We start from the raw sequence: 72,089 nt of genomic DNA, 5'->3' as shown, positions 1-72,089 counted from the left end.
GTGTGGAAAAGCTCTCACTGGGCAGGCCTGCTCCAAGGAGCTGGCTATAGATCGCTCCTGCCGCTGAAGGGAGCCAGGCTGCTTGGGGAAGACTCTCTCTGCCCTGCCCTGATCCGAGAAGCTGCCCCCTGTCCGGGCCTTCCGCCCTGGGGCCGAGCTTCACCTGGTGTGAGAGACTCACCCCTCTGAGTCTCTCTGAGTCTCTCAATACCTCCCCTTCTTGAATCCTGAGTTCTGGAGCGACGAGAGATGCAGTCACCCTCTAGTCCACCATCTTGGATCTGTGGAGTTTTCTTTATAAATACAGGAATATTCAAGTTATTCAGTTTCTTGAGTATACTTTGGTGATATATGTCTGTCAAGAAATTGATTGATTTTTTCTGTTTCATGGTATTTTGTAATACTACTTTATTATCGTTTTTAAATTTAAGTGGGATTTATGATGATATCTTCTCTTTCATGCGTATTACCAATAATCAATATCTTCTGCTTTTTATTTTCTTTGCTTGCTTTGAGTTTAATTTGTTCTTTTTCTAATTTTTTGAAGTGATAGTTGAGATTCCCAACTCAAAATATTTCTAATATAAACATGAGTGCAATAAATTTCTGAGCACTGTTTATACCTTAGTATCTTATAATTTTATTTTCATTGAGTTAAAAATGTTTTCTAGTTTCTCTATTGACTTCCTCTTTAATGCATGGGTTATGTAGGTTTTCTTTGGGTTAATTTACATATCCTTGGAGATTTTCCCATTATTTCTGTTGTCAGTTTCTAGTTTAACTCCACTTTTGTTGGAGAATATACTTTGTAAAATTTCACTTCTATTATTTAACTAAGGTATAAGGCCCAGAAAAGGATCTTTGTCCAAGTTTCATGTGTACTTGAAAAAAAATGTGTATTATACTGTTGTTTATTGAGTGGGGTATTCTATATTTGTTAGTTGGGTCAAGTAATTTCAAAGATGTTGCTCAGTTTTTTATACCATTGCTGATTTCCCTTCAATTTTTCTATCATAACCGAGAATGGAGTGTTGAAACCTGTAGTTACATTTGTAAGTCTACTGATTTCTCCTTTCAGCTCTATTAACTTTTGTTTCCTGTATTTTGAAGTTCTGTCAATAGGCACACATACATTTAGGATTGTTATTTAAAACTTTTGCTTAATTAACCCCATAATTATTTGTGATCACTTTCATTATCCCTGGTAATATTCCTTGTTCTGAAAATTACTTTGTTCATTTGTTTTGCTTGGTATACTTTTTTACATCCTTTGACCATTAATCTATCTATACTTTTATATTTAAAGTGGGTTTCTTGTAGAAAGTAACAATTGGGTCAATTTTTAAAAATCCAATCTGGAAATTTTCATTTTAACATTGATGCATTTCGGTCACTTATATGTAATACCATATTTTATTATTAGATTTATCATTTTATTATTTGTTTTTTATTTAGCCTTCTTATTTTTATTCTTTTGTTTTTCCTTTCCTCCTTTTACAGTCAATGTAAAATTAGTATTTCACCCCTTTAAGTAAAATGTAGAAGTCTTGTAACCATTTAAGTTCTTGTTCCCACTTTCTTTAACTTTCATAGATATTTCATTCATATATATTTCATCTGTATTCATATTGGAAACCCAACCATGTTAAACCTTTGCTTTCAATAGTTTTATATATATATATATATTTTTTTTTTTTAAGAAATTAAAAGAAAGGAAATAGTTCATTGTGTGTTTACCCAGATATTTACTATTTTCCTTTTTCATTCTTGATTTCCACAATTTACTCTGGCATCACTGCTCTTCAGCACATAGAACTTCTTTTAGCATTTCCTTTAAAAGAGCAGGTTGACTTGTGACAAATTCCCTTAGCTTTTCTTCACCTAAGAATGTCTGTGCTTCATTCCTCAAGGGTATTTCCCTGGATATAGCATTCTGGGTTGTCATTTTCCCCCTCACTGTAAAGATGCTATACCACTGCCTTCTGGTATCCATGATTTTTGATGAAAAATCCATAAACTGAATCATTGCTTTCCTCTGTATGATGTATTATATTTTTCTGGATATTTTCAAGACAATTTTTTTAGCTTTGCTTTTCAGCAGTTGATGATGTGTCTAGTGTCTAGACATGGTTTTCTTTGAATTTATCTGATTGGTGTTTTGCCTTTCATCAGATTGGGGTGTGTTTTGTGTGTGTGTGTATGTGTGTGTGTGTGTGTGTATCATCCCCCACACCCAATTTCATTCTCCTTGCATTTTTCCACTCCAATGATACAAATATTGGACCTTTTATATTGTTGGCTCACAGGTAATTGGGACTCTATTCACTTTTTAAAGTATTTTTCTCTCTGTTCTTAAAAGTAGATCATTTCTTCAAGTTTCTTGGTTCTTTCCTCTGACATCTCCATTTTCCTATTAAACCCATCTAGGGAATTTTTCTATTTTGGACCTTGCTTTTGATAGTTCTGAACAGTTGTGACTGAGACCATATGGCTTGCAAAGCATAACATATTTACTGTGTGCCCCTTCATAGAAAATAAAACCCTCTGCTTCAGGAACTGGAAACTATTGAAACTTTAGAACTATTGCATTGTAATGGAGTAAAGCAAGAATCACTTTGGTTAGTATATTAAGAATAGATTTAAGAAGAGGCAAGAGAGAAACAGTGAAACCAGTTAGGAGGTTATAGAGAGAATGAAAGGGTCTGAACTCAAATAGCAGAAATAGAGAGGAGAAGACATATATTTAATTTTAATTAAATTAATTAATGAAAATATTTATTCATTCATTCATTTGTAGTACTTGGGATTGAATCTAGGGGTGCTATACCACTGAGTTTTTAAATTTTATTTTGAGATAGGGTCTCACCTGTGTTGCCCAGGTTGGCATAGAACTTACAATCTTCCTGCCTCAGCCTCCCAAGTAGCTGGAATTTCAGGCATAAGCCACTGCACCTGGCTCAAGGATACAAGTTTATGGGGTAAAGTCATCATAAAACCATCATTTAATAGCCATGAGGGAGTGAGGAAGAAGACAGACTCAAGGATAATTACCAGCTTTCTGGTTTGGTAATGGGGAATATGGTGGTACCTAAAAGAAGAACAAGTGGTTGTAATGGGTAATTGTATATGTCAACTTGACTGGGCCTTGGTTTGTCCATGTCAAACATTACCCCCAGTACCCAGATCTACATTAGTTTGAGTTCTTCCAGAAACAGAACTGTTAGAAGTTCATTCATTCATTCATTCATTTGATTCTTACAATTACAGAAACTGACCTTCTGAGAGCCAGATGGAGGATCAGGAGAGTTGATGGGATAGCTCTAGTCCAAAGACTGACAGTCTTGAGACCCAGGAAGTGTCAGTACAGTTAGAATCTGAAGGCAGTAAACACTTGTGTCCCAGTTCAGAGACAGGAAGGAGGAAACAGGGCAAAGGCCCATTCTCATGGAATTCACTGGTCTCACCATGTTCCACACCTGAAACAGCTGGTTTGATAGAAGGGTGAAATGACTTTTGAAGAGATTCAATTACAGCACTAGCTAGGGGACTGGGGAAGCTTCTCCAGAAGGCTGTGTAGTCTCTGAATCAGCATCCAGTATGCAGCACTGTTTTTCTTATAGCCAGGTTCACAGACTCAGGAATCAAGAGGTGGAAATGGGACCTTCTAGTGACCTCAACTAGCAAAATGTTTACTTCCTGTTCCTGTGACCTTATGCTCAGGGGGTCTCAACTCCAAAGGAAGGAAAGCTTCCACTAGGAGACACAATAATTCCACTGAACTGCAAGTTAAGACTGTCACCCTACTATGTTGTGCTCCTCATGCCTCTGAGTTAAGAAGGGAATTGTGATTTTGATGTGGTGACCAATCTGGACTACTGAGGGAAGACTGAGTTTCTTCTCCACAGTGGAGGTAAGGAAGGGCACATCTGGAGTGTAGGGTCCACCACAGACCCTGGAGACCAGGAATACTAATTTTTAGCAAGCATCTCAGGTAATCTTTATGTACACCAAATCTGAAAAAGGCTGCAGAGGAAGGAGCCAAACTGTGCAGATAGTAGCTGTCTGATGGGGTGCAGGTGGAACTTGGACCACTAGATGGCGCCACACTCTAATTCTCCAGTTTTGCAGCCTCCTCTGCCATAGTAGGACACAACTTTCTGTCTACCCCTCCTGACAGGGAAGAAAAGACAAAGATAACAGACTGACTAAAATGTAGACACTGACATTATCAATCACCCCAAGAAAAGTCTGCCTAGGAAGAAGTTGAAATTATTAGCAGATAACAGGTGAGAATTCTCTGCTGACCAACTACACATGGATGCAGCTGGCTGTCCTGGAAAGTAACGGTGTGACTCTCACAAGAGTCAGAGGTAGAGCTATGGAGACCCTAGGGCCAGCTCCCTTCATCCCCGCTGAACTAGGCACTCCTGAACATTCCTCCTCAGAAGCAATGCCCCTTCTGCCTTTTCTAGGAGCTCTGACAATGCTACACTCAGCTCCAAGTCAGGGTTCCTCCTCCTTCTGCAACATAAGGGCTCCCTGCATCTCCACCATCTGCACTCTCCCAAACATCTCACAGAACTAAGAGTTCCCCTTCTCTCCACCCCCTAACTTCACCCTCATCCCCATGCCTCAGTCTTGAGCCATTTCCACAGTGTTGACTTGCACCCTGCCCTGATCTCCTTGACCTCCTCACGGACTGCATATCCAGCTGTTACATCTTAAAGCACTATCGTGCAAAAGTCTCACCCATTAGCCTGGCACTAAGAACACATATCTTCTGGCCATGGGGTGTTAAAGAGTTGGAACACCTGAGGTTAGAGAAGCATTGATGAAAGTGGACTGAGAAGTAAGAGGAGGCATGGGAGCCAGTGGGTCCCTGGAGCAAGAAGTCAGGCATCTCACAAGCTGAGGAAAGGGAGAAACTAGGCAATGTATCAAGCAGGAAACGCATGGGGACTCCCACACAGGGTTACTGAGGCAGTTTCGTGGTAGAACAAGGGACAAGGGAATGAACAGGATCAGAGAAAAATAAGAGATAATGATTCACAGTTGTGCAACAACAGGGAAGAGGAGAACTATCATTATCTTCATTAGTCCATTTTCTTTTGCTGTAATAAAATACCTGAGGCTGGCTACTTTGTGTACAAGAAATTTATTTAGTTCACAATTTGGGAGGTCCAAGAGCATGATGCCAGCATCTGCTTGGCTCTGCTGAGGGCCTTCTGGCTGCACCACACTATGGCAGATAGCATCATGGTAAAGGGTATGAGAGGGAGTGATCATATAGTGAGACTGGAAGTTGTTGGAGGGGAGAGAGATGAGGCAGTTGAGCTTGTTCTATAACAACCACTATAATCCACTCCTCAAATCAGCTTTCATCCCTCCCGAGGGTGCTGCCCCCATGAACTAATTACCTCCCACTAGACCCCACCTCCTACAGGTTATGTCACCACACTGGGGACCAGGCTTCCAGCACATGAACCTTTGGGGGTCTCACTCAAACCATATCCACACTGTAGCATCATTCCCAGGATGACGGTCAAGTGTGGAGGGCAGCCGCTGGGATCTGGGAGAGAGCCATAGCTGTAAGAGATGATGGGGCCGGAAGAAGGCCATGGTAGGAGTAAATGCCTCTACTATAACACAGGGTCCTGCAAGCACTAGAGAGGTCTTGTCTCACGCACCCAAAGAATGAAGTACACAGATGACAGAGGCTGAGAATTCGGATTTATTAGAAGCAAGCAAGGAAAGCTCCCATAGCAAGAGAGGGGTCCCAAAGAGGTTACTGTTAGTGGATCTGTCTAAGGGTCTTTATACTGTTTTGATGAGAAACTAACCTTTCATTGGAGAGTCCCTCTTGATCATTTCCTTCTTCTGGCTCAATTGAAAGGGTACAATTGTAATTTCTTATTGCTAAAATGGAATGGTTTAATGTTTGTTAGCCTGAATTTGTCCTGTACTTGTTCCTTAAAACCAAAAAATGGTTGGGGGTTCAAAACAACTCTTTGGGGTTGACTAATGTTAGGGTAGTCAAGGAAGCCTGGGAAACAACAGATTATATGGACATCGGAACATGAGTGGGGCCTTCCAGCTAGGGAGCCCCAAATCACCAACCAGCCCACCAACAGACAAACAAAAAGACCCCCAAACTTTAGCCTACGGTTCTACTTTAGGACGGTGGATCCCATTCTCTGAGGTCTCTATTTCTATCTACCTTAGATAATCCACCTCCTGTCTTGCTACCTCTTTGACACATTGGGAATCTGCTGCAGGTGGGGACTGTCCCACCCCATCCCAGAAGTGTTGATGTGAACCTCACTAGCATGTACAATTAAAACATGTTAATAAAATAAAGCAACATAAAGGGCAAAAAAATTAAAAGTGCTTGGGAAGCAGATCTGGCCTGGCATCTTTCCTCCCTTACTCAGAGTTACCTAATCTTTCTTTGCTCTCAAATTTCCTTATCTATGGAGTGAAACAAACAATATCTAAATTCTAGCATAACTGTTAGGATTCAAGTAGATAATGTCTGTAAAACATTTAGCCCAGTTACTGGCACAAGGTAAAGGACAGTTATTGTATTATTATCCTCTTCCTCCCTCAGGATTCTCCCTGTGTTATATTAGCAAGTTAATAAGCTGGCTGACCTAATTATTCTCCCTCAACACATTTTTAATCCTCAGTGGTTGCATCTACATGCCAAGGCTTTTGACTCTGGAGGCCAGGGCCCTGATTTGTAATCTTTCCCAAGCTGGGTGTGGGTGTTTCTGGGATTCTGAGGCTCTGGGTGCCCCAGGTGACTGCACCCAGGCTAGGAGTTTTTTCCTGGAGAAATCTCTGCAGTGTCCCCTGCGTATTCCATGTGTGTGAGTTTTGGCTGCTAAGGCCGGAGAAGCTAGGCTGGGAGGGCTGGCCCCTCCTGGGTGGACCTCGGCCTCAGCCCTGTGCTGGAGAGGAGCTAGCCCACCCACCTAGAGGAAGAAGAGGGAAGGCTGGGCAGCCCCAGTTCTCTGGCCAGCTTAGAATTTATTTTGTGGGCTTCTAAGAGGTGCTCCCTTGGAGGACAGGGGGAAGGTGGGAGGGGCTGTGAGCTAGACTGCTTCTGCACCAAGTGCCACTTCATCTCAGATACACTGCAACCTCACAGTTGAGAAAGGCCTGGTATACTATTTCTTGAAGTTTCTGCCCCATTTTAATTAAATGGATAATTGTTATAATGCAATCATGAAAGGAGCAATTACAAATTTTCCAGTAGTGCTTTTTACAACAACAACAGCAAAAGTCTCTGGCAGACCCTCTGGATCCATGGCCATAGTGAGAGAAGGAGAAGGAGTGAGACCCTTTGCCAGAGTTCACACATTTCCTCATGGCCAGGAGCAGTGTGTACCAGAGGGGTATTTAGTAAGTCATCATCAAATGGTTGGTGAGCACCTCCTCTGGGCAAAGGCTCCCCTTTGACACTTTGCTTGGACAGCAGAAGTTGCTCCTGGATTGAGGTAGATGTAGAAGGAGACTTCAGACCTCATTGTTCCATTCTTCCCGCCACAACTGGGAAAGAGAAGCCAGCTGCCCACTCAGTACTATGTCATCTCCATCCTACTTATTAAAATAGGGAAGATAGTTCTGACTAGACTCTGCTATCTCCCTGGAGAGGCTGAGGGATGAGACACACCTGCAAGACATGAAGCAGTTGGGCTAGAATACAAGCATGGAGGCCTAGCCTCCTGGCCTCCCAGACTCCCTACAATCATCCAAATTACAAAAACAGGGGAATTGGGAAACAAAAGAAAGGGAGGGTATCTAATGTGAATTGAATGTTTCTTATTGACTATATGAAAATAGTGTCTTTGTAGCTCAAAAACAATCAAACATCAGCAATCTCAACCTAGTATGTGCTGACATACCATCTTTTAGAATTTGTACAAAACAGGGAAGATATGTATTGCTATTCCCATGAAAGATGTATATTGTAGGACTTTACCTGCAGTCCCTATATATTTCAGAAAATCCCTCCCTTCTGAAGATCCCTCTAAGTTGCTAATAACCCTGGTTTTTCAGGAAGTGACCTTTTAAAATTGCCTTTTCAAGAATGGGACTCTGTAAGACAGGATCATATTCCCAATGGGGCATCAGCCCCATAAGTAAAGTCAACCCTTATTCCTTGAGAGTGACTGGCCATACTGAATTCCATGATAGTCATCTTCAAATGTGACACTGTACCCAAGACTCTGGTTGCACAATTCATTTGTCCATTTAAGACCTAGGCAAGTAATTATATTGCCACAGAAAGTAAGGAGACCCAGAATTCAGAATTTCTGATTTGGGGTTCAGTGATAATCAGATATCACCTTTAGATGTTTATTTGAATTTACAAATGTAGAGTTTAAATTTTTTTTGCATTACAGAAATCTTAGAAGCAGAGACAATCTCCTGCTTACGATGGTCCAGCTTAAGATTTTTCTACTTTATGATGGTTTTAAAGCAATAGGCATTCAGTGGAAACCATGTTTGGTGTTTGGAATTTTGATCTTTTTCTGGGTTGGAAGATGTGGTACAGTGTGCTGCTGTGATGCTGGGTGGTGGCAGCTGGCCACAGCACCACATGACCTGAGGGGAAGCAACATATACTGTATAGTGTATTATTTTGTTAAGCTATAATGTGTCATAGGCTAGGTGTATTAAGTGCATTTTCAACTCATAATATTTTCAGCTTACAATGGATTTGTTAGGATATAATCCTATTGAGGAATATCTGTATATTTGTAGGAAAGATAGACCAGTAAAAAAATACTAACACCATCAAAACTAATTACCCTTTAAAACATATCCCTTTGCCAGTTCATTAAGCTTGTTTTGTTTTTGTTTGTTTGTTTGTTTTTGGTACCGGAAATTGAACCCAATGGAGCTCAACCCCTGAGCCACATCCCCAGCTCTTTTTACTTTATATGTTGACACAGGGTCTTGTTAAGTTGTTCAGGGCCTTGCTAAGTTACTGAGGCTGGCCTTGAACTGTCTCAGCCTCCTCAGTTTCTAGGATTATGGCATGCATCACCACAGCCAGACAGAAAGTTCTTGTTCTGCCAGATCTTGGGTAAGAAGTCTGTCTTCATGAAGCTATTTGTTTCAGGACAAAGAATGAGTCCTAGAATTCCTAACCTGGAAATTCAGACCACTAGTGTGGTCTGAATGTTTTCTAAGCAATGTTAGCACAGAAATCCAGGCTGGAAAGCTTACTCTTTGAAGTATCAGTAGGTTTTAGTATCTGATGCTGTCCTTTATCTCAAGCCAGTCACTGTGACTGTCGTTTTGTGAAGATACAAATGCTCATCTGTATTTTACAGCAGAGACTTCAAGCAAGCATCTGAGAGAAACAAAAATTATTGGTAGATAGCAGTGAGTCAGACAGCACCGAGCCTGTACAAATAAAACTGACCAGCCTGACCCCTGCACCTAGCTTGGTGCCATCTCTGGTTGGTCACAGTTGTGGTGAAAACTGGCGGGTGAGCCAGGCCGCCTACATCTCGGAGGTAGGTGGCAGACAGCTAACCTGCCCAGCCAGCAGGCCAAGGACAGATGTCATAACTGAGTGACCCCGCCTGACCCCTGCACCTAGGTCAGTGCCATCACTGGTTGGTTGTAGTCGCAGAGCGAGCTGACGGGCAAGTCAGGCCGCTTGCACAGCGGAGGTAGCAGGTGGGCACCCAACCTGCCTGCCTTGTGGAGGTGGGCGGCGGGTAGCCAACCTGCCCAACCACCAGGCCAAGAGAGACGCCACCACTGAACAACCCCACCCGACCACTACACTGAGGTTTGTTGCCATCACCGAGTTAGCCAGAGGCTTCTTTATAGGCTGGTGCAGGCATTTTGAATTATTCCTGAGGGTGTGGTCATTATCATTGGAAGGCAGCTCCCTTCTTGGGACACCTACAAGAGGCTAGAGGACCTTTGACAAGACCCAGAAGCCAAGAAGAGGAGGTATTGAGAGACTCGGGACCAAATCAGATCCACCAGGGAATATACACCACCTGAAAGCCACCACCACTAGAAGGTCAGCTTCCTAGTGGAGCACCACATTTTAAGTTCCTCCAAGACTTCAGGCTACTGAAGGCTAAGAGGTGAGTTGGTGGAAATCTAAAGAGACAATATTAGTCAATAGGGGAAATCTGCAATATCCCAGAGTTTCACTACTAGAGGGGTACATACTTGAACAATATGAGAAAGCAAGGGAAGAAAATGTACCAAACAAACCTAGATGGTATAGCAATAAAATCCAATGACAGCACAGCAGAAGAAATGTCAGAAAGGGAATTCAGAATGTACATAATCAAAATGATCAGGTAAGCAAACATGGAGATGAAAGAGCAAATGCAGGCATTGAAGAATGTGATAAAAGGGCAAATGCAGGCATTAAATGATCACACCAATCAACAGTTAAAAGAGCAAATACGGGAAGCAAAAGATCATTTCAATAAAGAGTTAGACATATTGAAAGAAAAACCAAACAGAAATCCTTGAAATGAAGGAAACAATAAACCAAATTAAAAACTCCACAGAAAGCATAACCAATACGATAGAACACCTGGAAGACAGAACCTCATATATTGAAGACAAAATATTTAATCTTGAAAACAAAGTTGGCCAAACAGAGAAGATGGGAAGAAATCATGAACAGAATCTACAAGAATTATGGGACATCATAAAAAGGCCAAATTTAAGAATCATCAGGATTGAGGAAGACTTAGAGAAACAAACCAAAGGAATGAACAATCTATTCAATGAAATAATATCAGAAAATTTCCCAAATCTGAAGAATGAAATGGAAAATCAAGTACAAGAGGCTTATAGGACTCCAAATATACAAAATTACAACAGACCCACAGCAAGGCACATTATTATGAAAATACCTAACATACAAAATGAAGACAGAATTTTAAAAGCTGTGAGAGAAAAGAATCAAATTACATTCAGGAGGAAATCAATACGGATATCAGCAGATTTTTCAATCCAGACCCTAAAAGCTAGAAGGGCCTGGAACAACATTTTTCAAGCCCTGAAAGAAAATGGATGCCAACCAAGTATCTAATACCCAGCAAAACTTACCTTCAGATTTGACGATGAAATAAAATCTTTCCATGATAAACAAAAGCTAAAAGAATTTACAAAAAGAAAGCTGGCATTACAGAACATTCTCAGCAAAATATTCCATGAGGAAGAGTTGAAAAACAATGATGTAAATCAGCAAAGGGAGGAACTACCCTAAAGGAACAACCAAATAAAGGAGAAATCAAGTAGTGTCAAAAAAAAATGAGCCAAATGACCAGACTAAAGGTGAAAGGATGGGGAAAAACATACCATGCACAAGGACACAGCAAAAAAGTCGGAGTATCCATCCTCATATCAGATAATGTGGACTTCAAGCCAAAGTTAGAAGGGATAAAGAAGGACATTTCATTCTGCTTAAGGGAAGCATAAATCAGCAAGACATAACAATCATAAATATCTATGCCCCAAACAGTGGCTCATCCATATATGTCAAACAAATCCTTCTCAATGCCAAAAATCTAATAGACCACAACACGATAATATTAGGTAATTTTAACACACCTCTCTCACCACTGGACAGATCCTCCAAACAAAAATTGAACAAAGAGAACATAGATCTCAAAAATACAATCAATAATTTAGACTTAATGGACATTTATAGAATATACCATCCAACAAAGAGTGAATACACTTTCTTCTCAGCAGCACATGGATCCTTCTCTAAAATAGACCATATATTATGCCACAAAGCTACTGTTAGCAAATATAAGAAGACAGAGATAATACCTTGTATTCTATCAGATCATAATGGATTGAAATTAGAAATAAATGACAGAGTGAAAAACAGAAACTACTCCAAAACCTGGAGATTAAATAATACGCTATTGTATGATGAATGATAACAAAATATATCAGGAAGGAAATTTAAAAATTCCTAGAGGTAAATGAGAACAAAGAAACAGCATATCAAAATCTCTGGGATACTATGAAAGCAGTTCTTAGAAGAAAATTTATTTCATGGAGCACATTCAATAAAAGAAGAAAAAATCAACAAATAAACCACCTAACATTGCAGCTCAAAGCCCTAGAAAAAGAAGAACAGAACAACACCAAAAATAGTAGAAGACAGGAAATAGTTAAAATCAGAGCTGAAATCAACGAAATTGAAACAAAAGAAACAATCAAAAAATTGACAAAATAATAGTTTGTTCTTTGAAAAAATATACAAAATTGATAAACCCTTAACCACACAAAGAGAAGAAGAGAGAAAACCCAAATTACAAAAATTCGGAATGAATAAGGAAATATCACAACAGACACGACTGAAATACAAAACATAATTAGAAGCTATTTTGAAAATCTATACTCCAACAAAATAGAAAATCTCAAAGACATCAACAGGTTTCTAGAGACATATGAATTACCTAAACTGAACCAGGAGGACATACACAATTTAAATAGATCAATTTCAAGTAATGAAATAGAGGAAGTCATCAAAAACCTACCAACAAAGAAAAGTCCAGGACCAGATGGGTTCTCAGCTGAGTTCTACAAAACCTTTAAAGAAGAGCTCATTCCAATACTTCTCAAAGTATTCCATGAAATAGAAGAGGAGGGAACCTTCCCAAACTCATTCTATGAAGCCAATATCACCCTGATACCTAAACCAGACAGAGACACATCGAGGAAAGAAAATTTCAGACCAATATCCTTAATGAACATTGATGCAAAAATTCTCAACAAAATTTTAGCATATCACATACAAAAATATATTAAAAAGATAGTGCACCATGATCAAGTGGATTTTATCCCAGGGATGCAAGGTTGGTTCAACATCCAGAAATCAATAAATGTCATTCACCATATCAACAGACTTAAAGTCAAGAATCACATGATTATTGCCATAGATGCAGAAAAAGCATTTGATAAAATACAGCATCCCTTCATGCTCAAAATACTACAAAAAATAGGGATAGTGGGAACATTCCTTAATATTGTAAAGGCCATCTATGCTAAGCCCAAGGCCAATATCATTCTAAATGGTGAAAAACTGAAAGCATTCCCCCTAAAAACTGGAACAAGGCAGGGATGCCCTCTTTCATCACTTCTATTCAACATTGTCCTTGAAACTCTAGCCAGAGCAATTAGACAGACCAAGGAAATTAAAGGGATCCAAATAGGAAAAGAAGAACTCAAACGATCCCTATTTGCTGATGACATGATTATATATTTAGAGGAACCAGAAAATTCCACCAGAAAACTTTCAGAACTCATAAGTGAATTCAGTAAAGTAACAGGTTACAAGATCAATGCTTATAAATCCAATGCATTTTTATACATAAGTGATGATTCTTCAGAAAGAGAAGTTAGGAAAACTACCCATTGATAATAGCCTCGAAAAAAAAATAAAATACTTGGGAATCATTCTAACAAAAGAGGTGAAAGACCTCTACAATGAGAACTACAGAACACTAAAGAAAGAAATTAAAGAAAACCTTAGAAGATGAAAAGATCTCCCATGTTCTTGGATAGGAAGAACTAATATTGTCAAAATGGCCATATTACCAAACGTGCTATACAGATTTAATGCAATTCCAATTAAAATCCCAATGACATACCTTACAGAAATAGAGCAAGCAATCATGAAATTCATCTGGAAGAATAAGAAACCCAGAATAGCTAAAGAAATCCTTAGCAGGAAGAGTGAAGCAGGGGGTATCGCAATACCAGACCTTTGACTATACTCCAAAGCAATTGTAAGAAAAACGGCATGGTATTGGTACGAAAATGGACAGGTAGATCAATGGTACAGAATAGAGGACACGGACACAAACCCAAATAAATACAGTTTTCTCATACTAGACAAAGGTGCTAAAAATATACAATGGAGAAAAGAGCCTCTTCAACAAATGGTGCTGGCAAAACTGGAAATCCATATGCATCAGAATGAAACTAAACCCCTATCTCTCACCCTGCACAAAAATCAACTCACAATGGATCAAGGACCTTGAAATTAGACCAGAGACCCTGCATCTTATAGAAGAAAAAGTAGATCCAAATCTTCACCTTGTAGGCTTAGGATCAGACTTCCTTAACAGGACTATGGGAATAGCTCAAGAAATAAAAGCAAGAATCAATAACTGGGACAGTTCAAACTAAATAGCTTTCTCTCAGCAAAGGAAACTATCAGCAATGTGAAGAGAGAGCCCACAGAGTGGGAGAAAATCGTTGCCAATCATACTTCAGATAGAGCACTAATTTCCAGAATATATAAAGAACTCAAAAAACTCTACACCAAGAATACAAATAACCCAATCAACAAATGGGCTAAGGAAATGAACAGACACTTCACAGAAGATGTACAAGCAATCAACAGATATATGAAAAAATGTTCACCATCTTTAGTAATAAGAGAAATGCAAATCAAAACTACCCTAAGATTCCATCTCACCCCAATTAGAATGGCAATTATCAAGAATACAAGCAAGGATAGGTGTTGGAGAGGATGTGGGGAAAAAGATACACTCATACATTGCTGGTGGGGCTGCAAATTAGTGCAGCCACTCTGGAAAGTAGTGTGGAGATTCCTTAGAAAACTTGGAATGGAACCACCATTTGACCCAGCTCTCCCACTCCTTGGCCTATACCCAAAGGACTTAAAATCAGCATACTACAGAGATACAGCCACATCAATGTTCATAGCTGCTCAATTCACAATAGCCAGATTGTGGAACCAACTTCGATGCCCCTGAATTGATGAATGGATAAAGAAACTGTAGAATATATATACCATGGAATATTACTCAGCCGTAAAGAATAATAATATTATGGCATTTGCAGGCAAATGGATGCAGTTGGAGAATATCATGCTAAGTAAGATGAGCCAAACTTAAAAAACCAAAGGATGAATGATCTATCTGATAAGCACATGATGACACATAATCGGGGGGCGAAGGGGGCAAGAATGGAGGAAGGAGGGACTCCAGAGGGATAAGAGGGGTAGGAGGGGGTAGGGGGAGAAAAAAATAACAGAATGAATCAAAAACTATTACCCTAGGCAAATGTATGATTACACAAATGGTATGCCTCTACTTCATGTACAGAGAAACAAGATGTATCCCATTTGTTTACTATAAAAATGAATTTAAAAAAAAAACTGACCTACACTGCAGCAACTCAGGAAATCAAACTGTAACCCTGATAGCAACTGGTCCCAAAAGGCCAGAACTCCATTAAAGATGGACAACTTCCCTAGTTTGCCCCATTACCACCACCAATTTTAGGACCAACCTGAGAAAGCCAAATGTGGTTCCCTAACCAATCACATAGGATGCCCTGCTTCTAGTTAGGCACATACAGCTTCCCATGGCAATGACCTGCAGAGGCACGGGTGCCGGGACAGGCAGTAGGCAAGTTTTCCTTCACCTCTTCCCATCTGTGTTTTGCCACCAAACCCAAGTGATGAAGTCTGACTCCCGTGCTATAGCAAGCTCAGAATATAAGCCTTCACTTGTTTTCATTTGTCTTCATTTACTTGTGCAACAGAGGCCTAATGGCTGTAGTTATTTTATAACTGCTAATTTTCAAACGTGAAAGGTTTGATGAAGATTCATAAAATGAAAAATATGGCTATGGAGGAAATTGGATTGTTTGAATGGCACACAAAATAAAGATGAGGAAAATCTTGAGTTTAACATTTAGCAATCCTGAGACAGATGGATTTTCTTTCTCCTAAAATACTAAGTAAACAGATTCAGGAAATACAGAGCAATGCCTGAATATTTGTAATTTAATAAAATGCCTTGAATAAGTCTGATGTGCATCCCATTGGCCAAGAAGATCCTTTATGCAAATTAAAGTAAGATATGGCAACTTAAACATTTCAAAAATGCAAAAAATTCTTATTGATAACATGATACTGCTTTGCCTAATATCAAAGTACCTTTAAAACTCTGATAAATAGAGGAAAATGAAGCAGAAGTATTTCATCAGATTTTTTTTCAGTGTTATCCCCTCTAAAAAAAACCCAACATGTTATGGCAGTATGGGCATTGATAAATATTCAGAAACTTGCCAGGAAGCATAAAATTCCCAAAGTGTTTATATTAATAATATTTTTCCTCTGCAAATTTCACCCAGGGCAGGTTGGGTGTCTTTTCTGATTTGACAACTTTCCCCATGTAGCTGTTATAGTAGAAGCACATCAAATAAATTTAGTTAGTTCTAATACTACTCTTTTTATTGCTAAAAGAACAAATAGTTGTGATTTTCCAGGGAACAGGAAAGACAGTTTTTGGTAGAGAGCAACCCTAAAAGCTTTATTTATTTTCTCCATTTTCAAGATCAAATTTTGAGTGAAAAAGAAAAAGTCATAAGAGGAAGCTTATAAGATAGAATCCTGGGTGATTGAGAAACATTTCTTGGTTACTTATTTAATAAAAGTGACAATAAAACATTTAAAAGTAAACATAGTAGTTGACATGGATTGCAAAGAACCTTAGTTCTTTTGTAAATGAAGAAACTTTGTTTTGTTTTCCTTTTTCTTGAACAATAAAGGTTTGATAAGGTCAGTGTACAGTTTGGAGAATTATTCTGCTAAGATTCAGAATTTCTAGTATATAGGTAGATTATAAAAAAAAGGTAAATAATTGTATTTCATATTATAGGGAAATAAATGCATTAAGAGATCAATCAACTTATCAACATTGCTTGAACTTTGCTATAATTTTAATGTATTTTATAACTTTATTTTCAGATGCAGATATGGTAAACAAAAGAAGTTATTTTGCTTTCCAACTTGTGTCCTTCATTTTGCTCTTTCATATTCTGAAGTAAACTGACACTTTACTTAAGGACAGGGATTCTCTAACTGGGACTCCATGAGGTCAAAACTATTTTCATTATAATGCTAAGATATTTATGTTAATATGAAATACATTTATTATTTCTATCTTTAATGAATCAATCAATAAGAATATTAAACATTTCTTAATATAATTTCTAATATATATAATATTGTCAGTTAAAACCCACATACATAAATTGTCCTTGAGGTCTGGGATACACAGCCTTCAAGATGATCAGCAATGATCCTGCCTCCTGTTATTCACAGCTTTGTATAACCTATTCTCTGAAGTGTGGGCTGACCTTACAGTAGACTTTCCCCTACAGAAACAAATATGGCAGAAGTAATGCATATCACTTCAGCTACTTGGTTTTATGACACTAAGTCTTCTTCAGCGCTCCTCTCACTCTCTGGCTCATTCATTCTGAGGGAAGTCAACTGTCATGTTATGAATTACCATAGGAAAGGCCCATGTAACAAGAAACTGAGGAGAATTTGGTCAACAGCTAGTGAGAAACTGAAGACCTCTGCCCACCAGTCCATGATGAACTGAGTCCTTCAGACAACCATGTGAGGGAGTTTGTAAGCAAATTCTTCCCCGCTGAGATTTCATGTGAGACTCCAGCCCTGGCCAGCAATTTGACTACAATGTTATGAGAGACCTTGAGCCTTCCTGTTATGGTTTAGATATATAGTATTCCCCAAAAGCTCATGTATAAGACAAGGCAAGAGCGTTTATAATGAAATGATTGGTTTATGAGAGTTGTAACCTAATCAGTGGACTAATCCACTAGCATGAATTAGCTGGGTTATAACTGAAGGCAGGTTTGGTGTGGCTGGAGGAGACAGGTCACCAGGAGAATGCCTTTGGGGTTTGTATCTTGTCCCTGATGAGCACAGCTGTCTCTCTCTCTCTGCTTCCTGTTGTCAATTCCTAAGCTGCTTTCTTCCACCATGATGTTCTGCCTCACCTGGGCCCAGAGCTATGGAGCTGGCTGACCATAGAGAGAACCTCTGAAACCATAAGCCAAGATAGCTTTTCCTTCTCTGTGTTGTTCTTGTCAGGCTTTTGGTTGCAGTGATAAAAAAGCTTACTAAAGCATTTCCAGAGATAGGAAATAATTTCACACTTACAGTGAGAGATAGCCCTTTCTGAATTAGAGCTAGATTGACACATGGATCCACAGAGAGCTTACAGTTTCAGGTTTACAACTTCAGTCGATCAAGAGGCACTGAAACAAAAAATTCACCATTGCAAACATCAAAGAGCTATTCTTCTAGTTTATACTAAATGCTTAATCTATTTGAGATAAAGGTGGACAGATAAACAAATAAGAGTGGCAAACTGGATTGTCTGTCATCTCTCCCCACAGAGAATAGGTATCTATCATCCATCTAGAGAATCAACCAAATTATAAGGGGATAAACCAATTCTCAATTATTGCTGTCACCAGGGGGGGATAACTCAGCATAAGCAAAACAAAACAAAAGCAAAAACAAAAATTTTACTTGCAGAGGAAAATAAAGAAGACTAGAGAAATGGGGAATTGGCAACACTAAATTTCAATTAATTCCATTTGGAACCCACCTTTCATATTCAAGGAAAGACATACTTGGACTTAAGTTCCCCATGAATTCACGTCCCTGACAGTGCACAATGCAGTTTATTTGGTTCTCTTGGATGAATTCATTGGGTAACTCAGATAACCTCCAAATGATTGAAAAAATACTTTTTAAACTAAAAGTTCAAAAGTGATTCACACAAATGTAAAATAAACACATGGCAAAGATTTTATTTAACTAATTTTAAAGTGAGAATGCAACTGTGTGTGTGTGTGTGAGTGTGTGTGGGGGTGTGTGTATCTCATTAGGATGTCAAAGTACATTTGCTTAATTACATGAAACTAATCAATATCTACATGATGCTAATCAATTGTATCTTTGCCAAACACAATCGGTATTTACACAGATAAGAATTAGATCTACTATATTGATTTCTACAATATACAGATCTGTTAAACAGCTAAAAACAATGGACAGTAGAGGTAAACCAGAAGGAAAAATGTGCCACAGAGGACCCCACCAAATCTTTCTTGCCTCTGTCAAAGTCTTCCACAGTTTCCCTGACAGAGGGCTTTGTGGGCATGTGTAGATAGGCTCCATGTTTGTTCCTTTTCTTGTATCCTGTATATAGCACTCCAGTTACAGTCTTGGTTAGACAATCAATATTTTCAATGATATCCTGGCAAAAAAGAAGGCAGAGTTTTATTGAACCTATGCAAATAACTGTATTGTTCAAGAAAGGTTAAGAAACTCCATAAGAATTTCTGGGTGTAGGCAGGGGAAGAGGAGTATCAGTGAGGTTAGAAACCTTTTGTTTTGGTTCAGGCAAAAAGGCAGAGTCCACTAAACTAGGGGTTAGAGATAACTTAAGGAGAAGGAGAACAGGCTTCCTGATCGTATTTGTTTTTTTAAAAAAAAAAAAAACTATGCATAAAAACAACCTGAATAATATCCAAACATGTTCTATTAAATCTAATGAATCTAATTTATTCAGTCTAATGGAATAATGCAATTAACTCATTTGCTGCTGGGTTTTCCATCAGTAATTTGCCTGCAAGAAGCTGTTGCTTCCGGACTAAAATGGGTCCTGGAAATTCCACTGAGCCCATTGGTGTGGCTGGAAGTTGTCTGAGCAGTGTCAACTTGGAAGCATGTTGAAGGTCCCTTCCCATAAAACTCTTCTAAGCCCCTTGGAGCTTCTGAGAGGTGCTTGAGACATGCATCAGTGTGGTGGGCGGAACCCGGGGCCCAGGGTTACGCCACATGCATCCAAAGATGGCAACTGGCAGAGAGCAAACGGCGTCCTGAATATGCATGGAGAAAGGCAGGACGCATTTACAATTGGCTGTATTATAATCAGTTCAGCTGCCTAGAGAGTGGACAGATATACTTTACATGTATGCTTGAGTGAGTGACTGCTTGACCTTTAACAGGATTGGATGGACATATCTGGTTACAATTGCTTATGCATGAGACTGCTTATATATTGGGGGTGTTACTGGAATAAAGGGGAAGCTGCTTGATGAACCTTTGAAGTACGTGTCTTCTATCCCACTGGTCGGGCCGTAAGCACGAGAAGCGGCGGTTTTAGGTAAACGAAAAGACAAAGAAGCCATGGTTTCCCGTAAGAGAAGCTGCTTGTGGAGCCGCTTGAAGCAGCCCTGTCAGCAAGCAGCCATGGATCTCCACAAGTGGTGGCCCAACCGGGGAAGAAGCCGCGACGTTCTGTAAGTGGTGGCCCAGACCGCAATCAAATGAGGATTGGACTGGGAATTGGTGAGCGCTCAGGTATATAAAAGACAGTTTCGCTAGCATAATTAACGAGAAGGTTTCCCTATTTGAGGAAACGGTGGCTTTAAGGTTTTAACGGAAGGGTCCCCTAGAGAGGGAGTGTAATGGAAGATTCTCCTAGAGAGAGAATATATTGAAAGGCTGTCCCAAGAGACAGCAAAGGACATCCCATAACAAATATGTGTAAGTTGCTATTTGTGTTACCTTTCCTTGTTTGGTTTCTGTTTGTTGTTGTTGTAGCGATGTGTACATTAGTTCGTTTCTGTCTGACTTCCAAAAAACCAAAATCTCAAAAACAGTTAAGAGAAGGGGAAAAGATATTAGAAACTATAGAAAAAGAACAATCAAGTCAAGCTTCTGAAAGAGAAAGTAGATGTTCAGACCTCTGTGCCTCCGCCAGAGCAGTATTAACTCCAGAGATGGGAGTACAGCCAATACCAACTTCGGTTGTCGGCCCATTACATAAAGGAACATTGGGACTAGTTCTGGGGAGGAGTTCTTCTGCTTTAAAAGGATTAAATATTGTCCCTGGAGTCATAGACCCTGATTTTACAGGAGAAATAAAAATCCTTGCTTCTCACCAAGAGGTATAGCTATAATAGCTCAGGGTGATCGCATAGCACAATTGTTGGTCTTACCCAGTTGCTATGATCAATATCCATCAAAAAATATTATTAGGGGAAATAAAGGGTTAGGTTCCACTGGCCAAAATATGGTCATGTTAACATGGGGTTTAAAAGATAGGCCTATGACAAAGTTAGTGATAGAAGGCAAAAGTTTTGAGTGCTTATTAGATACTGGGGCTGACAAAAGTATTATCAAAATTACAGAATGGCCAAAAGCTTGGCCACTTCAACAGGCAGAACAGACTTTAAGGGGATTGGGTATGGCTTCCAATCCTAACAAAAGCGCAGCCATATTAAAATGGGAGGTGGCTAACTAGGAGTTATGTTCTGATACTGCCCGATGTAATGCAGTTGCGGGCAATCTTCAATGGAATCTAAACATGCTGACAGGCCAAGGACCGTATGAAGGGCAAGGTAATCAGATTAATTTCCACCCTGGTGTGTATCAACAAATTAACCCTCAACTTTTAATCTATCCTTATATGGATGATATTTTGCTAGCTCATAAGGGAAAACCTGTCTTAGAGCAATGTTATAATTCCTTACTAAAGTCACTTGAAAGACGGGGCTTACATATTGCCATTAATAAAGTATAAATGACAGACACCAAAAACTTCCTGGGATCTATCATAAATGCAACTATGGTTAAACCCACAAAAATTGCCGTTTAGGTGGATGAGCTTAGAACTTTAAATGATTTCCAAAAACTTTTGGGTGATATTAATTGGATTAGACCTTACCTTCATTTACCCACCTCAAGTTTGGGCCCCATGTTTGATATTCTTAAAGGTGATTCTGACCCTCTTTCTAAGCAAGTACTTACCCCTAAGGCTCGAACAGCTCTCAAGCTTGTTGAAACAGCTATGGAAAAGGCTCATCTTGATCATATTGACCTAACTAAGCCTTTATCATTCATTGTCTTGGCCACAAATAAGTTACCCACAGGAGTGTTTTGGCAAAAGGGTCCTATTCTATGGGTTCACATGAATTATGCCCCTAACAAGGTCTTAGCCTTGTTTACTGAATCTGTGGCAGAATTAATCCTTAAGGCATTAAAAGTATCCCTTTCCACCTTTGGGTCACATCCCTCGACAATAACTACTCCTTATACTACTGATCAGATACAATATCTTATTAATAATTCAAATTCATGGGCTGCAGTCTTCACTAGTATTTCTGCTGTGTTTGACAATCATTTGTCATCTGATCCTCTTCTCCAATTTTGGAGTCAACATCCTATAATTTTTCCTAAAGTCACCCGAAAAGAACCTATTACAGGAGCTACCCTTATATTTACTGATGGATCAAAAAATGGTACAGGTGCTATTACTATAGGTAACGTTACAGAAACATTGTTGTTTAATAATCTATCTGCACAACAAATGGAACTATTAGTAGCTATAGAAGTATTCAAAACCCACCATGAGCCTTTTAACCTATTCTCTGATAGCAAATACATTGTTAATGCTGTTCAAAATTTAGAATTAACTGGTATGATTTCCCTCAACCTCCACTATTACTAAATATTTGCAAAGTTTACAAAAACTTATTTGGAACAGAAAAAATCCTTTTTTTATTGGGCATGTTTGGGCTCAAACTGGCCTTCCAGGTCCTTTAAGTTTACACAATGATTTCACAGAGATAGCCGCCAGACACCCACACATCTTTAATACACTTGAAAATACAAAAACTTTTTATTTCAAATTTCACGTAAATGCTTCCACTCTATGAACATGTTATAAAATTCCTAAGGCAACAGCTCGAGACATAGTCAAGTCTTGTGCTAAATGTGTTACATTTATTCCTAACCCCTCGTTAGGAGTAAATCCAAAAGGGCTTCAGCCCAATCATATTTGGCAAATGGATGTAACTCATTATTCAGAATTTGGAAAACTACAATTCATTCATGTGTCTATTGATACCTTTTCAGGATTTATTATGGCTTCTGCTCTTACTGGAGAAAAAACCAGATGTAATAACACACTGTTTACACTCTTTCTCCATCCTAGGAGTTCCCAAACAAATTAAAACAGATAATGGTCCTGGATATACGTCTCAGGCCTTTAAACAATTTTGTTCCACCTTTGATATTCAACATGTCACAGGAATTCCCTGTAATCCTACTGGACAAAGCATTGTTGAGTGTGCCCATTTAACGCTTAAAAACATGCTTTATAAACAAAAAGGGGGAATAGGGGCATCATACAGATCCCCAAAAGACAAATTGTCCGTTGTCTTAGTCATTTTAAATTTTTTAAATCTTGATTCTGAGGGCCGATCGGCTGCTGACCGTCATTCAGAGCCTAATAAAAAGCATCTACCTCAAGTGCTCTGGAAGGACATTCTATCAGGACAATGGAAAGGCCCAGATCCGGTATTAATCTGGACCTGAGGGTCTGTTTGTGTTTTCCCACAGGACGCACAATTGCCGATTTGGGTGCTGGAGAGATTGGTCAAGGCCTCAACAGAGATCCAAAAACAGGAAGAAGATGAGGAGACTTCTCCCGCTGATGGTGCTGGCGAATTCTTGCCAAATTAACGGAGGAGACTCGCGTGAACTATGGGGGATAGTGAAGATGTGGCCCTACCTGTACCCCTTACCAACTCCTCTATTCTATATCCTCCTAACTTTACAACATTTGGCCACATTTCTGCAGTCCGCTGTTCTATGGGGAAAAGAATGGTTTAAATTTTTGTCCAGGGGAGGTCTCTTGTGTGTTGTATCTGTCCTGTGCATATACAAAATGCATATACATCCACACAGAAAAACAGCCATTATTCGCCAAGCTCTTGTTGCAATTGATGCTGGCCCATCCCCCCAATTCTGGTTCATTATGCTGGACTGGTAGCCAATGACAGGTAAGATTCATGGGGAGCTCATACCAACCTAAGACAGGAAATGAGGGCTAGAGCCTCATTGTCCAATGACAGGTAAGGATGTTGCTCTGCCATGGACAACCTAAGACAGGCACGGTCCCTTTTATAAACAGAAAGGGGGAGTTGTGGTGGGTGGAACCCGGGGTCCAGGGTTACGCCACGTGCATCCGAAGATGGCAACTGGCAGAGAGCAAACGGCGTCCTGAATATGCATGGAGAACGGCAGAACGCGTTTACAATTGGCTGTATTATAATCAGTTCAGCTGCCTAGAGCGTGGACAGATATACTTTACATGTATGCTCGAGCGAGTGACTGCTTGACCTTTAACAGGATTGGATGGACATATCTGGTTACAATTGCTTATGCATGAGACTGCTTATATATTGAGGGTGTTATTGGAATAAAGGGGAAACTGCTTGATGAACCTTTGAAGTATGTGTCTTCTGTCCCACTAGTCAGGCTGTAAGCGCGAGAAGCGGCAGTTTTAGGTAAGCGAAAAGACAAAGAAGCCATGGTTTCCCGTAAGAGAAGCTGCTCGTGGAACCACTTGAAGCAGCCCTGTCAGCAAGCAGCCACGGATCCCCGCACATCAGAGTCAAATGTCACCTGTAGATGACAAACACTGAAAGGCTGAGGTCAATTTATGACAGAAACCAATAATATCAGAATGTAGAAATATATGAAAATCTCGACTGGGGTTCAATACAGAACTATTGCATATGTGTTTGATCACACTTTCCCCTGAGGATAAAAACATTTTGGATTGCAAACACCTTATGATAGTTAATAATATTTTATCTATTCAAATTTAATTTGGGGAAGGCTAAGTGCTTTTTATGATTTGATAAATCTTTCAATACAGCTCTTACAATAAATGTTGAGCTAGGTAGATAAGAAGCATGGAACATGAAAAAATATGATATTGCTAACATCTCTCTACTTATAACGTAAAATAAAAATTTTTTGACATTTTCCCTGTTCTCTTAGGGTTTTCTCAAAGACAGTTTTAGGTGCAAATAATATTCTGGAAATATTTTAGCTTTTCCAAATGTAAAGTCTGATCTTGGGAGGGAAAACTCAAAAAGGTTGTCAGAGGTGATTTGATCACTTGATTTAGGGAAGTCGTGAATGACTGAGAAACAGGACTTGCCAACTTAATCTAACAAAATTGTTTTCTATTCACATAGAGGAAAATACTATAATTCTTCAGAAATGGTGTTTTCACAAGTGAATGAATCTTTTTTAATAATAAAAATAATCTTTAAATTGAATCAAAGCACAGAAAATTATTGTTACGGCATGAAATCTCCCATCTAGAGATAGATTCCAGAGATGATAAATAATAACCTTTCACATTATAGATGAAATCATTAACCCATTAAATTCAAATTTTCAATTTTGTGACTATTTCAACAAAATTGACACAGGTACATTAAAATTGATTAGAAATAATAATCTATAAATGTAAGAATATATCTTATATTTCAGAGTGAGAGTACATATTGTTATATAAATAGAACATTGGTACAATATAAATATGCTTTAAATATGTAAGCCATTGTATAAATAGGACATTGGGCAAATATGATATCATTTTATACATTACACAACACACAAATATTTTCATGACCTGATCAACAATTAATTTTGGTGGAAAGGAGCAAAATACTTCAAAGTATTATGTTGTCAAAACATTATATTTTTGATGATATGTTGTTGGTTTTGCTCCACATGACTTGTTTTGATGTTGTCATTGTTCTTATCATTTGAGAATTATATGGCTTCTCCTGTCAAATCACATTCCATCTTAGACAGTGGTAGGTCCTCAAGCATTATGCTTTCCTCATCTTGCTGGTTTCTCATTGCATCCTTTTAGGTATGTGAAGCAGCTGTCTCTTAAAATTCGACAAATCTATGAGTTCTTTCTTCTCTTTGTTCACAAATTTGCTAACAATTCATATAATTATGATTCACACATTAATTATTTGAGTAAACAAAGGCCAATACCTTTTTTTTTATTTTTTTTGCCTCTAATAGGAGTGGTGTATTTGGAAAGCAACCAGATATACCCACCAACCTTGAAGTTAGTAGTTATCCACTTCCTTTGGTTGAGGTACATTGGCTATATTCTTCATTTCTTTTTTTCACAGTACAACTTTACATAGTGGTTCCACTGTGTTGTAGTTCATTCCAACAATGGCATATTTATCATCTAATTATCTGACAGTGAAAATTCATTATTCGTATCAAATCTGTCATCATACAACCTTCTTGCTTGTTTTTCATTAATGTTGTAGGTTTTAGAGGACACTTGTTTGTTCTGTTTTCCCTCTGTGTTGCCTGTAATTGGGACCCAGTCCTTTGAAGGTGTACCAACAAGTCATAATCCGTTAATAGTCAAAAAACAGACTACCTTACTCCCAGGCAAAAGATCACTGTGGATCCCCCTCAAACACTTTTTCTGTAATATATGTAAAAATTATAGTGATATCCCGATACTCTGCAGAGTGCTCATAATTTATAATCAAACTTATGGGTTTATTTCCTAAAAATTGTTTCAGTGAATTGTGTCCATAATATCTGATAATCATTTCATCTGCTGTCAAACAATCTTTAAAGATAACATTTTTCATAAATTTTTTTCTTTTTTTTTTTTTTTTTTTTTTTTTTGCGATGCTGGAGATTGAACCCAGGACCTTGTGTTTGCAAGGCAAGCACTCTACCGACTGAGCTCTCTCCCCAGTCTCATAAATGATTTTTGAATCATATTTATTAAAGGACACATTTGAAAACTTTTAACTTCAATATTCTCTTGCCATTCAAACTATTTTGACACTTTTTAGCTTTTGGAAATAATTTCTTAAGAATTTTTTTTTTTTTTTTTTTTTTTTTTTTTTGGTACAGGGGTTTGAACCCAGGGTACACTCTACTACTGAGCTATATATCTGCCTGTTTTATTTTTTATTTTGAGACAGGGTCTCACTAAGTAGCAAAGGCTGATCTTGAACTTACAATCCTTCTTCCTCAACCTCCTGAGTACTGGGATTACAGGCATGAACCACCACATCCAGGTTAACAATGCATTTTTGACAATAGATATATCCAAGTCTTCATCTAACAGTTTCTTATGGAGGGTAACTTATGATAACCTGGCAACATAAGAATTCCCCAAAATGTTTTAACTCATCTACAATATGTATTTCAAATTTATTCTTACTTTCTACAGAATAACTTATACCATATATTTCAGGTACTAATATTTCTTCAAAATCTCCATCTAGCTGAGTGAAGTCCTCATTTTCTCAATCAGAATAAGGATATTTTCATATATATATACATTTATACATATACATATATCGGTTACCAAGGATTAAACCCAGGGGCACTTAACCACTGAGCCATATCCCCAGCCTGCTTTATTTATTTACTTTTTAAAATTTTGAGACAGGGTCTCAAAAGTTGCTCAGGCCCTCACTAAATTGTTGAGGCTGGCTTTGAACTTGCAACCCTCCTGCCTCAGCCTCCCGAGCCTCTGGAATTCCAGGCATGCACCACCACATCTGGCTCCCCTAATAAATTATCTGTAGTATGAAAAAATAGGTTACAACTTGTCAACAGAAAACCACAAGTAGCAACACGTTAATGTTTGTCAGGCAGCAGTGCAGCACACTACACATTTCTATGCAGCATATGTTGTCTGAGTGTCCCATTTATGAGACGGCTATTTTTAAATATTGATAATTTGAAATACAGTGCATTACTTGAAATAAATCACAACCTAATTCTAAACAATACTTTCATGTCTTCTGTTACATATCAATTATGCACATATTTTTTCAGTTGAACATTTAGTAAGATTGTGCCATTTTCACAATTAATTTAAAATCTTTTCAAGTGCTTGAATCATTCACCCATTACTTTTCTCAAAAGAATGACATTCTCAAAAAATAATTATTTCAAAGTATGTTTGTTGTTCAAGTTTTTAATAGGTGCTCCACATCTGGGTCAATGGAACACTGTGGGTTAATAAACAAATCAAGGAAGCAAGCCCATCAGCAATGGAGTTCATGGTTTCTTTATAGACTCAGTTGACTCACACCATGGCAAATAAAATTTACTTTCCTCAAGTTTTTTTGTTTGTTATGTTCTTTCTTCTTTTTACTTAAGTAAATCAAAGTGTTAGGACCACACATAATTTTTCCTTGAGAAACAAAACACACAGAGTTTGTTTTCTTTGTTGCTATCGTTCTTAAATTGTTTTAATCACCAGTATTGTTACTTTTAATCAAAGTAATTAATTTCTGTTTTACAGAGAAAAGTGGAAGATAGGTCATTGACCTCTGTCAAATACAGGTGTTTTAGCAGGCCACCAAAGATTTTGAACACAGAAAACAACTTTCTATAGCTCTCTAATCCTTTTATACCTTCTTAAAGTGGCAAAAAATGACCCCAAAGATATAGCCACTCTGTAGCACATGAAAATAAATGTAAAAGTAAAACAATTTAGATTAGTTTTAATAATCAATGTTTATATCTGATTTTTCGTTTGGCTCTCTTTAATATTAGTTCTAAGTTTAGCATCTTCACAATTATGTTTAAGCAGACATACGACAAAACAGTTTCTGCTGATATTAAAAGTTTGTTGGCCAAAGAATTTAGTGTTCTTCTGATGTATGAGTCACTCTGAAAGCTAAGAAAAGATGCTCCTGGACTTAAGCATCCCAAGAGGTTCACATCTCATGCAATGTTAGTTACTCAAACCCCTCAGGAGAGTCCACTAGAGCATCTTGGTGGATGACCTCCAAACTATTAAAATATTATTTTTCAAAATGGCAAATTCATGACTGTCATAGAAATTCAAAATGAGCATATATAAAAGATTTTATATAACTCCTTAAATGATGAGGAAACTGGGAAGATGTTAAAATCAGTTTAATCTGGATTTGACTTGCAGTGATTTACAGTCTTGTGGAACAATTTATTTGCATAGGTATAGACAGAAATCATTTGCATTGCTATGAAAGAAAACATTTTCACTACTATCAATTTTCTAAAACTTAACCTTTGATTCTACAGAGTTGTAAAACTTCCTCATCAATCAAAGGCAATCAAAAACACACAGCCAACCTATAAAGTCAGATTGTTCCTGGAAGTTTCATTCGACAAGGCCAGTATTTCATGGAAGGTACTCCTAGTAATACTTTTTATTCATTTTCAAGTCTTCAACAGTGCTTTTATTTTCCCTGAGAAACTAAGAGGTTTGGATGGAGTTGAAGTGTGTGTGTGTGTGTGTGTGTGTGTGTGTGTGTGTGTGTGTGTGTGTGAGAGAGAGAGAGAGAGAGAGAGAGAGAGAGAGAGAGAGAGAGAGAGAAATAGAGAGAGAGAGAACACAATGAGACTAGATTATGAAAGCCTTCTATGCCAGGCTAACAAATCTGGACTTTACAATAAGATAATTCCAAAGCAGGGAACTGACATGATCACTATATGTTTAAAAAATTACTCTGCTGTCAGGAGATAATAGCTTAGAGAATAAAAAGATGGTGGAGGGGAGTTCATTTAGCAGATCTGTGTAATGGTCCTGGGAAAGAATAATAAGGTCATTAAAAAGTCATAAGATGAGATGAGGTATTTCAGGGGCAAAATCAAGATATTGGTTAAAAAAAAAGCAAAAATTAAGGTAAAACCAAACCAACTAATTTTTAGCAAGGGATTAGATTCAGTAATCCAGATATAGACCATAAAAGATCATCTAAAATTTCTAGCTTTGAACCATTGTTGGAGTCCAGGAATACAGAAGGGGCAGTAGGTTCCACAAGAATGAGTTCAGTTTTAGAGATGCTGCATGAGAGAAGGTCTAGCAACTTTCAATAATAACATGTAACTGATCAAAAGAAAGTTGGAAAATAAGGAGAATGATAGAATTGGGCATGAAGTATCAATGCCAAAGAATTAAGCATTGTCTTGAGAGCAAAAACAGAATAGAATGTAAAGTGAGTCCTGGCAAAATGGAAAATGTGGTCAGCAAGGAAGCTGGAAACCTGTGGTCATGGAACTAGGAGAATAGTATAAGAGTTCCTTCATCTGACCACCTTTGACATTTCTACCACTTTTGATCTTTATTATTGCAAAAGTTATTAGGTCTAGTCCAATGAGACAGATCACTTGTAAAATAAGTCAAATAAGGCTAATTTATTACTCATAGAGGCAATAAAGTACACTGAAGTCTAGAATTTATGATAAACCTGTCCATCAAGGCTGAGGAAAGCTACCCAGGATAAATGGAGCCTTATCTGTGTGTACTCCATGTCACAGCACAATGGAGGGACCCTGTAATCACTCTAACTTGGTTTTAGAGCTTGGATGAACTAGGATCACTGAGCTCACATTTTGTGGAGCATCCTGTTCTGGAGGAAAGAACATGCAGCCTGGATACTTTCAAACAATTCCTTCTCATCTCAGGACATTGCATTCTTGGTACATTCTACAATTATCCTGAGAGATACAAGCCCAAAGGAGGATATCTAGGTTGGGTAAGGCCATTCAGGGACTTACACTTCTAAAATGATCCCCTCCTAATTTGGGGAAAGACTATTTGGTGATCTCTTTCCCTTAACCAACGGTGTTTCCACTGCATATCTCCAATAGGACCTGGAACACAGTTGCCATTTGATACATTTTCAGTTAATTAATCAAAAGGACAGTACAAAGAATTGCTAATTCACAGAGGAGGAACTGAGAAAATGGTCTGTTAGAAATATATTGTCAGAAATAGCCCAGATAGAAAACTGTTGGAGGTGCCACAGGAAGCTCCCCAAAAAGATGACACAGTAACTTGCTACATTTCAGTGCCAAGGTAACAGACCATAGCCTCTCAGAGCATGCTGAAGTGATGCTGCCTGCAGGTAGTCACAAGCCTATGAGCTGCTTCCTACACTTGGGTAGTGTAGGTCCTTGTAAGGAGGCTACCTAAGAAACTAGACCTCCTTCTCTGGGTCTCCTTACCTAGACAGTTTATTGATTGTCCAAAGAGAATTCATTGTCATCAATGAAGATGGAAAAATATCCAACTCACTACAAAACTTAAATTTGTAGTTTTGATTTTACGCCTCTGACTGGGATGACAATGAGATTCTCTTAGGTATTGTGCATATTTATTTACCCACTGCTCTAGTTTGAATAAGTGGCCCTGAAGGACCAGGTATTAAAGAATTGTTTTTCAGCCTGTGGTGCTATTGGGAGGTGGTGGAAACTTTAGGAGGTGGGGCCTAGTGGAAGGAAGTTAGGTCATTGGTGTGCCCTTGAAAGAGCGATTGGGACCCTGGCCTTTCCTTTCTCCTTTTTGCTTCCTGTTTACCACAATATGAGCAGATTTTTCTACCACATGTTTCTGCCATGAAGTACTACCAAATCACATGCCCCAAAGCAGTGGGTCAACCAACTATGGACTGAAATATTCATCACCATGAGTTGAAATAAAGTTTTCCTATTTTTTCAGTTGATTATATGAGGTATTTTGTTACAGTGACAGAAAACTAACATACCCACCATCTCCCTTGAATTCTCTTCTCTTGTTGGTTGATGACCTTTTTACTTTCTAGCCATTGTCTGGCACTTTAGAAAGTATCTAGAAATTAATAAACTTTATGTTTCAGCATTTTACTTTTTTTCATAATTACAACTAGCATTTAGAATTAGAGGTTTTATATTCACCAGTTTTTTACAACATTTCACTTTTTCAAAGGCTGATTTTGGTACTTTATCCTTCTACACTAAAGCCATAGGAACCAGGGGTGGGCCTGAAGCATTCAAGAGGAGAGAACAGAAACTCTGAATCTATTCCTCTAGGAAAGATACCATGATGATCTAACTTTCCAAGCGTTCTTCGTTTAACATTCATGGACCTGATATTGTGGAAAACGTAACAAAGAAACAAACTTTGAGGCAGCATTTTCTAATATGTCAAACCTCATTCCAAATGTTCACAAGACCAAATATTTTAAGGTACTGGCAGCTGGTGCATTTATGTAAAGTACCAGTTCCTATCTCTTTTGGCAACAGGGATCCCTTTACATTATCAAGCAGTTTTAGTGGAGCCTCACAAGAGTAACTGAAGTTTTAATGACAAGTCTGATGACTGAGAAATATTCTGATCACAAGCTATTCAGCAGTCCTTTTAGAAGAATTTATAATTAATCACAATGCTGTAGATTGTCACAATTGTGTCTGCAAAGACTCAAATCTCCAGGTTTAGTGGATAGTGGATGTGACTGTATCCTGCTGTAGCCAAGAGGACATCAGTAAACTTGACTTCATTGGTAAGCACCTGCATACCAAGGCGTGCCTTCTTGGGACCCAGCTGCCATCACAGGAGAAAGATGGTTTAGTTTCCTAAGGAGGGAAGATCATACCCAGAGAGAGAGAGAGAGGCCCAGCTGTCAGCTGAGCTATCAACCCAGTCACCAGCTGATCTACCACCCAGAAATGATCCTAGGTAAAACTAGCAGCACCACACAGCCAGTGCACAGAGTCATGATGCCAGGGATTGAACCGAAGGGCATTTAATCACTGAGCCACATCCCTAGCCCATTTTTGTATTTTGTTTAGAGACAGGGTCTTACTGAGTTGCTTAGGACCTTGCTAAGTTGTTGAGGCTGGCTTTGAACTCATGAGCCTCCTGCCTCAGCCTCCAGAGCTGCTGGGATTACAGGCACATGCCACTGCACCTGGCTAATAAATTGTTATTTTAATCCATTAATTTTGGGGGTTGTTTGTTATGCAAGCAAAGATAACTGCAATTCAGTGGCATTCACATGATTTGAAGTATAGCATAAAATAAGTGAGTAAAACGGACCATTCATTCATTCATTCATTCATTAATATTTTCCCAAGGCCTAGTAAATGCACATTGTCTAGTCTTCCCTCATAGCTGACTCTGCATAAGAATCCATGGACCCTTTGTGATATCTCTGTGACTCCCAAAAGTTTGAAACCCACAAGTAGGGAAGGAAGTTTCAAATTAGGATAATATTCTACATAGAATAATTTTAAGTTAGAAAAAAAAATGTATAACCATGTTTCATCTCCTCCCCAGGTCTATAATGCAAGCTGATCCCTGAGCACTGATCTGAAAATGATGACTGAGCTGTGTTTTATACCTGCCTAAGCTAGTCCTTTTTGCTTTGCTCTACTCCAAGACTATTTCTGTAAAGTGAGTTCTGGCCAAGCAGTCTGTCTTTAACAGGAACTAACGCATTAATGGACGTTTTCCAAAGTTTTTTAATATTCATTATCTCATTAAACATTGCAACAATCTAGGCAGGTTTTTTGGTCATAGGTGCCTTGGAGCAAACATGCTTGTGGAGGGTCCGTGCTAACCTGTCACCACTGCTGTGAAGATGATTTTGAAGGCAGACTTAGCAAGTACTCTTGGACATTTTCATAAACTTCTACTAAAGATGATGCTCTTGTAATCTTCAATTTCATAAAGATGAAGAATGACTTCTAAATAACACAATTCAAAAGGTGGTACTCCTTTTTGAAATTAATATTTTTTTCAGTTAGAATGTAAGGTCAACTTCTCTTTTGTTCTCTGGAAGTTTTAATTAAGACCAAAAAACTTTAATATCTCACATCCTTCACAATAACCATTAAAGGTTTGGATTTTTCTCTTTTTGAGTCCCTCACCCCTGCAGGCATATTTTAGCAAAAAGAATGTGATTCTAAGATTTCCAGATGTTACCTCTCAGATGTGTCTTAGCATGCATCTATAAACCATCTGGTAACAGCAACAGCTGGATTGAGTCCAAACATAAATGTTTGTGCAGGTAAGGGGGTATTAATAGAATTTGAAATGATCAGTGGTTTGTCAAACAGTTTGTGTTACTGTTTGATCAGCTGTTGAAATGAGCTCTCAGTAACCAAGATAGGCTTTCAAAATTCTATAGTTAGTTTTCCTGTATGCTTAAGAGTGCTATCGTTTAGATGAAGTTTGTCCTCCAGAGGATTATGTACTGTAGTCGGAATACTGCAGTGTAGTAATGTCGAGGTAGGGCCCAGTGTGAGCTAACTTAGCCATGGTGGGCATTGCCCTGGAAGGGATTAATGCTGGTCTCAAGGAGAGAGCTAGTTCTCAAGATAGTGGGTTGTTACAAAAGAACAAGCAAGCCTGCCTCTTGAATCACCCTGGCTTCTGGTCTCACTGTGTGATCTCTCCCTCTCTTCATGTTCTCCCAACGTGATGCCATTTGCCATGTTACATTGAAGCCAGAAGAACCCTACTCAGAAACTGAACCAATAAGACTGCATGATCTTGGATTCTCAAACTCCAAAACTGTGAACGAAATAAGGCTTTTTATCTTTATAAAGTACTCAACCTCAGATATTTTGTAATAGCAACATAAAATGGACTAAGATAAGAGGTCCTTATTTGGATATTCCAAAATGTGTGTCGGGGTCATAAATTATTTGTATTTAATCTTAAGAGCATACTCTACTTTATTTAAGAGGTCTGAAGCATTTGTGATGTGCTTTCACAAATATTAAAATACCTTTGCATCCCTATTCCCTTTTCAACTAATGAAAGAAAGGTCTGTCCCAGAAATGTGCTGGGGAACAGGGGTGGAAATATTTAGTGAGTCTCTGGGGTGTGGATAAATTCCTTGAAGAATCATCCAGTTTCTTCTGATTCAGGAAAAGGCATTAAGCATAAGCAAGTGGCAGCATTCCCACCTCCTCCTTTAGTTCCTGGAATGAAAGATGATATCCTCCAGCCATCTGAGTCTGGGACCTCCAGTGGGAGAAGATCATGTCATTAATTCTGTCCCTCCTTTTTTGGAAGTTTTGATAATTATGCCAGGAGCTGGAATGAACTTTCCCTAGCTATAAATCAAGTTTTGATTTTGCAAATTCACAACAATGAAGACAATTCATAAAAATACTGGAATTAATAACATCTTTTAGGAAGACTATTCGATCTTCATTTTTGGAGTACTTCCAAGCACTCCAGAAACAATTGATTTCTCAATTTAAAAATGAAAAGACTACCAAACATTTATTAAACATTTATTATGTGCTAGATGTTTTGTTTATGATTTATATAGACTATCTAATTTAATTATCGCATTGAACATATGGGATTCTCTTATTATTCCTAATAGTATAGACAAGGAGACTGATTCACAGGGCAAGGAGAGATTTGTCCAGAGCCACAGATATTGTAAATGACAATTGAAGTAGAATTTGAGGTGAAAAGCTTGATCCTCCATCCCACAAGCTACAATAGCCAATGATTCAATGATAAGGAAATTATTGCCATTCATTCAACAGAAACTTAGTACCGGGAAGTCATAGCTCAGTAGTACTTAGCCCTCCCTCCTCTTAAGGAGTTTACAGCCAGTAAACAAGCTGCAAATAAATCAGCAATGGTGGATGTTTATATACAATGTGTGCTATGAGAGCACCAAGGTAGGAGGAGTTAAATCAGAATAAAGAAGACTTCCAAGAGAAAACTTCCCTTAGGAAGGAGTTTGAGGTAGTTATAAAGAGAAGAGGGGAAGGACTTAGTGGAATGTTGAGAAGCATGAGACAGCTAGCCATCGTGAGCCTACCTAGACCCTCCAAACTTACTTCCTATGAATCAGAGTTTACCCATCCTAAAATCTTGGGGGAAATGACAGGGTTTTAAGCAGGAGGGCAGAGAGGGCAGGTGGAGATAGGATCAGACTGTATGTTAGAGGAAAGTACTGAGAAAGCATCATGAAGGGAGAATGAGAGAGATCAGACCAGAGGCAGAAGATTCCAGAAGGTTTCTGTGAGAACCCAGGTCACACAGGATGAAGGGCAGGATTAAAACAGAGGGAGTGGGAAGACAAGATAATGAAGTGGGGAATGAGCAGGTTCTGGGACTAGCTGTATGTGGAGTGAAGGGGTGAAGGATGGGGATGTGCAAGACCAGAGACCTTTTTATGACCAACCTCACAGAAGAATGAGGAGGAGCTTGATGATGAGGAAAAAGAGCTCAGTTTGCAGTCATGGGATTTTTTCAGTTTGGGTTTTTTCAGTCTTGTTGTGCTGATGCCACAGAATACCTAAGACTGAGTAATACACAAATAATAGAAATGTGTTGGTTCACAGTTCAGACACGGGAAGTCCAAGATCAAGGCCAGCAGATATCAAGGGCCTTCCTGCATCTTCCTACTGCAGAAGGACAAAGAGCAAGAGGAAGAAGAGGAAGTTGAACTGTCTTTTCCAAGGAGCCCACTTCTGCAATAACACACTCACTTCTTTGATGACTTGAATCCATTTGTGAGGACAGAGCACCCATGGACTAAAGGCCTCTTTAAGGTCCCACCTTAGAATGTTGTTACAATGGCAATAAAATTCCAACAGGAGTGTGGGAGGGGAAAAATATTCCAACCATAGCGGATGGGATGTGAATAAGTGGATGATTCATTTAGTGCTTCAGCAGCACCTACTACACGGTACATAACTGCATGTTGAGCAGAAGCTGAACTGTCAGTAGACAACACTCAGAGGGAAGGCTGGGGCTAGGGACCTGGATCTGGAACTCATCACATAAAAACTATGCCAAAGGGAGCTGTACAGCATAAAGGCAGAGGAGACAGAAAGGGATGGGAAAGATCAGGAGTAAATGGTGTTTCAGAAGCAAGGCCAGAGGAGATTATTAAGAAAAAGAAAAAAATATATATCAAATTACTTGCAGAGACCAGCTAGGAAAATTGCCCATGGATTGACCAAATAGAGTGACCCTAATGAGGACAGCTTTGGAGGAGGGGACAGCAGCAAAAAAAGAGTAAGAGGAGACAAAATGGACCCAGGTCACTTCCTTAAAGAGCTTGAATGTGGCACCACAGAGAATGAGGGCAAGCTTTAGATACAGATATGGGATCAAGGGAGGCTGGTTGTTTTGATGTTTTAAGATAGAAGAGTCTTGAACCTCACCATATAAAAAGTTCATGCCTGCAATCCCAGCAACTCAAGAGGCTGAGGCAGGAAGATCCCAAGTTTGAGGCCAGGCTCAGCAACTTAATGAGACTGTCTCAAAATAAAATAATAATATAAAAAAAGAGTCTTAAGTTTCTTTATCGGCTGAGGGATAAAAGAGGAGAGAGGAGGGGAGACTGATACAGAAAGGAGACAGAGGGAATGGGCTCCAGAGTTCAGAGGAGAGACATGCTGTGGATGGCAGGGAGGACTATGGGAGAGGAAGATGGATGTTGGGGAGCGAGTGATGGGCTGGAGGAGGACGAGAGTCAGCTGGACACCCATCCCACATCTCGTTCCGTTCTCATTTCTGCAACAGTGGTTCAGCATTGGCCCATTACCACTCTTTCTTGTGGAACATTTCTTCACTTACTTCTGTTATACAGGGAAGGACTGGTCCTCATCCTCCCTCTCAGAATGAGTCTGTTCCATCTTCTTCCCAGGAACTTCTTTTTCTTCCCAGCCTTTGTGTGTCCCCTGAGGATTTGTCCTTGGTACTATTCTCCTTGAGCTCAAGATGCTGTCTTTGGACAGTGGCATTCATGCTGTCAGAGTCACCTGCTGCCTGCTGGTTGGGGTGTCCACCTGAACCTCCCTTCCTTGGGTTGCTGCTCCTCTCCAGCCCACTTCCTGCACCCCTCCAACATGGCTGCATTCCAAGACTTCACATCAGATCCCTCCCTGGCTCAGAAATCCTTGATGACCAAATTCAACCTGGAGATACAGCCAGCCTCACGAATCAGGGCAGGATTCTTTTCTTTCATCCACCTGGCCTCTTATCATCTTTATCTTTAGTATATTTAGTATGATAATAAATCAAAGTTATGAGAAGCAGTCAATTTAACAGGAAGAGATGAGTTGCCTTGCAGGGCTGCTCTTTGGAGGAAGCACAGATCGGGGTTTGGCAGCAGAGGTATAGAAAGTGGCAGGGAGGTGAAGGCAAAGTGCTAGAGGGCAAGAAGTAGAACAGGAAGGAGGAAGACCAAGGGGGAGGGAGACCTCAAAGGCACCCTGTGAGGAAAAGTTAGCTGTAACCCAAAGGGGGAACAGTGAAAAAATGCTTGTTCTTACTTCTGGATCCCAAGTGTATTCCATGGTGCGCTGGGTCCTTCCTGGGAATGGACCACTTCGGATGCCTTTTCCGTCACTGTGGGTTGTGTCAGCAGGGATTTCCCATTCTCTAGTCAGACTCACTGTTCCTTGTACACGTCCCAGGCTTTCCTGTTTCTATGTCTTTGCTCATGCTGCTCCTTTGCTGGAATTCTTTTTATACTCCTCCACATCGACCAGTCTAAGCTAGTCTTCAAGAGCCAGGTCAAATGTCAGAAGATGGGTCACCATGTGAGTCCCAGGATCACAGCATGAAAGGGAACAAAAACTGTGAATGTGGCAGGTAGGCTGGGAATGGGATTGGGAGGGGAAATGGTTTGTTCTAGATTTTGAAAGACTTAAGAGCCACAATAATCAAATACAATTTTTATTGGATTCCTATCCCCCCTAAATTTATGAGATATGTTTTGAAACTAATTGGGAAAATATTGAAATGAACTTCATTATAGATGATATTAGGGAATTGTTAATTTGGTTAGTGTATACTACTATTATAGTTGTATAAATGTATGACATCCTTTGTAGATGCCTAACTAATTTTGGATGCAGAATGTGCTGATCAGTTTTCTGTCACTATAACAATACTTGATAAAATCAATTTATAAAGAGAAAAAGTTTATTTTGGCTCACAATTTTGGAGGTTTCAGTCCATGATTGATTAACCATACTGCTTTTGGATCTTTGTTGAAGTAACATGGTAGAAATTGCATGATGGGAAAAACTGCCTACCTGGTATCCAGGAAGCATAAAAAAAAAAAAAAAAAATGGGGCCCCACAATCCCCTGTAAAGGTACACCTTCCAATGACCTGAAGATTTATAATTAGGTCCCAACTCATGAAGTTTGTAGCATTACCAATAGTGCTAAGCTGGGAACTGAGTCTTTAACAAATTAAAGCTTTTGGAGGACATTCCTGATCCATACTACAGCAAAGAATCATTGTGTTTGTAGTAGTTCAGCAAATGAGTGTGTGTGCATATGCATTTGCACAACTACATGGATATGTACATATCATATATGTTCATATACAATATGGCAAAGTGCTAACATTTGACATTAGCTGGTAGGTTGTACATTTTGCTCTTCTTTTTACTATTCTGTATACTTAAACTTTTAGTAATAAAAATTTAATAAAAAATTTGTTATTACAAAAAATATTTTAACATACAAGACTAGAGTTAAAGAAAATGTGACACTAGACTTCTTGGCCAGGTAGAGAAAAGATGCCAGGAATAAGATGGTCTGAATCCCACCATTATGCCAATAGAGACCCTTCACAGACTAGCCTGAGACTATGCTATTTCTTTTACCTTTATGGGGTGCAGAGAAAACGAAAAGAAATATCTTCATTCTTTTGTTTCAGAAATTCATTTAAATTTCGATGAAAGTTTATTCTGTTCCAAACACATTTACACATGCTAATTTATTTAATTCTGACAATTATTTTGTGAGATCATTTTTCTTCCTGTTATTTCCATTTTATGTGTGAGGAAAATGAAACCTCCAAATTCAGTGATTTTCTCTAGATCACAGAATGAACACATGGCCAAGTGAGAATTCTATTCCAGTTATACAGACTACATCTCAGGTCATTCTCAGACCCTTGCGTGTCCTTTCCAGGTAATGAAGGCCAAATCCTGCAGGTCGGAGCCATAAGCCCAGGGCGGGAGCTGGTCTTTGGGTTGGTTTGGGAAGGGAAGCAAGGAGGCCCTCTCCTAGACCTTCCTGAGTATCCTGGACCGTTGGACCTCTCTGGAGGAACACAGTGTTTCCTACTTTCATCACAGCAGGTTTGCTATCTGGTATGCATAAAAATATTTGATGAAGTCCTGTCTAGCCTTTGGGTCAGCATGCACTACCCAGGGACTTCTCTGATTGCATCAAGGGGGTGCAATTGGTGACTTCCAGGAGCAGCAGGGAAATCCATCTGCCGTTGCGAGTCGGGTTCTCATGAAAGAGGGATTTCTGAATCAGAGCAGACAGCAGACGCTTGACCACATCAAGGAGGAAACAGACTTTCATGGCGACGTTGAGTTGTAATGTCGGGGAATGATGACTGATTAGCCAACCACAGGGTGGGTCGTGCTGAGCTCCTCAGTCGAGGCAAATAGGAACAGTGAGGCTACACCGTGAACGAAGCAGGCCGGGAGCATGAAGTGTAAGGATCTATGAACATCTGGGGATACTTAATAAGGAGGAAATGCAGACCTCCCACACAGTAGCACTTTTATGAGCTCTGATTATACACTAGGGTACAGGGGGAAATAACAGACACAAGCACACGGGTAAGTAATAACGCTCCTTGATCCGTAAAACATGCTCCTTTCTTGGATCTTCCTCCTTCATTCAACACATCTCAAAGGCAAATGACGCAGCAGCGCGGATCAGCATGACAGGAGGGAGCTAAGCAGGTGTCTACATATTGATGGCTCCTGGGAGGCCCAGGACAAATGGCAACACCTTGAGCTGCAAAAGGAGTGATGGCCCCAAGGCTCTCCCTGGAAATCTGCAGAAAATGTAACTCTGGGTCTTAAAGTCCCAGAAACAGCGCTGGAGTCGGGGGTGTGTGGGGCGGGATTGGAGGATGGGAGCCGAGGAAGAGCGGTATGGGGCTTCAGCTTACCCTGCATTCATTCATTAGGGAGTTTAAAATGTGTGCCCTGGAGTCAGACACATCAGGGTTCAAGTCCTAGCCCCAGCACTCGGGAGCTCCATGAACAAGTGACTTAGCCTCTTTAGGCCTCAGTTTCTTCACGTGATAAATGGAAGTTCCTGTGTTATAGAAATGTTTTGAGGAATAAAATGCGCAGCCCAGTAATATAACAACATTGCTGGAGCTGGCGCACAATGGGTCATCAGTGGATGTGTGCTATTTTCGTTGCTGGGCCTTCCAATACAGGCACAATGAGGTCCCCGAGGGTTCAGAGATGGTAGATTGAGGGGCATAATTTTACCTTCCACTTGTGAATGAGGCTCCTGCCCATCTTCTATTCCAGACCTACGTGTTTCTTTCCTTCGATTTCCCCATTTTCCTATAGGCAGAACACCTAATGCTTGAAACAAGAGAGAAAAGGAGCCCTGTGAGCAGAGAGGAGATAAGAAAACACGTATTCTAGAAACCTTACTGCTCCTGGCTCATGGTAGGCACTTGAGAGTGCAATGAATCATTACTTCCAGGGGCCAAATACTCAAGAGAGTGGAAATTTTATTATAATTTTCTTAGTGTTTTGATTAAAATGGAATCATTCATTTGGAATTCAAGGGCTGCAAACTGGTGGTCAATGGATCAGGTCTGCCCCAGGAATATGTTTTATTTGGCCTGCACAGTTCTTTAAAAATTGGAAAATTTCAAATTAAAACCTGCCTTTCTGGCTTCTGTTAAAGAAAAAAGAAAAAAGAAAGAAAGCCTGTTCCGGACCTGCACTGCCTCGTGGTAACAGTCAGAGGGAGCTTGGCAGAGGCAGCCCTGGTTGCTTGGGACTTTCCCTCCCTGTACCCTCAGGTGCCAACCCCCCAGTTACAGCCTCTTCTTATGCTTATTCCACATGAGCTGTGATTTCATTTGATTGTGTCCATCACCATGTGAGGCGATTGCAGGTGAGGAAAGTAGTCCAACAAGACTCCTGGAACAGACCTACCTCAAGCCCACGCTCCCTCCCGACCCTGTGCTCTCCCCCGGTGGTGCCTCCGTGCCTGCGGTGTCTGTCTGACAATTCACTTTCCATCCAGATAGGCTGGCCCTGTGTCAATAGCAACACCAGCCTTCTGTTATGATACTGTCCTTCCAGGCAACAAGAAAGTGATTGGATGACAATTATCATGGCATCTCATCCAAGGCAATTTCTCTCTGGTTAGGTAACCACAGGACAGAACATAACTGCAGATTCTTTGCATTCCTTTGGTGTGACTGAGAATGATCCTCTAGTGGTGGCTTTACTGAGCTCGGGGCATTCAAAAGTGAAGACAGAGAGGCTGCTGAAGCACCAGAGTACAGTGGCCTTCAAGCTTTTTTTTTTAAATTTAGTGCTATAGGTTAAACCCAGGACCTTAGCACAGGTAGGCAAGTAGCAAGTGCTATATCACTGAGCCCTTTTTACTTTCTTTAATCAGTGGCATGCTTTTATTTTTTCTTACCACATAAGCTCTTAAAAGGAGACCTGACATGGCAAAACATACAATGGAGAAAAGATAGCCTCTTCAACAAATGGTGCAGGGAAAACTGGAAATTCATAAGCAACAAAATGAAACTAACCTCTATCTCTCACCCTGCACAAAACTCAACTCAAAATGGATCAAGGACCTAGGAATTAGACCAGAGACCTTGCACCTAACAGAATGAAAAGTAGGCCCAAATCTTCATCATGTTGGCTTAGGAGCAGACTTCCTTAACAAGACTCCCAAAGCACAAGAAATGAAAGCAAGAATCAATACATGGGATGGATTCAAACTAAAAAGCTTTTTCTCAACAAAGGGTACAATCAATAATATGAAGATGGCTAAATTTAATAATAAGGTATACTTGAAAATTGCCAAGAGAGTAGATCTTCAATGTTCTCACCACACGTGCAATAATGTTAAATGTATGAGGTGACAGATATGTTACTTGTCTTGATTTAGTCTTTACACAATATATACATATATCAAAATACCATGATGTAAACTGTAAATAGGTACCATTTTTTTTTTTGTATTCATACCTTAATAAAATAGGAAAGGGGAGATGGAAAAAAAGTAATGTGAGAATAGAGCCTACAGAGTGGGAAAAAGTCTTTATCACAAGCACTTCAGATAGAGAACTAATCTCCAGAATTTAGGAAGAACTCAAAAAACTTAACACCAAAAATACAAATAACCCAATCAATAAATGAACTAAGGAACTAAGCAGCACTTCACAGAAGAAGATATACAATTGATCAGCAAATATATGAAAAAATGTTCAACATCTCTGGTAATTAGAGAAATGCAAATCAGAACTACCCTAAGAGTTCATCTCACCCTAATTAGAATGACTAGTATCAAGAATACAAGCAACAATAGGTGTTGGCGAGGATGTGGGGGAAAGGTACACTCATACATTGCTGGTGGGGTTGCAGCCACTCTGGAAAGCAGTGTGGAGATTTCTTAGAAAACGGAATGAAACCACTGTTTGACCCAGCTATCCCACTCCTTGGCCTATACCCAAAAGACTAAAATCAGCATACTACAGTTACACACCCATGCCAATGTTTATAGCATCTCAATTTATAGCTAGATTGTGGAACCAAACTAGATGCCCCTCAACAGATGAATGAAATAAGAAACTGTGGTATATATACGCAATGGAATATTACTCAGCCATAAAGAAGAATAAAATTATGGCATTTGCAGTAAATGGATGCTAAGTGAGATAAACCCATCCCCAAAAACCAAAGGCCAAATGTTTTTTCTGATAAGTAGGTTCTGATACACAATGTGAAGTGGGCGTAAGGGAAGAGTAGAGGATCTTTGGATTGTGTAGAGGGGATATGAGGGGAGGGGAGGGAGTAAGGGTAGGAATGATGGTGGAATGAGACAAACATCATTACTCTATGTACATGTATGATTACATAAATGGTTTGACTCTACATAGTGTACAGATAGAGAAATGAAAAGCTGTACTCTATTTGTGAACAATGAATCAAAGGCATTCTGCAGTCATGTATAACTAGATAGAACAAACAATAAAAAAGGGGGGAAAATAAAAAGGAGACCTGACAAAACCAGAGCTTCCCCTGGCCATACATCCTACATCTCTGGGGTCCCAGAGCCCAGGTTGAAAAATATTGACCTAGTCACCTTTTGGAAATGATAGGGTGTGAAGAGGGAAAGAGACAAGGCCAGGCTCCTGAAGGGAGGCAGGGCTATAGTGGACTCAGAGAGGCTTCCTTCTGGTTCTGGCACCCTGTGCTCTCTGAGTGTGTCCTCAGAGCCAGCTCCAAAGCAACACTAACAGCTGCACCTGTGGTGTATGACCCAGCTGGGCAGAGGTGGCCTTCACTTTTCAGGACTGAAGCTAGACCTCTGGCTGAGCAGCATCATGTTGAGGACCATCACTCTGAGTTTGGGTTTCCGGGTATGTCAGGCCTGAGTTCTGCAGGGTCCCTGGAGTGACAGCTTCCAAGACAGCCTCTCATGATCTCACCTCCTGGTACTACTACACCTGTGTAGTTCCCTGTGAGGTTGCACCAAGGTTGGTCTGTGTGGCCAGGCAATAGAACATGGCAGATGGGATGGGACATCCCTTCTGAGATTAGGTTAAATTTGGAGGAATTTGCACTGTGGTTTCGCCATGTCTCTTGGAGTACTCACTATGGTAAAGAAGTCATGTTGTGAGCAGCCCCCATGGAGAGATTCACGTAGTGAGGAGGTGGAATCCACTGCCAGTGGCCATACTGGGGCGCCGAGAAGCATCCTATTATGTTATGGTTTGGATGTGAGACAATGCAAGAAGGTTCAGAGAAGAAATGATTGGTTATGAGAGCCTTAACCTAATCAGTGAATTCATCCCTGATGGGGTTAATTGAGTGGTAATTGAAGGCAGGTAGGGCCTTGGGGGCATAGCTCTGGGGTATACATTTGTATCTGGCAAGTGGAGATCTCTGTGTCTGCTTCCCTATCACCATGTAAGCTGCTTCCTTCTGCCACACTTTCCCGCCCTGATGTTCTGCCTCACCTCGAACCCTTGAGCCCCGAGGAATCCAGCCAGCCTTCTGTGGACTAAGACCTCTGGAACCGTGAGCCCTCAAACTTTTCCTCCTCTGCAGTTGTGCTGGTTGGGTTTTTAGTTGCAGCAGTGAAAAAGGTGACTAAAACATGGTACATCCCCATCCCATGGTTAGCACTGCAACCCTAGTGGACAGCTGGACCCAAGCCCATGGGAGACCGTGAACCAGAACCACCCAGCTGAGCCAATTCTCAGAACCCTGACCCTCAGAAAAGGTGAGATAGTAAACGCTTACTGTTTTAAGCGGCCAAGTTGGGGGTCATTTGTAACACAGCGATAGAAACTAATATGCTCTCGCAGCGACAGAGGTCTGATCACATGTTTTGGCTTGGACCTGAGGTTCCTCCACAAGCTCATGTGAGCTTGAATGCAAGGATGTTCAGAGGTGAAATGATTAGAGTATCAGGGCTGTTACCTAATTGGTGGATTAATCCATTTGATGAAATAATAATTTGAAAATGAAAGATAACTGCAGGTAGGTTGGCTGTGACTAGAGGAAGTTGGCCAGAGAGGTCGTATCTTTGGGGTTTATATTTTTGTCCCTGGTGCCTTGCTCTTTCTCCCTCTGCTTTCTGGATACCCTGAGGTGAGCAGCTTTCTCTGCCATGCCCTTCCACCATGCTCTTCTGCTTCATGGCTCAGGCAAGCCCAGAGCCATGGAGCTGACTACAGACTGAACCTCTAAAACTGTGAGCCCAAAATTAAACTTTTCCTTTGATAAATTGTTTCTGTCAAATATTTTGGTGACAGTGTTGAAAAGCTAACACATACCTCAACTTCCCTAGCACATGGCCGTGATGTGGGGATGGGGTAGGCACAGTTGTAGTCAGCTTGGTGTGCTGTAACAAAACGCCCTAGTCAGGGTAGCTTAAATAACATTTATTTCTCATAGGTCTGACTGTTGGGAAATCCAAGAGAAAAGCAGCATCAGATTCAGGGTCCAAAGAGGGCATAGATGGCAGTTTTTCTGCTGAGTCCTCACATAGCAGAGGAAGGAAGCAAGCTGTCTTGGGACACTTAAAGAACATTAATCCCATTTAGTCCATGAGGACTCAGACCTTGCAGGGTTTGGAGGTGGATTTTCCCTATCCAAACTCAATGCAATGTTGTGGATGTGGTGGCCTCGCGGGGTGGGTTCTTTTTGAGGGATCAATGTCTTTCTCACAAGGCTAGCTTCATTTTCACCGGTGGATTAGTTCTCATGAAAGCAGGTGGTTATAAAGCAGGTCCACTCCTTTGTCCCCTTCTTGCCTTCCTCAGGCACCTGCTTCCTTTCCCTTCTGCTTTCTGCCACAAGTAGAGCGGCATGTGGCTGTCACCAGAAACAGGCAGGTGCTGGCGCCATGCTCCTGGACTTAAAAAACTATGAACCAAAATAAGTTTCTTTCCTCTATATATGACCCAGTCTCAAATATTCTCTTATAGCAGCAGAAAACAGACCAAGACAACCCTTATGATGTCATCTAACCCTAATAATCTCTAAGGGACCTCACCTCCTAATATCATCACAGTAGAGGGTTGGGGTTCAATATGAATTCTGAGGGGATATAAGCATTGTGCCCATAATAGTCATTCTTAGGAAGTAAAAAATTTCAGGCAAAAAGCTCACTTCACTATTTGACTGACTGCGACTGAAATATAATCCTAGGGACATGAATCAAAAGCAAGAATTAATGTGTTATTTGTGAACACCCAATTTAATTAAGTGCACACTATGTGTGTGCCCACACAATTTTTATTTATTTATTGAATTTTTGACCTTTTTTTTTTAAAAAAAAAAAGAACTACACTTGGACCCAAAGATGGGTATTTTAAAAAATTGAGATATAAGTCACATAACGGGAAATACACGTTTTGAAGTGTACAATTTAGTGGTTTTTATTATACTCACTATGTTATGAAACCGTTACCACTAATTCTAGAACATTTTCATTCTTCCAAAAGAAACTCCATACTTGTTCCTCCCCCTCTCCATTCCCTGGCAACCACTAATCTACTTTCTGTCTGTATAGATTTGCTTATTCTGGACATTTCATATCAGTGGAATCATACAGTACGTGGTCTCTTATGTCTGGCTTCTTTCACTCAGCACGTTTTCAAGGTCTGTCCATGACCTAATGTATATCACCTCTTCGTGTCTTTTATTGCCGAATTGTATGTCGCTGTGTGGATAGACCCTGCCTTGCTCATTCATTCGTCAGTTGGTGAGCATCTGCACCATTTCTACTTTTTGATGATGCTGCTACGAACATTTGGGAACATGTTTTTGTGTGAACATATGATTTCTGTTCTCTTAGAACAGAAATTCCAGGAGTGGAATTGCTGCATTACATGATCATTCTAGGTTTAACTTTCTGAGGAGATTTCAAATTGTATTTTTCCACAGTGATTACACCATTTGCATTCAAGATGAACAATTTTAGCCTAGTAATCAGTCTAATAACTGGGCAAAAATGAAACATCAAAATATGCAGAATATTGAGACCTAAAATATTTGCTTCATTATTTTTAAGTCTCTGCTTTTTACTTTTCATCATTTAGTGCTTGGCTTAACATTGCAAGCTCAAGTCTAGTGGGCATAGTTGAGCCCACTAGTTGTACTCTGATATCCATTCTTCCCTTCTTATTAATCAATCCCTTAATTTTGAGTTGGGGGCTTCCCTGCCCAAAACAAAGGTGAATGCCTCCGTTTCCCATGTAGTTATCATGGTCATTACTAAGTTATGGCAAATCAGGTACAAGTAGAAGTTTGGAATGTGACTTCCAAAACATTCCCTCAAAGGAAGGGAACATGCCCTTCTTTTCTTCTTCTCTCTTACTGGCTGTAATGCTGCTATAATGGATGAGCTCCAGTTATCGTTCTGTACCAGATGGAAGAAGCTATGCACTAGGAAGACGGAGCAAGAAAACAGAATATCCCTGGAAACTTTAATATAATATAACCCCAAATTCATTACAGATTGACTCTTCCCAGACTTCTTTATGTGAGTGAAAAGTAAATTTGTACCTCTTTTTAAACTATTATCATTTGGAGTTTCTGGTTATAGCCACTGAACATAATCTTGGATAATCGAATGTTTAAGGAGCCATTTTAAACATGTAGTGTTTGGTTACTAACAGACCTGAATCCAAATCTGTGAAAATTTTCTCTTGTCACTTCTCCCATTCAATCACAGCCAATTCCTGTGATTTTAATTCTTTACTCTCAAACTTTTCTATTTTTCTGTCTCCATCACTACCCCCAAACACTATTGTTTCTCTTCTGGATCTCAAGTAGCCAGCTGTGTGGCTGCCCATTTCCAGGTTTGCTCTCTTCAGGCTACTACCCACACAACACTCACTAAGATCTTCTTCAACTCTAATCTGAATTCTGTAGCTCACTTTGCTTAAAACTCACCAATGACTTTCCTTTGATCTTAGGACAAAGACCAAAGCCCTCAAAGGCCTTGCAGGATCTGGCCCCTTTCTTCTTCAGGTTTACATGGTCCTATTCCCCTATCCTTCTGTCCATTTCAGCCTCAATGACCTTGTTTCAAATCCTTCAATAGGTCATGCTGCGTCCCACCACGAGCTTTGCATATACAGATCCCTCAACTAAAATTCTCTCTGTAACCCATGGGACTGGATCTGCACTGGCTCTGTTTGGAATTGTGTCAAGTATATTCATAATATGAATCATAAATTTAATAATCTTATCACACACACACAAGTCATCGAGTGAACTTGGTGCTTAACCTCCCCACATCCAGTTTCATTATTTGAAAATAGGTAGTTATAAGCAATAAATGAGGAAATGCTGGTGATGCGTGGTTTTTGCTGTTACAGAATACTTGTGTTTTAGTCAACTTTTGAATCACCCTGACTGAAATGCCCGACAAGAGCAACTTAGAGGAGGAAAAGTTTACTGCCTTTCACCATTTCAGAGATCTCAATCCATAAGATGGCTGACTGCATTGCTCTGGGCCCAAGGTGAGGCAGCACATCATGAGGGGAAAGGCCCAGTGGAGAAAAGCTGCTCAGTTCTTGGTGGAGTCACAAAGAGAGAGAGGGAGGAAAATGGACGAGATGTTTAACAACCCATTAAAACGGTGTCTGGTTAGGGATAATTTCTCAGAGAACCCCAAGTGTCACTTCACACAGAACAGCCCTTCAATGGCATGACCCCAGTGACCCATCTTCTCCAGCCATGCCCCTCTTGCCTGTAGTTAACACCTAGTTAGTCCATTGGAACTAGGATGGACTGATTAAGTTACAGCTATCATAATGCAATTGGTTTGCCTCTGAATATTCCTGCATTAACAGAAGCTTTTGGGGGCCACCTATATCCAATCTATAACAAGCTAAGAATAGGTGATTTAGAAATGATAGGAATTTATTCTGACTCAGAATTCCTGAGACTGGAAAGTCCAGGATAGGTGAGGACCTTGTGCTGTGTCGACTTATGAAGAAAATCAAAAGGGCAAACAGGTGAATGTGGAAGAGAGAAATGGGCTGAACTCTGGAGTCAGAGTTCCCAAGAGGAAGACATTAATTCATTCATGAGGGTTCCACCCCTATGACCCAGACCCCTCCCACCTAGGCCTCAATGAAAATTAAATTTCCACCTGATTTTTGGAGGGAACAAACCATATTCAAACCATAACATGTTCTTGTCAATGTGAGCCTCCATCTCTGCCCTTACCATCATAATGGTCCCCCCTAACCAGATGTGAACAAGATGGTTGAACAAGGATTAAACAGTTCTATAGTCTCCCTAAAAATTAGTTTCCTCATCCATGAAATAGGGAGAAAATTGAACTTACCTGAACACCATGTCAGGTTTAAATGTGAGAATGTTCTGTTTCTTTACATGTAACAAATGCTAAAAAACAAAACAAAGAATAGAGGACTAGTTATTACCAAAAACCTTGAGTACACTCCTATTTGGTTAGTTTGCTGTTTTCTGGGTGGTGAGGCCTGGGTGACAGGCCAGGGTGCTGGCAGACAGCAGTCAGGAGGAGCAGACAGGTGCTCTGTCCTTGACAGCACCTCAAATCTAAGACAAGGCAGTTGAGGACAAACCACAAGAGGTTTGGGACCTCACGGGGGACTGTTAGCCCTTTCCTTGGTTCTGTTTCTCCCTTTTGGAATATGAATATCTACCCTATCCCACCATTGTATTTTAGAAGCAAATAATTTGTTTTGATTTCATAGGCTCAGAGCTAGAGGGAATTTCATGCCTTGAATCTCAGATGAAACTTTGGACTTTTGAGTTGGCGCTAGAACAAGTTCAGACTTTTGGGGCCATTGGGTTGGCATAAATGTATTTTGGACTTCCCATTCTCCAGAACCATGATCTAAATAAACCTTTATTCTTTATAAATTGGTCATTCTCAGGTATTCCATTATAACATCATATATCCCCCCAATTTTACAGATCTCTCTCTCTCTCTTTATGTCTCTCTCTCTCTCTCTTTCTCAATCTCTTCCTCTTGCTTTCCCTCTCCTTCACACTATATCCTTGGGAAAAAATTCACAACTGTGTTACATCACTCTCTGTCCCATCACTCATGTGCACACGTATGCACACATGTGCAGATTTGATTTATTCAAGTCTTCTTCGAAGACAAGTCATAAGTCCATTTTAAAAAGTACGGTCAGAAGGTGATGTGGGATTAAAATCCTCCTTCTCTCTGGAACATTTCTCTTCCCACCCTCTCCTACCAAAAATAAAACTGAACAATGAAATCAACCAATGAAAAGTTCAGGACCACCTTACATGCTCCATCCATGGGGTGGCTGAGGCCTCCGTGAAGGAGTCCACATCCAACCCCTTGCCTTGGGCTTAGTCCTAAATTGGAACTTGTGTTTGAACTGAGGGACTGGAATTCTCCAGAAATACTTCAAAAATCCTGAAGATGTAGAGTCTGAATCCATGTGGAATATTTACAAGACATCATTTCACAAGGATCACAACAATCTTCAAGTTACAACAAAAACCAAACAATCATCAGTCACATTACAATAATAAAGAAAACAGAAGGAGGCCTGCTGGCCACGGAGACAAAGATCTCATTCAGCTTTCCCATCACACATGTTGAAATCTCCATTCTCTCATAGCACTTGCAATTGCTTTGGCACATTATGGGGCCAGGGATCACTCCTTCTGGAGACTTAGACAAATAGTCAAGTTCCTTAGGTGAAGGAATCATCAGATTTGCTTCCTACCAGATGGTTTCCAACTGCCTGCATGTCATCCCTCCCACCTCCTGGCCTGCAGCTGGAGTCTCCACTCTTGCAGCCAATTTCCCTTTGTCTCCTGTGAGCCTCACCCTTGGCAATTCTCCCAAGAAAAGTGAAATTTGACAGTGGAATTTAAATTTAAAATATCTAGAAATGGAAAATCAAGATAGGTACACAGTAAGTGCTTTGATGAGTACTCAAATAAATGAACCAATGAATTTGCTCAGTGTACTGTGGAATAAGGAAAGACCTATACTTCAGGGGTTTTCAAGCTTGTTTTTCAGATCACTGACTCCAGAATCAGCTGGCGGGTTTGTTGACCCTGCAGATTTCCGGGTCCCATTCCAGACCCACTGAATCAGAATCTTTAGGGATTTGACTGGCTAACAAACTGCTAACAAACTCCTGAGGCTGTTTTTTGGTTTTGCAGAGTTTGAACAGTAGTGGGCCACAGGCATGTAAGCTTCAGGAATTCTGGACAAAAGACTGTCAGTCAAGGAGTTCTGCTGTCATGATGAATATCAAGTGGTTTCTTCTGGAATAGTGGCCTGGGGAAATATTAACAGATATTCACTTTGGTTTGTGGACTGTACTAAAACAGGAGAAGCCTAGAAGAGCCAAAGGACTCATAAAAGCAAGTGCATGAAATGCGCTACTTCCCATTTCCAGTGAAATAGAACTCTGTGATTGCTGTTACCCAGAGGAAAATGGATGAGGTGTTTAACAACCCATTAAAATGCTGCCTGGTTAGGGATAATTTCTCAGAGAACCCCAAGTGTCACTTCACACAGACAGCAAATGCCAGGGTAGGGAGCAACAGTAGGGTAGCCAGCAAGAGAAGTACAGGTGGCTCAGGGACACTCTGACTTCAGAACAGGGCAGGAAAGTTGTCCTAAACAATTACTTCCCTTCTGTAAGTACCAAGTGCAGACTATAGACCACACACTGAGACTCAATAGAATACTGAATTCATTTGGAAGGTGGGTCCATAAGCAATATTTCATGACTACTAACAAGGCCTGTGAAATCCCATTAAGTAGAGCTTAATCCTAATAATTTATCTTCAGGAACAAAAGCTCATTGCTGCTCCTGGAATGGAGCATCTGTAAGAAATTCTCCGGATCATGGCCTCAAAGGAGGTCCCCCACTGTCCAGTGTCTTTGCCTTACTCAGAAATATCAGGAGCACAAAATACAAGTTCCTCATTCACTGGACAGAAAGGAGATTGGATTTCTTACCTCCTAGAAAGCAGAATACTGTGAACTTTCAGCTGCCTGCCTGTTCTTTTCACTGTTGATGAATTTCCCATCATGCCTCCCACCCCAACGCCTCACAGCCCTATGTTTTTCCTGTGGTTGTCCTACTTTAGATAAAGTTGGGAAGGAAGTGAAGTTTATTTGCAGAGCCCCTCACCTTCCTGTTAGGTCCTCCTTTGAACTGCCTTTTCCCCTGGGACTGAAGCCTTCACGCTCTCTCCTTCTGTCCTCTGCCTCCACACACAGACAAGCACTTACTAGTCCCAGGGACTGGGCTTCTCCTGAATGGCTCGCAGCCTGTCACAGCCATCTGCTGTCTATCAGACTTTTTGAGGACAAGGCTTTAGGTGCCAGTGACTGAGGATGGCTGTCACCGTCCCCTTTACAGGCATAACTGCCAAATCATTATGGCCTTGGTCCCTTGATGCTCACCTACTCACAAGCAGATAGATCTTCATCTTTTTGTCTTCACAGTTGGTCACTGGTGATAATCTGAAATAGATTGATCTTCTTTGGACCCTCTCTTACTTATTCTTTTTCCCAGCACTCCATTCCTCCCAGGCCTTATAAATAGTCCCATTCCAAACTCTCTCTTATCAAGGTCATAGTTACCATTTGTCCCACTTTGCCCAGAATTGTCCTAGCTTATCCCTGTTTTCCTGGTGTCTCATTGGAATAGCACCCCCTTTTACTCTTAGAAATGACCCAGTCTGAAAGTTAAAATGCATGTCTTCCTCCTTACAAGAAACAATACAAGATCAGTCATTTTATCTCAATATGAACTTTAAACACTTAGTTTTCAGGAGTTTTTGCACTTCAGTCCTTATTGTATCTATGAATGAAAGTTGGTCTCTGCTTAAAAAAGAAACACAGATATTGATGGATAGGATGAGCAAGTCTTTTGAGATGCGCAGGGGAATGTTTCTCACTGTGGCCTAGAGGCTAGTGAAAAGTGGAATAGGACAGTCACAGGGCTTACCATACAGTATTACAACAATCTGTTTATTTGACTGATGTCCCTTTATGATATAGCTTAAGAGAGCAGGGACCATTCTTTATTTATCTCTACATATCTCTTATATCTACACAACTGGCATAATAGGCACTCATTAAATATTTGTTGAGTGAATCAATAAAGCAAGGATCAAAGGAATGGAGTGGGGTGGGGATGAGTCCAACCAAAGCATGACTAAAGTGTGTAGCAGCCTAATCACCTTGAACTTACTCAAAGACTTGAAGGAGGGCTGCCAAGAATCACTAGCTCTTGGAGGTGTGAAGGGGAAATATGTGCTCATAAACAGCAGGGAGTCCTCTCTATACCTGTAGGTCTTTAAAGACAATATGGTAGCTCTTAACTTTGCACACAGAATACATGGAATGATCACTTGAAATAGTGATTTTGTTCTAACAAAAGCAATTTGGTGTGTTCTTATGACTAAAAAGGAAATTTCAAAATAATTCATTATCCTGTATATGAATATTCCTTGTGCAGAATGCCTAGAGGAAGCACCTTCCTACCATCAGATTGTATTGCTTCTCTCCAGAACAGCCATGTGCTTTGAATAGAATTTGCTATTTTCCTTTAGATCACATCTCTTTGGCCACAGTGATTGGCTCAGAAGTTAATAGCTAACCTAAGTCAAGCCAGTCTTATCACCACTTTTCTATAGCCAGAGATTATTGTCCAGATAAGCATGAACCATGCCTGAGATAGGCCAATGAGAACCCTTCCCCAGGATTGCTTTGAGATCCTCGGACCTCTGAGAATATAGATGTGAGCCTATGGACGACCACACCACCCACAGCAGAGAAGAGATGGATACCAACTTGCAGAGAAGTGGAGTCAAAGATGGCTTGATGGGGTTTATAAAACCTCCATCTTCCAAGAAAGTTTGAGTCTGTTTCTGCCATCTGCAAACAGAAGAATCCTAACTGGTTCATTTTGATGCTCCGGACTCAGCAGTTTCAGGTGAGGCTAGTCCTATTCTTGGTACAAGTGGATGAGTTTTATCACATTTACATGTGTTATCATTGTCCTCATGCAATCATTAGCATCCAGCTGCTAAAACAAGCAGCCCCTCATGTAATTAAACTCCTTTTCAAACCAAACTCAAATGACTTATTTTAAAAATTCAGGTTTGTTTGTTTGTTTTGGAAAATGCATGGGCCACTGCAATATTTCATTTTGGCAGTTCAGAAACTCAATTCAAAACTTTCAAATGACTGACTGCATTAATATACTTCCTAGACTATGTCAGTCAAATCACAATCTTTGTTTTTTTACTCATCTTTTGTCCTCTAGGAACCTCTGCAGCTGGCTGCCTTAGCTTAGCTACTTTAAGAAGGATATCTTCTCTTTAAAGTGAAATAAATTCAAAGTCTGTACTGGGCTTCTTTCCTCTTCTCATGGATTCCTTAGATCTGTGCCACATATTTCAGTTTCATTTCAGCCAAAAAGACAAGAGAAAATCAAATGTGGTGATAAACAAATAACAAATAATACCTATGTAAAGGACATAAATATTTTTGTTTACATGCAAGATTGATATGTACCATCAGTTATTAAAACTAGCAAGAAAACTAATTCAATCTTAGGCTGAATAATGAAAAATTATTTTTTATAACAAGGAGGGTGATCAATAGTTCTCTAGTTTTTATTTAACAGCTCAGTGCAGTTCAGGATACAATGCCTGAAGGGTAACAATCACAAATTGATCAAGGTCTACTGTGCAGGAAGTTGAAGACTTGAAGTCTGTGCTACTTTGAAGAATGGTGATGTTGGTACAGAGAAAATACCCCAACATATGTTACTCTGGATTTCAAACTAAGAGCATTACAGGGCCCCCAAATATACCCCCTCAAAATATATTCCTTGGGCATATTTCAAGATGAAAATTCAGAGAAACTGCAGACCTTTGCAGACACAGGACTAACTCTAAAAGACTGCCCTTTTATAAAAGCAATTTAAAGCTATAACTACATTAATGAAGTAAACAGCAAATGTAAGCAGAGACTTATCATCTCATATCCCCTTTCTGCTAAAAAAGATCTTTTCCCAGGAAGAAGAGGGTGATTATAACAGGTGACTCTTAGCTGGGAGTCTCCACCTACATAAGAAGACCACACCTCTTGCTCCTTCCACAGTCCATGCCACCTCCCTCCCCTGTAAGCCCACCTCCTTTTTTAGCTTTATGTAAATTAAACTTTTTATCCCTCCTTTGAGTCTTAAACCATCTGTGACTTCTGTGACAGACATGTAACAAAATTCATTATATTTTTCCCCTTAATTTGTCTAATCTCAGTTTATTTCATAGACTGATCAAAATTTCAGGAGGAAAAGAGTAGCTTTAAAATTCTGCACAGCACCTTGGGAGCTTTCCTTAGCCATCCGAAAGCCAGCCCTTCAGAAGATAGTCCACTTTTGTGAATCCTCTCCCTACAATCTCATCAAGCACAAAGATGAACTAACAGGAAAGAAGATTAGAGTTGACATCACATTCAGACCCCAGGCCAACTCTCTCAGGCTATTGTCTACTCTCTGGGCTCATTCACCTCCCCTAAAAATCATTTACTCTTCTTCTAAAAATTGCCTACACCCCCCCCCCCAACACACACACACTTGCCTCTCCCCTAGGAAAAGAGTATATAAACCTCTTACTGTCTTTGGGTACTTCCTCTCTTGTGATGACCCCAGGCACCTAATAAATATGTGCAACTTTTCTCCTGTGAATCTCTCTACTGCCAATCTATTTCTCAGAATGAGTTATCAGATTTCTAGAGGGAAAAGAGAAGGTTCTCTCTCTCCTTCAGTGAGAATATTGAGGATGAACTAGAAAAGAAAATAAACTGTAGGAACATGAATATAAAGGCCCTATCAGAAGGGAGAGAGTAACTATTTATCAAGGGCTTTATAGAGGGCATGCAGACAGTAAGAAGAGTTAGATTTCTAGCCCAGTGTGGTGGTGCATGCCTGTAATCCCAGTTTCTTAGAAGGCTGAGGCAGGATGATTGCAAGTTCCATGTCAGCCTAGGCAACTTAGTGAGATCCTGTCTAAAAATAAAATAGAAGGGTTGGGCATGCAGTTTGGGGGTAGAAGATCCCTAGATTTAATCCTTAGTACTGGAAAAAAGAAAAGCCTCCCAGTGTGTCCCCCCTATACTTCAGCTGTAAGATAGCACAGCACAGTGAAGAGAAGGTTCCAGACCCGGCTTGCTCTGTAGAGGAGAGAAAAATGATGGGACCCTGGGCCTGTCAGGTTATTTGACTGAATTATGAATTAACTTGACCTAAAACAGATTAGCAGGACAAAACCCATAATTATTTACACCTATGCACAACGAAGTACCACAAAACTTAGGAGGCTCAAAGAGAGGCCGGATGGTTGAAGCTCATAGAGCATCGTGAGTTACAGAAAGGAGTAGGAGTTCCAGGCTTCTGGGAGATGGTGGAGAGAAGTTAGGGGAGGTTGAGGGGAGGAAGTTAATGGTGAATAGAAGTTGTATTTGTAAGCAAAGTTTCTCAAATAATAAAAGTTGTCTGGAAGCAGACAGCTACCTAGTTTAGCTATCTTACTAAAGTAAGTTTTCTTTATAAATTTCTTTTTTTTTAATTTTTCAAATTTTATTGTGAAATAAATCATAGACTTACAGATAATATATGTGTGTGTGTGTACATATATATATGCAATTTAAAGAAAAATATTTCTAAAATCTCTGATATCCCCATAGACATTACCAGTTCTGTAATCTTGTAGGTGATGCCCCAATTACAGCCCCCTACATTTTGTGTTAATCGTTCTCTTCCTTTTCTATATATTTTACCACAGATTCATGTCTTCCTAACAGTCTGTATGTGTTCTTGTTAATTCTGAACTTTGTAAAAGCATCTTCCATACTCTCGTGTCATTTGCTCTTTGCCACTTAAATATTCTGGTTTGTTGTCTATATGTATTTGCTAATTTCTTTAACAAAGGAAAGATTTTCAGAAATACTACTGTGTCTACAGAGTCTCAGAATAACTTACTCAAGTATACTTGGGAATGGCATAATCTGATCTCCTACAGTTGTTTTTTGGGGTGCTATGATCTGAGCTGCAAATAATGCTAGCTCTGTCACATATTATTTATGTGATTCTGGGAAAAATTTTAGAGTCTATAATTCTTCATCTATTAAAACAGTAACAATAATATTAAGCAGGGGTGTTTTTGTAAAAATTAAATAGGATAAGATAAGTACTACCCAAACAACATCAAGTCACTCAGACTTGTGGGATCCATCATCCTTTCCTTTGGGCAAAGCATAATTTTCAAATGTTAAGAATAGGCCTCTATAATGGGGGTCGGGGTGTGGAGAGTGAGAGAAGAATGGGGGAACTTTAGATTATGTAGAAAGAAATGAAGTCGGGTATGAAAAATGGTGGAAAGAGACAGACATCATTACCCTATGTACATGTATGATTACACAAATGGTATGAATCTACATTATGCACAACCATAGAAATGAGATGATGTACCCCATTTGCGTTCAGTGAATCAAAATGCAGTTTGTAAAAAATTAAAAAATAAATAATTTTAAAAAAAGAATAGGCCTCTTATGCATAGAATGTGCACATGTCAAAGAGCTGGGTGCTCTTTAATGAGGGAAGCAGCAGAATATAAGACTGCTTCAGAGTCCAGTAGAGACAAATATTTATAGTCAAAGAAAGTAACAATGCTAAAATAAGGTAATTTAAATGACAGAACTGTTCACAGGGCAATAAAACTGTAACCTTTGGGGATTATCTTATCTATGGGTGGAAATATTTTTCTTTCCATGGGATAAAAGATAATTGCATTGTGGTCAGATAAGAATCATTTTCAACAAGTTAATATTCATCCTTCCAGAGTTGTAAAATCTAATCAATAGTAAATAGTGAGTCAAACACCCATGCATGCTCCAGAGAATGAGCTAATCCTTGGGTGGGCCTGTTAGGTAGTGTTCCAGAATGACACAGGACATATGGTCCTCCTGTTGCCTATTTCCAAGTTGTTGATCTTTTTTCCTTAACACTCTAAAAGACAAATAAACAGTCTCAAGTTCCAATTCACAAAAGTTCCAGTTTCATTCCCCATTTTCAGAGGATTTGGCAGTCTTGGATTCTTCTAGTCATCACTCCAATTTTCTGCCTTGTAGTGGTCAGCTTTAAGTCAATAGGACCAGACAATAGTCAGACGTTAATCCACGTGTGGCAAGGAAGGTATTTTGAGAATGTGGTTAAGGTCTACAATCAGTTGACAGATTGTAAAACAATCTGAACAAATAAAAGTCCTGAGGTCTTAAAGGTCTTGAGAAGAAAGGTAAGATTCCCCACAAGGAGAAGCAAATCTGCCTTAAGACCATAGCATCAGCTCCTGTTGGCGAGTTTAGTCTCCTGGCCTTCACTGTAGATTTTGGACTTCCCAGCTCCCACCAACACCTAAGCCAATTTCGTGAAATCTTCGCACCCTCTCTCTCTCTCTCTCTCTCTCTCTCTCTCTCTCTCTCTCTCTCTCGCTCTCTCTCTCTCTCTCTCTCTCTCTCTCTCTCTCTCTCGCTCTCTCTCTCTCTCTCTCTCTCTCTCTCTCACACACACACACACACACACACACACACACACACAGGTGCACACGCACCCACAGAGAAACACACACACATATCCTACTGACTGTTTCTTTGGAGAACCCTGCCAAATGAGCTGTCTTTGCTGAATACTGAACACTTCCCCCAACCCTTGCCAGCCCTCTTGGTTCCCGTGGCTGCCATCTACGTGCTGCATCAGGAGTAGCCATTACCACAATTCATTCGCCCGAGGCTGGTTTGACAGGCTGTAAGAGTAGAGCTAAGGCCCCTTGAGGAAGAAATTCTGCCTGTGGGGGTCGCTTCAGTCCATGGCCAGGAGTTCCAGGCTGCTATCCTGATGGCCTGGCCCTGTGGACTTCATATTGACTTAGCCAGCCCCCACAACTGCACAAGCCAACTCTTTGCAATAAATACTTTCATGTATACTTCCCACTAGTTTTGTTTGTTCCTGGTGAACACTTACTAATACGGCAGAGTGAGGGATGGTGGCCGTGGTAATATTTGGCAAAGTAGTTTTTCTTTTCCTAATTAGTGTTAGGGTTCTCCAGAGAAACAAACCTATAGTAGCTATTCAGATAAATGAGAGGCTTCATTCTGGGAATGAGCTCACATGATTTAGTGAGAAGTCCTACTGTAAACTGTATGCAAACTGGTGAACCAGAAAAGCTGATATTACAATTTAGTCCAAGCTGGATGACCTGAGAACCAGGGGAACCGACAGTGTGACCCCAGTTTGAGTCCAAAGTCCAGAGAACCAGGCTCTCTGATATCTGAGGCAGAAGCAGACACATTTCCCAGCTGAGGAAGGGAGAATTTGCCCTTCCTCTGCCTTTTTGTTGTACTCACATCCTCAGAAGATCAAATGATGCTTCCCACTTTGGTGAGGATGATCTTTACTTAGTCTACTGATTAAAATGAGAGTCTCTTTGGGAAACACCCTCACAGCATACTCTGAAATCGCTTAGCCCAGTCAGGTTCGCACTTAAAATTAACCATCACACTTTTTATGAATAAAAACCCAGGCATGATACCTAATTGTATAATGAGCATCATTTAAATGGTAGCAGTTACTACTATCCTAGTAACTAGGGGGAAACCACCTAATCTAGAATTCAGTTGGGTTTCAGTGGACTTCTGAACTCTAGTTATTTCTGCTGGAAAAGTGGTCCATATTTTATTGGTGAATGATGAACTAAGGGACAGTCCAGACCACTGCTATTATTCATTTTCCCTCTGACACAAGTCCAATATTATAATAAACTTTCCCCTGAAAATCTATGTTTAGTTGAATAGGATCCCAGTGGGGGGAAACTATAGAACTTTCACATGGGCATCTGTCATTTACAATTGCTCCATCTTTCAAACATCTCTCCACAGTTTGGTATTTTTCAGATCGTGTATTCTGCTTTCTCAAGGATAACTTGGCCTTTCCTCCTTGTATTTTCCAGTCTCCATTGCTGCCTTAGGACACACATGTGCTTTAGACCCCATTGGCCAAATTTATCGGAGCATGACTTGGTTTGAAATGAGTTGCACAAGGCTGGTCCTGAGGAGTGGCAGAGGCAGTGTGGATTTGGGATAGGATTGAAAAATATCACAATTCTGCAGCTCTGGATTGTTCCTGGAAGTATGGTCTAAGACTCAACACTTCAGCCCTCCCAATGATTCTGCAATTTATACAGTAGCTTATCATAAATTCCTTACTGTTCAAACTGACGAGAGGATTCTATTGTCAGTAACTAAGCATCTTGACTGAAACAAATGACTTGGGACAAGGGAGATGTTTTACACAGCTTTGCTGAATGGATTACATATTTTAAAATTTAAATTTATTTTTAATTTAGATGTAAATTATGCCCATGAATTTTCAGACTATAAATAAGCATAAAGTGAATTGTAGGAGTCCAAGAAGGAGGTTTTGATCACTTGGTTCCCCTGAACAGTCTTCTTCCCTAACAACTTGGTCAGAAACTTCTTGATGGCAGATCTGCCCAATGTTGACTGTGCTCCCTGCCCAATGTTGACTGTGCTCCCTGCCCACTGGAAAAGGTATCCAGAAATGGCTCCCTACCAACCAACAACATAAATATAAGCTCCTTGGGGTGTGAGTGCCCTTTCCTGGGGGCTGCTTTGTGACTTCACTATAAGAAGTTGGAAACAGATAATTCTGTGGTGGACCAGTATTTGATGAAATATAACTATGCTCATGAAATGCCACCAGATGGAGTCCCTTCCTTTCATCAACTCGGACCCACTCCGTAAGCACCCCCCTTGAAATTCCCAGTGCTCAGAACCCAGTGACTTGTTCCTTAGGTAACAATGGGGCTTGGGCCCTCAGAAGACTCCCATTGGTGGACAGGTTAGTGGATGAGTTCACGTTTCCAGAGCCATAGACCTGGTAATAGCACTCAGCATCATGGATTCCCAGAAGAAGGACTTTGGCCTTCCAGGCACGTGGATCCTCCTATACTTTGGATTCATGGGGCTGTGTTCTGTGATAACTGTCTGCTTCATGGTTTCTTCATTGGAGGAATAAGGTGCTGCGAGAGAGGCGTGCCCAGCAGTGGGTGGAGGTGATGAAGGCTGCCAGCTTCACTTACTGTCCACACTTGTATTGGATGAACAAGAGGCGGCACTGTGGTTTGAATGCAGCTATCAGCATAGCCCCTCCCGAGGCCGTTACCAACCCTGACTTTAAAGTGGAGATTCTGGATTCCACGTGGGAGTCAGACACCTCTGAAGGCGAGGGTTATGCCTCCAGAGGAAGCAGCCCCAACGCGGAGTCCCCTGTTCTGCATCAACCTGCTCTGGTGGTCCCAGAGCAGCCCCTATCTATTCAGATGCCACAGCGCCAGGTCAGATCCCCACTCCCGATTCCCACCTTTCTGAAGAGACCCATTACCCCACCCCGCCGCAACCTAGCTCCCCGGCTGAACCACTCTGCCTCCTACCCGGTGGACATCTGCCCTCAAAGGAACATGCACTTCTATTCCCTCCCCACGCTGGACTATGGGGAGAACTGTTTCGATGAGAAGTCTTCTGCTTCACACCTTCAGCTTCCTCTCACTGAAGGTGGGAGCTTTAGGGACAAGGACTATTAGTAGAAAATGGGAAATGAGAGCCCATTTGGATGTAATGTTATTAAAGATATTTGAAAAGTCAAAAAAAAAAACCTTTCCTTTTTAAAAAAATAAACATACAATGAAAAATAAGTCTCCTCTCATAATTCTCTAGTCTCATTCCCTAGAGATAATTTTTTTAAAGTTCAACTAAGTAATTTTTAATTGACAAATAATTCCATGTACTTTTAGGGAACAGTGTATCCATGTATACATTATAGAATGATTCAATCAAACTAGTTAATGTCCATTACCACACCAATTTATCATTTGTGTGTGGCAAAAAAGTCAAAAATCTATTTTAGCCATGTTGATAGAGGTAATCATTGTTAAGCTTCTCCTTAAAAATTTTGGTGCATGTATTGTAAGGAAGTTGAAACTTTCTGGAGTGTCAATAATTGAGTATGCTGAAATAAACTGATAATAGGAGAAAAAAACTTGCAAGTTTATTAATGCACACATGTGCCTGGGGGCCATATAAAATATGAAATTAAAAGAAGGGCCAGAGGGTTGAGGCTTAAATACTCTTTATAGGACAGAGGGGAATGGGGAGGTGTAGGCAATTTTAGAGGGGTAATGCATGATTTTTAGGGCAGATGATCAGGCTCAATTAACAGATAATGATCTTGGATACAGTTCCTCTGGGGTCTAGGTATGATGTTTGATTTTTAGACTCTTCCTCCATGAAATGAGTGTTCTTTCTTGGTAAATGAAGTTTCTATAAGAAGATTGAGGAGCTTTGTGCTCTTCTTTGGGGGATCTGGTCTTTAAGTAGATAAGAGAACTTGAGAAAAAAATTCATGGAGAATCTGCTGGTGTCCAAGTGCCTTTAATTTAAAATGACCAGCATGTCAAGGTGCCGTGTTTTAGGGCATCATTTTCTAAACTGTAATAGTAGACACCCTTTCTCATTTTTTAGGCTCAAAATGATCATACTTCTCTATAACTTGATCTTAATTTACTTAACAATATATCATAGATATCTTTCTAAATCAGTATTTACTGACCTACCTCATTTTTTATTTATTCTAATTAAGTGGCATATATACATATATACATACATATATGAATGATAGAATATTATTCAGTTATAAAGAATGAAATTATGGCATTTGCTGGTAAATAGATGGAGTTGGAGAATATCATAATAGAATAAGCAAAATAAGCCAACCTCATTTTTAAAATGATTTTGTGATCATCCACCATATGAATGTGCCTTAGTTTATTTAAACAGGTCCTGTAGATGGACACTTGCATACTCCTGCTGTTATAATGCTTCTATCAACACAGCTTATAAGTTGATACAGTGATGTGTCTATGAACAGACACACACTTGTACACTGTATAAGCTTACTTATAAAATAAATTTCTCAGAGTGGAATTGTTACATCAAAGGGTGTAGAAATTTTAAATGTTGATAGATATTGCCAATTTCCCTCCAAAACTGTTGCTGATATGTATTTTATGCTCAGCAATTTCCCCTGAAGCATTCATGAGCTTTAAACTGTAGCAGCTGGATTTTTGTTTGTTTGGTTGTTTTTAGAATTCCACCTCTTAAACATTGCTTTCTGAGTTTATTTGCTTACTCAAACAAAAGAATAGAGGCAAGGGGATGGAAATGAGAATGAACAGGACAGACAGAGCTAAGGACTGAGAAGGCTCAAAGCTCAGGGAGGGAGCTCGAATAGGCAATGCACTCACCAGAAGTTCCCTAGACAGGGCAACCTGCAGGAGTTAAGTGTCATGCTACACACAAGAGACACAACTTATTGAAATAGATCCGAACATATTACATAGGAACTACATGAAAGCAACCCCTGGAACATGTCATGTCCCAGGATTGGTTCAGTGTTCCAAATGTGAACAAAGCAAATTATGTGCATTTCATGACTTTGGTACAACACCGGAGATCTGGGTTATATTTGACTACAGACCCTCTAATACCACCCATGTTTTCAACTCCACTAGCTTGACAATCAGGCTGTGTTGTCTCTGGCTTTTCAAGAAAATGAACACTGTTCATAAATTTTCAAGTAGTTCTGATTTTTTTCAGGTATTGTCTGCATATGCTAAAGAGATTAATCCTTTTGTCTACACCATGGAATCATCTTAGAGTCTCCTCTGATTCTCTGGATGACTGTAATGGCATCTTCCCTGGTTGTCAATACCCAAAGAAGCAATTATGCTATTGGACAGTTTGTGGCAGAAATGGCCTCCATGCAAGGGTGGAGTCTGTTGCTGTTTCCTTTGAATCTGGGCTGACTTTGTTGTCTTCTTTTACCAAGAAATAGCATGGAAGTGACAAAATGCCAATTTTGGAGCTAAGGCTCCAAAGTCCTTATATACTTCTTTCTCTCTCTCGGGTCTCTGCTTCTACCATGAGAACAACCCAGTGCTAGGCTCCTGGATGATGAAAGACCACATGGAGCAGAGCTGAGTCAGTCTACTTGTTCCAGTTCACTGACCTCAGGTGGAAGCTTAGCTGAAATCAACACTATAGTTGTTCCATACCTGACCCCTGAGTGAGCCCCACCAAGCTGAATCAAGACTTGAACTGACCAGGCAACCCAAGGATTTATGACAATATCGATTATTGTTTGATACACTGAGTTTGCAAGTTGTTTGTAATATGTTATTATGATAATGGATAATATGTTAATAATGTCCTTCAAGAATGCCACAGTGCCATTGTTCCAGTAGCTCTTAGGCTCTTCTGATGTCTGAGCTGAGATTGCAGTTGAACTGAATCAGATAAGGGAGAAGCAAGGGAGGACTTACAGAAGCCAGTATAGCTGCACCAATTATCTCTCTTTGAATCTGGATTTTAGAACAGTGCACAAGTACCACTAAGCTAAATCCAACATGTTGACATGATCCTGTGTTGGGAAAGTTATAACCTCACATACACTGAAGTATAAAGAGAAAATAAACATAGAAAGTTTAAAATTTTTACATAAATCTCTGTTAAAACAAGAAAAGAAAGAGTTGTAAGAACCACATTTGGACCTGATGGTGTAGTATTAAGGAGCCACACAGAAACAGTAGACTCCTGGATCTTATTTGCCTGCTTTCCTTGCCCAAGAGAATCATCTTCTCACTGATAAGTAACTGTTGAGCACAACAGTCACTGAGAACTCACAAAATTGTTAGAAAAGCCTCACGTGCTCCCATTAACCCTCCTAAGCCAAACTCAGAGAAATTGCAAACTGTTCAATGTGAATTTTGAGATATATTTGAAGGATACTTCTGAGTCCTCACACAACATCACAGAAGATTGTTTTTAAAAAGTAGTCTTTTAAAAATTCACATTCAAAATCCGTGTGCATGCTTAAATTTTTAAGTTCATTTTATGAATCATATTCATTCATTTATTCACTAAAAGTATTACTTACCAACCTCAGGTCCAGGTTCTGAAGGTATAGCAGGAAAAAAAACAAAGCCAAGATGAAACATCTTGCCCTTCTGAAACTTATGTATTAATGGGGGAAGACAGAAAATGAGCAAAGTAAATAAATGAGTTATATATTCGATTGAAAGCTGATCATTTCTATGAGGTAAATGAAACAGGAAAGGTGTGGGGGAGTTGCATTTTTAAAAGGGTGGCAAAGCAAGCCCTGTTACAAAAGCAAACACCTTCACAAAGTTTAAACCACACTTACAAATTTCATACACTTGATTTCTTTTCAATTGAATTGATTGAAACACCTCTTATAATAAACTAAAATAATAAACATGGCACTGCTTAGGTCCTTCTAATCTTTAAAAACCAGATAAACCACAAAATTTCAGTCATAAATCAGAAATATAAATCCATTCGTTAATTATACATTTTATTTTGGAAACACAGAACCATTACTTAATTTTTTTTTTTTTTTTTTTTTTTTTTTTGCATTTCTGGAGCTTGAACCCAGGGCCTCAAGCATGCTAGGCAAGTGCTCTACCACAGATCTATATCCCTATCCACTGATTACTTAAATTTTAAAGGTCAATTCTCCTAAAATACTTAAACAAAATATAGACAAGTTTATAAACCCAAAGTATTGCTACTGAAATAGCATCAAGAATTCTATACTTGATGTGAAATCATTCTGGGGTTGAAATATACTTCTCACTAGGAAACAGTTTTGTTATTCTACAAAATTTTGGTGATTGCTTTCTCATGAAAGTTTCTGGAAATTGATGTCTTAGGTTGCTTGGGTCTCCAAAGGACAGATAGAATATTGGTAAATTTTCTACTGAGTCCCTGCCTCTGCCCTGCTATAAGATGGTAGTCCTGATTTACATCTATAACAAGTACTTGATAATTTAAAGAAGAAAGTGGTCAAGAGTTCTAAGCTCAGATTTGAGTCATATCATTACCTCATTTCAAGTTGAATTAGAATTCATAAGCACCAGACACTTGGTGGAATTTTATATTTCTTGGGCTCTAAAAACAGATAAATGTATTTTTGTATAACCCCTCACAACTTGAACCTGACTGAATCATATACTCTTTGCATTTGCTTCCTATGTTGCTTTCATTTGCATCTCAGACCACACAATATATTCAAATATTTCCAGTGGAAGCTAAAAACCTCAGATAGTAAAGAACCCTATATATTCTGTGTTATTCTTTTTATCAAAATAATAGGAGTTTATTTATTTTGTAGTTCCCTCATGTTTCTATGTTTTAAAATTTTTTTAATTTTTTCCATATTTTTACTGGTTAATTATAATTACACATAAAGGTGGAATTTGTTGTTACATATTCATACATGCACATGATTTAACAATATAACTTGGTCATTGTTATTCCTCAGTATTTCTTCTTTCTTCCCTTTTATTTCTCTCTTGTCCCTTTCATCTGCTCCACTAGTTTCACTTCAATTTTCAGACAGAATCTAAGTTGCTGAGACTAGCCTTTAACTTGCAATCCTCCTGCTTCAGCCTCCCTAATGGCTGGAGATATAGGTATGTACCACCACACTCAGCAGCTATTGACTTTTATATGTGATTTTGTAGTCTGATGCTTGCTGAATTTGTTTATTAACCCTACCAGTCTTCTGGTGCAACTTTTTGGATCTTCTAAGTATAGCATCATATCATTTGTAAATAATGATAATTTGACTTCATCCTTTCCTATGTTTTATCCCTTTTATTTCTTTCACTTTCTTGATTGATTGGGCTAGGATTTCTGGGACTTACTGAACAGGAGTGGTGAGGGTGGATATCCTTGTCTTGTTCCAGATTTTAAAGAAAATACTTTTACATTTTCCCCATTCAATATGATGTTGACTTTGGGTTTGTCATATATAGCCTTCATGATGTTAAGGTAAGTTCCTTCTATCCCTAGTTTCTTCAGTGTTCTTATCATGAAAGGGTATTGAATTTTGTCAAAGGCTTTCTCCATATCTATTAAGACGATGATGTGATTTTTGTCCTTAATCTACTTATGTGATAATTACATTTATAGATTTGCATATATGTTAAACCATCCTTGCAATCTTGGATTGAAGCCAATTAGGTCATGATATATAATTCTTAATATGTTGTTGAATATAATTTGCTAACATTTTAAAGATTTTTGTATTTAAATTTATCAGGCATGTTGGTATATAGTTTTCTTTCCCTGAGGTACCCTTATCTGGACAATATTTAAGTCAGGTAGTATCTCTTTAAAGTAGTTAGGTGCACCAATGTTTGGAGCATAAATATTTATTACTTTATATCTTCTTGTTGAATTGTTTCCTTTAACAGTACTAAGTGGCCTTTTTATTCTTTGATTTTGACTTGAAGTCTGCTTTATTGGAATTGGGAGTAGCTGTTCCTGCAGTTTTTCAGGCTCCATTTTTATGGTATATCAATTTCTGTCCTTTAACTTTCGACCTATGATTATCTTTGCCTAGAAGGTGTCTCTTGAAAACAACATATTGTTGGGTCTGGTTCTTAATACATGCTGTCAGCCTGTGTCTTTTCATTGAAAAGTTGAGACCATTTGCATTCAGTGTTATTATGGAGAGTTGTTTATTAATTCCTGCCATTTTGCTTATTTCTAAAGTTTAATTTGGTCCTGTTTCTCATTTGCTTAACTACTCTTCAAATGAGATTGCCCAATTGTGAGTTCTGGAATTTGTTTTTGATTTTTTCTGTATGTAATAGTTTCTTAAGTATTTTCTTTAGTTTCAGCTTAGTAGTCATGAATTCTTTTAGTTTCTTCTTATCTTGGAAGGTTTCTGAGGATAGCTTTGCTGGATATAGCAATCTAGTTGACATTTATTTTCTTCCTGGATTTTAGATTTTGTAATGAGAAATAAGAAATAGTGCTGATTGTTTTGCCTCTAAATATGACCTGATCTTTTTCTGTTGTGGCTTTTAAAATTCTATTCTTATTCTGTATGGTAGACAGTTTAATTATAATGTATCATAAAAAGTTCTTTTTTGATCTTATCTATTTGGGGTTCTGAATATACCCTGTTTTGGAATGTCCACTTTGGATTTCCCAAGTTTGGAAATTTTTCTGTTATTATTTCCCTGAAGAGGTTATCCATGCCATTTACTTGTATCTCACAACCCTCTTCAATTCTTATAATTCTTAAATTTAGTACCTTAATGTTGTCCCTGAGTTCTTGTATATTCTGGTCATGGTTACCTACTTTCTTTTCTTTAATACTGACCGAATGATGAGCCAACTTGTCTTCCAGCTCTGAGATTCTGTCTTCAGCATAGTCTGATCTGTTAAAGAGAATTTTAATTGAATGTTTAATTTGATTTAGTATACCTTTCATTTCAAGATTTCTGTTTGGTTCTTTTTAAATATCTCTATCTCTTTATTGAATTTCTCATTCATATCCTATACAGACTTCCTTAATCCATTCAGGTTTTTGTTTGGCTTCTGTGTGTGTGTGTGTGGGTGGGTGGGTGTGTGTGTTTTGGAATTTCTTGTTGATTTTATAATCATTTATTTGAATTCTTTACCTGGTATTTCATCCACTTCAGTTTTTCTGGAGTCTGTTACTGGTGAATTATGAACTTTAGGAGGTGTTATGTTATTCTGTCTCTCTTGTTTCTTGTATTTCTGTATTAGGATTTATGCATCTGTGGGGATGTATTTCTCTTTCACTCTTATATGTGGGCTTTTTTAGGACACAGCTTTCTTTTGGCAAAGTGTTCTGGGATATCAAGTTGTGAATTTTTCAATATATTTCCAGGTGGGTTTTGCCATATATTTTCCCTTATAGTTCTTTGGTAATAATAGTGTATTTCGATACAGTGTTTATTGTGTCAGAACTTGAGGATTCCACTTTCCTTGTAGATCTCACAAGAATGGTGTTCTTGTAAGTCTGGCAGTAGTATTGTATATAGCAGGGTATGTGGGGTACACACTCTGTGATTGCCACTTAACAACTCCATATATTCTAAAGGGGTATGAGAGTGTTCTATATTGAGATCCCTTGTAGGTGTGATGTCCACAGTTTTTGTTTTAATTCTGTTTTCCCTATAGGAATAGATGACCATAAGTGATCCCTAGATATTCCTATCTGGGGTCTAGTCATTGGTTTGGAGTTTTTGTCTTCCCTATTATTTGTAAAAATGTATCATTGAAGTTTGAGTGTGTTTAGTTTGTATGTGGAGAAAATCACACTTTTGGCTGGGTTTTAGATAGCTCACCAGCAGAGTTTCTATCCTGTAAGCTCAATTTCCCAGTAAGTTCTTAGCATCTTATAGACAAGGGGGAACAAACAACAGCAGAGAATAATGTACAGCATTAAAAAATAAATTCCTAGAACCTACTATGAAATCTGCAGCACTAATTACCACAACAGCCAGAATGGCAGATTCAGAAATTGCCAAGAGTGAGATAAACAAATAGCTGTGAACTAGATCTGGTATTGAAATAAACAGCAGTGTTTTACTCAGCTTTTTTTGCTGCTGTGACTAAATTATCTGACCAGCACAATTATAGAGGAGGAAAAGTTTATTTGAGGTCTCATGGTTTCAGAGATCATAGTCCATAGAAGGTTGGCTCCATTCTTCAGGGTTCAAGGTGAGGCTAAACATCATGGCAGGAGAGGATGGTGGAGGGAAGCAGCTCACATCAGGGTAATCAGGAAGGAGAGAGAGAGAGAGAGAGAGAGAGAGAGAGAGAGAGAGAGAGGAGAGAGGGGAGAGAGGAGGGAGAGAGAGAGAGAGAGAGAGAGAGAGAGAGACTCTACTCTCCAGATTCAAAATATATACCCCATAGCCACCTCAATTCCCACCTCCTCCAGCCATACCCTACCATTTCAATTAATCCCATTAGGGATTAATTCACTGGGTTAAGACACTTACAACCCAATTATTTCTCCTCTGAACCTTTCTGTTTTGTCTTACATGTGAGCTTTTGGGGGTGTCTTACATGTGAGCTTTGGGGACACTTCACATCCAGACCATAACAAGCAGGAATCAACTATACCATCCACAATATCAATAACCACAACAACATAAATGGTGAGGGCAGGAATTATATCAACCAAGAACAGAGAAAAAGCAGAAGAGATATATCAAGTGATAGCTATAAAGAAGGAAGAGAAAAATAAATAAAAGATCAAATTATATAAAGAAAAAGGGGGAAGAAAGACAAGAAACAAGAGAAACAAACCAAAAAAAAAAAAAAAAGCAAAAGAAAATCAAAATAAGCAAAGGAAAATACTTTAGCTCTCAAAAGATGAAACAAAGAAAACTATCATTACAATATTACAAAAACAAGATAAAAAAAAATATATATATATGGATGTGTGTGTGAATCCATGAATAAAATAGCCCAGCAATTCCAAAAGTATAAGTCTTTTTAAAAATGTTTTTGTTCCTTTTAGTTATATATGACAATAGAATTTATTTTGACATTTTTATACAAACATGGAATATGTCTTATGGTAATTAGGATCTCAGTCTTTGGATGTACATGTGAAGACTCACTGAGATTTATTCATATATGTACATATAAAGGTCATGTTAGATTCATTCCACTGTCTTTCCTAATCTTATCTTTCTTGCTTCCATTCATTCCTTTTTGTCTAATCCACAGAATTTCTCTTTCCTCCTCCACCTTGTTATGTATTTGTATCCACATACCAGAGAGAACATTTGACCTTTGGTTTTGGGAGATTGGCTTATTTCGCTTAGCATGTTAGTCTCCAGATTCATCCATTTACCAGCAAATATCATAAAGTCATTATTTTTTTATGGTTGAGTAATATTTAATGGAGTATATGTGCCACATTTTCTTTATCCATTCATCTGTCAAAAGGTACCTGGGTTGATTCTAAAGCTTAGCTATTGTGAACTGAACTGCTTATAAACACTGATGTGGCTGCATCACTGAAATATGCTGATTTTAACTCTTTTGTATATATATCTAGTATTGGTATAATGGGGTCAAATGGTGGTTTCATGCCAAATTTTCTAAGGAATCTCCGTATTGCCTTTCATAGTGTGCACCAGTTTGCAGTGTACCTTTTTCCCTGCATCTTCACCAACATTTGTTTGTTGCTTATATTCTTGATAATTGCCATTCTGACTGGAGTGGGATAAAATCTCACTGTAGTTTTGATTTGCATTTCTCTAAATGCTAGAGATGTTGAACATTTTTTCATATATTTGTTGACCATTTGTTTTTCTTCTTCTGTGAAGTATCGGTTCAGTTCCTTTGCCCACTTATTGATTGGGTTACTTGTATTTTTTGGTATTAAGTTTTTTGAGTTCCTTATATAGCCTGGAGATTAATGTTCTATCTGAGGTGCAAGTGGTAAAGATTTTCTCCCATTCTGTAGGCTTTCTCTTCACAGTCTTGATTGTTTCCTTTGCTGTGAAGAAGCTTTTAAATTTGATATCATCCCATTGATTGATTCTTGATTTTACTTCTGGTGCTTTAGGAGTCTTGAGGAGGAATTCAGTTCCTAAGATGACATGATGAATGTGTTGGGCCTACATTTTCTTCTAGTAGGTGCAGGGTTTCTGGTCTATTGCCTAGGTCTTTAATTCACTTTGAGTTGAATTTCATGCAGGGCGAAGGAAACAGAAAGAAATGGAAGGAAGCAGAAAGAAATTAAATTTCTTTCTGCTACATGTGGATTTCCAGTTTTCCCAGGACCATTTGTTGAAGAGGACATCTTTTCTCCAATGTATGTTTATGATGCCTTTGTCTTGTATGAGGTAAGTGTATTTATGTGGGTTTGTCCGTGTGTCTTCTTTTCTGTATCATTGGTCTCCATATCTTTTTGGTGCCAACACCATACTGTTTTTGTTACTACAGTTCTGTAGTATAATTTAAGA

General features: G+C 39.3%; 1 protein-coding gene across 1 annotated transcript; it reads left to right on the top strand.

Annotated features, from left to right (window-relative positions):
* Positions 1-20,068: 20,068 nt before the first annotated feature.
* LOC306664979 (testis-expressed protein 38-like) lies at positions 20,069-61,781 on the top strand (the record flags this gene model as incomplete). The annotated part of the gene is made up of 2 exons (XM_079146131.1): positions 20,069-20,181; positions 61,211-61,781. 2 exons carry the CDS (start codon positions 20,069-20,071, stop codon positions 61,779-61,781), a joined length of 684 nt encoding a protein of 227 aa, XP_079002257.1.
* Between the last annotated feature and the right edge of the window lie 10,308 nt (positions 61,782-72,089).

The sequence above is a fragment of the Sciurus vulgaris genome, assembly GCF_902686455.1.
Source record: "Sciurus vulgaris genome assembly, chromosome: 1".
NCBI lineage: Eukaryota > Metazoa > Chordata > Mammalia > Rodentia > Sciuridae > Sciurus > Sciurus vulgaris.
Note: the sequence above shows the minus strand (reverse complement) of the source record. Positions and strands in the feature narration are given on the sequence as shown.